Below are 72,089 nucleotides of genomic sequence, written 5' to 3'. Positions count from 1 at the left end.
TACCTTACTGCAGGATATCCCTAACTACCTTACTGCGGGATTTTCCTAACTACCTTACTGCGGCATTTTCCTAACTACCTTACTGCGGGATATTCCTAACGACCTTACTGCGGGATATTCCTAACTACCTTACTGCAGCATTTTCCTAACTACCTTACTGCGGGATATTCCTAACTACCTTACTGCGGCATTTTCCTAACTACCTTACTGCGGCATTTTCCTAACTACCTTACTGCGGGATATTCCTAACTACCTTACTGTGGGATATTCCTAACTACCATACTGCGGGATATTTCTACCTTACTGCAGGATATCCCTAACTACCTTACTACGGGATATTCCTAACGACCTTACTGCGCGATATCCCTAACTACCTTACTGCGGGATATTCCTAACTACCTTACTGCGGGATATTCCTAACTATCATACTGCGGGATATTCCTAACTACCTTACTGCGGGATATTCCTAACTATCTTACTGCAGGATATCCCTAACTGCCTTACTACGGGATATTCCTAACGACCTTACTGCGCGATATTCCTAAGTACCTTACTGCGGGATATTCCTAACTACCTTACTATGGGATATTCCTAACTACCTTACTGTGGGATATTCCTAACTACCTTACTGCGGGATTTTCCTAACTACCTTACTGCGGGATATTCCTAACTCCATTATTGCGGGATATTCCTAACTACCATACTGCGGGATATTCCTAACTACCATACTGCGGGATATTCGTAACGACCTTACTGCGGGATATTCCTAACTACCTTACTGCGGGATATTCCTAACTACCTTACTGCTGGATATTCCTAACTCCATTATTAGGGGATATTCCTAACTACCATACTGCGGGATATTCCTAACTACCATACTGCGGGATATTCCTAACTACCTTACTGCGGGATATTCCTAACGACCTTACTGCGGGATATTCCTAACTACCATACTGCGGGATATTCCTAACTACCATACTGCGGGATATTCCTAACTACCTTACTGCGGGATATTCCTAACTACCTTACTGCGGGATATTCCTAACTATCATACTGCGGGATATTCCTAACTCCCTTACTACGGGATATTCCTAACTATCTTACTACGGGATATTCCTAACAACTTTACTGCGGGATATTTCTAACTACCTTACTGCGGGATATTCCTAACTACCATACTGCGGGATATTCCTTACTACCTTACTGCGGGATTTTCCTAACTACCTTACTACGGGATATTCCTAACTACCTTACTGCAGGATATCCCTAACTACCTTACTGCGGGATTTTCCTAACTCCCTTACTGCGGCATTTTCCTAACTACCTTACTGCGGGATATTCCTAACTACCTTACCGCGGGATATTCCTAACTACCTTACTGCAGGATATCCCTAACTACCTTACTGCGGGATATTCCTAACTACCTTACTGCGGGATATTCCTAACTACCTTACTGCGGGATATTCCTAACTACCATACTGCGGGATATTCCTAACTACCTTACTGCGGGATATTCCTAACTACCTTACTGCGGGATATTCCTAACTATCATACTGCGGGATATTCCTAACTACCTTACTGCGGGATATTCCTAACTATCATACTGCGGGATATTCCTAACTACCTTACTGCGGGATATTCCTACCTTACTGCAGGATATCCCTAACTACCTTACTACGGGATATTCCTAACGACCTTACTGCACGATATCCCTAACTACCTTACTACGGGATATTCCTAACAACTTTACTGCGGGATATTCCTAACTACCTTACTGCGGGATATTCCTAACTACCATACTGCGGGATATTCCTTACTACCTTACAGCGGGATTTTCCTAACTCCCTTACTACGGGATATTCCTAACTACCTTACTGCGGGATATTCCTAACTACCTTACTGCGGGATATTCCTAACTACCTTACTGCGGGATATTCCTAACTACCTTACTATGGGATATTCCTAACTACCTTACTGTGGGATATTCCTAACTACCTTACTACAGGATATTCCTAACGACCTTACTGCGCGATATTCCTAACTACCTTACTGCGGGATATTCCTAACTACCATACTGCGGGATATTCCTAACTACCTTACTGCGGGATATTCCTAACTACCTTACTGCGGGATATTCCTAACTACCATACTGCGGGATATTCCTAACTACCTTACTGCGCGATATTCCTAACTACCTTACTGCGGGATATTCCTAACTACCTTACTGCGGGATATTCCTAACTACCTTACTGCGGGATATTCCTAACTACCTTACTGCGGGATATTCCTAACTACCTTACTGCGGGATATTCCTAACTTCCTTGCTGCAGGATATCCCTAACTACCTTACTACGGGATATTCCTAACGACCTTACTGCGCGATATCCCTAACTACCTTACTACGGGATATTCCTAACAACTTTACTGCGGGATAATCCTAACTACCTTACTGCGGGATATTCCTAACTACCATACTGCGGGATATTCCTTACTACCTTACTGCGGGATTTTCCTAACTACCTTACTGCGGGATTTTCCTAACTCCCTTACTACGGGATATTCCTAATTATCTTACTACGGGATATTCCTAACAACTTTACTGCGGGATATTTCTAACTACCTTACTGCGGGATATTCCTAACTACCATACTGTGGGATATTCCTAACTACCTTACTACAAGATATTCCTAACGACCTTACTGCGCGATATTCCTAACTACCTTACTGCGGGATATTCCTAACTACCATACTGCGGGATATTCCTAACTACCTTACTGCGGGATATTCCTAACTACCTTACTGCGGGATATTCCTAACTACCATACTGCGGGATATTCCTTACTACCTTACTGCGGGATTTTCCTAACTACCTTACTGCGGGATTTTCCTAACTCCCTTACTACGGAATATTCCTAACTATCTTACTGCGGGATATTCCTAACTACCATACTGCGGGATATTCCTTACTACCTTACTGCGGGATTTTCCTAACTACCTTACTACGGGATATTCCTAACTACCTTACTGCAGGATATCCCTAACTACCTTACTGCGGGATTTTCCTAACTCCCTTACTGCGGCATTTTCCTAACTACCTTACTGCGGGATATTCCTAACTACCTTACTGCGGGATAGTCCTAACGACCTTACTGCGCGATATCCCTAACTACCTTACTGCGGGATATTCCTAACTACATTACTGCGGGATATTCCTAACTATCATACTGCGGGATATTCCTAACTACCTTACTGCGGGATATTCCTAACTATCTTACTGCAGGATATCCCTAACTGCCTTACTACGGGATATTCCTAACGACCTTACTGCGCGATATTCCTAAGTACCTTACTGCGGGATATTCCTAACTACCTTACTATGGGATATTCCTAACTACCTTACTGTGGGATATTCCTAACTACCTTACTGCGGGATTTTCCTAACTACCTTACTGCGGGATATTCCTAACTCCATTATTGCGGGATATTCCTAACTACCATACTGCGGGATATTCCTAACTACCATACTGCGGGATATTCCTAACTACCTTACTGCGGGATATTCCTAACTACCTTACTGCTGGATATTCCTAACTCCATTATTAGGGGATATTCCTAACTACCATACTGCGGGATATTCCTAACTACCATACTGCGGGATATTCCTAACTACCTTACTGCGGGATATTCCTAACGACCTTACTGCGGGATATTCCTAACTACCATACTGCGGGATATTCCTAACTACCATACTGCGGGATATTCCTAACTACCTTACTGCGGGATATTCCTAACTACCTTACTGCGGGATATTCCTAACTATCATACTGCGGGATATTCCTAACTCCCTTACTACGGGATATTCCTAACTATCTTACTACGGGATATTCCTAACAACTTTACTGCGGGATATTTCTAACTACCTTACTGCGGGATATTCCTAACTACCATACTGCGGGATATTCCTTACTACCTTACTGCGGGATTTTCCTAACTACCTTACTACGGGATATTCCTAACTACCTTACTGCAGGATATCCCTAACTACCTTACTGCGGGATTTTCCTAACTCCCTTACTGCGGCATTTTCCTAACTACCTTACTGCGGGATATTCCTAACTACCTTACTGCGGGATATTCCTAACGACCTTACTGCGCGATATCCCTAACTACCTTACTGCGGGATATTCCTAACTACCTTACTGCGGGATATTCCTAACTACCATACTGCGGGATATTCCTTACTACCTTACTGCGGGATTTTCCTAACTACCTTACTGCGGGATTTTCCTAACTCCCTTACTACGGAATATTCCTAACTATCTTACTACGGGATATTCCTAACAACTTTACTGCGGGATATTTCTAACTACCTTACTGCGGGATATTCCTAACTACCATACTGCGGGATATTCCTTACTACCTTACTGCGGGATTTTCCTAACTACCTTACTACGGGATATTCCTAACTACCTTACTGCAGGATATCCCTAACTACCTTACTGCGGGATTTTCCTAACTCCCTTACTGCGGCATTTTCCTAACTACCTTACTGCGGGATATTCCTAACTACCTTACTGCGGGATATTCCTAACGACCTTACTGCGCGATATCCCTAACTACCTTACTGCGGGATATTCCTAACTACCTTACTGCGGGATATTCCTAACTATCATACTGCGGGATATTCCTAACTACCTTACTGCGGGATATTCCTAACTATCTTACTGCAGGATATCCCTAACTGCCTTACTACGGGATATTCCTAACGACCTTACTGCGCGATATTCCTAAGTACCTTACTGCGGGATATTCCTAACTACCTTACTATGGGATATTCCTAACTACCTTACTGTGGGATATTCCTAACTACCTTACTGCGGGATTTTCCTAACTACCTTACTGCGGGATATTCCTAACTCCATTATTGCGGGATATTCCTAACTACCATACTGCGGAATATTCCTAACTACCATACTGCGGGATATTCCTAACTACCTTACTGCGGGATATTCCTAACTACCTTACTGCTGGATATTCCTAACTCCATTATTAGGGGATATTCCTAACTACCATACTGCGGGATATTCCTAACTACCATACTGCGGGATATTCCTAACTACCTTACTGCGGGATATTCCTAACGACCTTACTGCGGGATATTCCTAACTACCATACTGCGGGATATTCCTAACTACCATACTGCGGGATATTCCTAACTACCTTACTGCGGGATATTCCTAACTACCTTACTGCGGGATATTCCTAACTATCATACTGCGGGATATTCCTAACTCCCTTACTACGGGATATTCCTAACTATCTTACTACGGGATATTCCTAACAACTTTACTGCGGGATATTTCTAACTACCTTACTGCGGGATATTCCTAACTACCATACTGCGGGATATTCCTTACTACCTTACTGCGGGATTTTCCTAACTACCTTACTACGGGATATTCCTAACTACCTTACTGCAGGATATCCCTAACTACCTTACTGCGGGATTTTCCTAACTCCCTTACTGCGGCATTTTCCTAACTACCTTACTGCGGGATATTCCTAACTACCTTACTGCGGGATATTCCTAACTACCTTACTGCAGGATATCCCTAACTACCTTACTGCGGGATATTCCTAACTACCTTACTGCGGGATATTCCTAACTACCTTACTGCGGGATATTCCTAACTACCATACTGCGGGATATTCCTAACTACCTTACTGTGGGATATTCCTAACTACCTTACTGCGGGATATTCCTAACTATCATACTGCGGGATATTCCTAACTACCTTACTGCGGGATATTCCTAACTATCATACTGCGGGATATTCCTAACTACCTTACTGCGGGATATTCCTACCTTACTGCAGGATATCCCTAACTACCTTACTACGGGATATTCCTAACGACCTTACTGCACGATATCCCTAACTACCTTACTACGGGATATTCCTAACAACTTTACTGCGGGATATTCCTAACTACCTTACTGCGGGATATTCCTAACTACCATACTGCGGGATATTCCTTACTACCTTACTGCGGGATTTTCCTAACTCCCTTACTACGGGATATTCCTAACTACCTTACTGCGGGATATTCCTAACTACCTTACTGCGGGATATTCCTAACTACCTTACTGCGGGATATTCCTAACTACCTTACTATGGGATATTCCTAACTACCTTACTGTGGGATATTCCTAACTACCTTACTACAAGATATTCCTAACGACCTTACTGCGCGATATTCCTAACTACCTTACTGCGGGATATTCCTAACTACCATACTGCGGGATATTCCTAACTACCTTACTGCGGGATATTCCTAACTACCTTACTGCGGGATATTCCTAACTACCATACTGTGGGATATTCCTAACTACCTTACTGCGCGATATTCCTAACTACCTTACTGCGGGATATTCCTAACTACCTTACTGCGGGATATTCCTAACTACCTTACTGCGGGATATTCCTAACTACCTTACTGCGGGATATTCCTAACTACCTTACTGCGGGATATTCCTAACTACCTTGCTGCAGGATATCCCTAACTACCTTACTACGGGATATTCCTAACGACCTTACTGCGCGATATCCCTAACTACCTTACTACGGGATATTCCTAACAACTTTACTGCGGGATAATCCTAACTACCTTACTGCGGGATATTCCTAACTACCATACTGCGGGATATTCCTTACTACCTTACTGCGGGATTTTCCTAACTACCTTACTGCGGGATTTTCCTAACTCCCTTACTACGGAATATTCCTAACTATCTTACTACGGGATATTCCTAACAACTTTACTGCGGGATATTTCTAACTACCTTACTGCGGGATATTCCTAACTACCATACTGCGGGATATTCCTTACTACCTTACTGCGGGATTTTCCTAACTACCTTACTACGGGATATTCCTAACTACCTTACTGCAGGATATCCCTAACTACCTTACTGCGGGATTTTCCTAACTCCCTTACTGCGGCATTTTCCTAACTACCTTACTGCGGGATATTCCTAACTACCTTACTGCGGGATATTCCTAACTACCTTACTGCAGGATATCCCTAACTACCTTACTGCGGCATTTTCCTAACTACCTTACTGCGGCATTTTCCTAACTACCTTACTGCGGGATATTCCTAACGACCTTACTGCGGGATATTCCTAACTACCTTACTGCAGCATTTTCCTAACTACCTTACTGCGGGATATTCCTAACTACCTTACTGCGGCATTTTCCTAACTACCTTACTGCGGCATTTTCCTAACTACCTTACTGCGGGATATTCCTAACTACCTTACTGTGGGATATTCCTAACTACCATACTGCGGGATATTTCTACCTTACTGCAGGATATCCCTAACTACCTTACTACGGGATATTCCTAACGACCTTACTGCGCGATATCCCTAACTACCTTACTGCGGGATATTCCTAACTACCTTACTGCGGGATATTCCTAACTATCATACTGCGGGATATTCCTAACTACCTTACTGCGGGATATTCCTAACTATCTTACTGCAGGATATCCCTAACTGCCTTACTACGGGATATTCCTAACGACCTTACTGCGCGATATTCCTAAGTACCTTACTGCGGGATATTCCTAACTACCTTACTATGGGATATTCCTAACTACCTTACTGTGGGATATTCCTAACTACCTTACTGCGGGATTTTCCTAACTACCTTACTGCGGGATATTCCTAACTCCATTATTGCGGGATATTCCTAACTACCATACTGCGGGATATTCCTAACTACCATACTGCGGGATATTCGTAACTACCTTACTGCGGGATATTCCTAACTACCTTACTGCGGGATATTCCTAACTACCTTACTGCTGGATATTCCTAACTCCATTATTAGGGGATATTCCTAACTACCATACTGCGGGATATTCCTAACTACCATACTGCGGGATATTCCTAACTACCTTACTGCGGGATATTCCTAACGACCTTACTGCGGGATATTCCTAACTACCATACTGCGGGATATTCCTAACTACCATACTGCGGGATATTCCTAACTACCTTACTGCGGGATATTCCTAACTACCTTACTGCGGGATATTCCTAACTATCATACTGCGGGATATTCCTAACTCCCTTACTACGGGATATTCCTAACTATCTTACTACGGGATATTCCTAACAACTTTACTGCGGGATATTTCTAACTACCTTACTGCGGGATATTCCTAACTACCATACTGCGGGATATTCCTTACTACCTTACTGCGGGATTTTCCTAACTACCTTACTACGGGATATTCCTAACTACCTTACTGCAGGATATCCCTAACTACCTTACTGCGGGATTTTCCTAACTCCCTTACTGCGGCATTTTCCTAACTACCTTACTGCGGGATATTCCTAACTACCTTACTGCGGGATATTCCTAACTACCTTACTGCAGGATATCCCTAACTACCTTACTGCGGGATATTCCTAACTACCTTACTGCGGGATATTCCTAACTACCTTACTGCGGGATATTCCTAACTACCATACTGCGGGATATTCCTAACTACCTTACTGCGGGATATTCCTAACTACCTTACTGCGGGATATTCCTAACTATCATACTGCGGGATATTCCTAACTACCTTACTGCGGGATATTCCTAACTATCATACTGCGGGATATTCCTAACTACCTTACTGCGGGATATTCCTACCTTACTGCAGGATATCCCTAACTACCTTACTACGGGATATTCCTAACGACCTTACTGCACGATATCCCTAACTACCTTACTACGGGATATTCCTAACAACTTTACTGCGGGATATTCCTAACTACCTTACTGCGGGATATTCCTAACTACCATACTGCGGGATATTCCTTACTACCTTACAGCGGGATTTTCCTAACTCCCTTACTACGGGATATTCCTAACTACCTTACTGCGGGATATTCCTAACTACCTTACTGCGGGATATTCCTAACTACCTTACTGCGGGATATTCCTAACTACCTTACTATGGGATATTCCTAACTACCTTACTGTGGGATATTCCTAACTACCTTACTACAGGATATTCCTAACGACCTTACTGCGCGATATTCCTAACTACCTTACTGCGGGATATTCCTAACTACCATACTGCGGGATATTCCTAACTACCTTACTGCGGGATATTCCTAACTACCTTACTGCGGGATATTCCTAACTACCATACTGCGGGATATTCCTAACTACCTTACTGCGCGATATTCCTAACTACCTTACTGCGGGATATTCCTAACTACCTTACTGCGGGATATTCCTAACTACCTTACTGCGGGATATTCCTAACTACCTTACTGCGGGATATTCCTAACTACCTTACTGCGGGATATTCCTAACTTCCTTGCTGCAGGATATCCCTAACTACCTTACTACGGGATATTCCTAACGACCTTACTGCGCGATATCCCTAACTACCTTACTACGGGATATTCCTAACAACTTTACTGCGGGATAATCCTAACTACCTTACTGCGGGATATTCCTAACTACCATACTGCGGGATATTCCTTACTACCTTACTGCGGGATTTTCCTAACTACCTTACTGCGGGATTTTCCTAACTCCCTTACTACGGGATATTCCTAACTATCTTACTACGGGATATTCCTAACAACTTTACTGCGGGATATTTCTAACTACCTTACTGCGGGATATTCCTAACTACCATACTGCGGGATATTCCTTACTACCTTACTGCGGGATTTTCCTAACTACCTTACTACGGGATATTCCTAACTACCTTACTGCAGGATATCCCTAACTACCTTACTGCGGGATTTTCCTAACTCCCTTACTGCGGCATTTTCCTAACTACCTTACTGCGGGATATTCCTAACTACCTTACTGCGGGATATTCCTAACTACCTTACTGCAGGATATCCCTAACTACCTTACTGCGGGATTTTCCTAACTACCTTACTGCGGCATTTTCCTAACTACCTTACTGCGGGATATTCCTAACGACCTTACTGCAGGATATTCCTAACTACCTTACTGCAGCATTTTCCTAACTACTTTACTGCGGGATATTCCTAACTACCTTACTGCGGCATTTTCCTAACTACCTTACTGCGGCATTTTCCTAACTACCTTACTGCGGGATATTCCTAACTACCTTACTGTGGGATATTCCTAACTACCATACTGCGGGATATTTCTACCTTACTGCAGGATATCCCTAACTACCTTACTACGGGATATTCCTAACGACCTTACTGCGCGATATCCCTAACTACCTTACTACGGGATATTCCTAACAACTTTACTGCGGGATATTCCTAACTACCTTACTGCGGGATATTCCTAACTACCATACTGCGGGATATTCCTTACTACCTTACTGCGGGATTTTCCTAACTACCTTACTGCGGGATTTTCCTAACTCCCTTACTACGGGATATTCCTAACTACCTTACTGCGGGATATTCCTAACTACCATACTGCGGGATATTCCTAACTACCTTACTGCGGGATATTCCTAACGACCTTACTGCGGGATATTCCTAACTACCATACTGCGGGATATTCCTAACTACCATACTGCGGGATATTCCTAACTACCTTACTGCGGGATATTCCTAACTACCTTACTGCGGGATATTCCTAACTATCATACTGCGGGATATTCCTAACTCCCTTACTACGGGATATTCCTAACTATCTTACTACGGGATATTCCTAACAACTTTACTGCGGGATATTTCTAACTACCTTACTGCGGGATATTCCTAACTACCATACTGCGGGATATTCCTTACTACCTTACTGCGGGATTTTCCTAACTACCTTACTACGGGATATTCCTAACTACCTTACTGCAGGATATCCCTAACTACCTTACTGCGGGATTTTCCTAACTCCCTTACTGCGGCATTTTCCTAACTACCTTACTGCGGGATATTCCTAACTACCTTACTGCGGGATATTCCTAACTACCTTACTGCAGGATATCCCTAACTACCTTACTGCGGGATATTCCTAACTACCTTACTGCGGGATATTCCTAACTACCTTACTGCGGGATATTCCTAACTACCATACTGCGGGATATTCCTAACTACCTTACTGCGGGATATTCCTAACTACCTTACTGCGGGATATTCCTAACTATCATACTGCGGGATATTCCTAACTACCTTACTGCGGGATATTCCTAACTATCATACTGCGGGATATTCCTAACTACCTTACTGCGGGATATTCCTACCTTACTGCAGGATATCCCTAACTACCTTACTACGGGATATTCCTAACGACCTTACTGCACGATATCCCTAACTACCTTACTACGGGATATTCCTAACAACTTTACTGCGGGATATTCCTAACTACCTTACTGCGGGATATTCCTAACTACCATACTGCGGGATATTCCTTACTACCTTACTGCGGGATTTTCCTAACTCCCTTACTACGGGATATTCCTAACTACCTTACTGCGGGATATTCCTAACTACCTTACTGCGGGATATTCCTAACTACCTTACTGCGGGATATTCCTAACTACCTTACTATGGGATATTCCTAACTACCTTACTGTGGGATATTCCTAACTACCTTACTACAGGATATTCCTAACGACCTTACTGCGCGATATTCCTAACTACCTTATTGCGGGATATTCCTAACTACCATACTGCGGGATATTCCTAACTACCTTACTGCGGGATATTCCTAACTACCTTACTGCGGGATATTCCTAACTACCATACTGCGTACTGCGGGATATTCCTAACTACCTTACTGCGCGATATTCCTAACTACCTTACTGCGGGATATTCCTAACTACCTTACTGCGGGATATTCCTAACTACCTTACTGCGGGATATTCCTAACTACCTTACTGCGGGATATTCCTAACTACCTTACTGCGGGATATTCCTAACTACCTTGCTGCAGGATATCCCTAACTACCTTACTACGGGATATTCCTAACTACCTTACTGCGGGATATTCCTAACTACCTTACTGCGGGATATTCCTAACTACCTTACTGCGGGATATTCCTAACTACCTTACTGCGGGATATTCCTAACTACCATACTGCGGGATATTCCTTACTACCTTACTGCGGGATTTTCCTAACTACCTTACTGCGGGATTTTCCTAACTCCCTTACTACGGGATATTCCTAACTATCTTACTACGGGATATTCCTAACAACTTTACTGCGGGATATTTCTAACTACCTTACTGCGGGATATTCCTAACTACCATACTGCGGGATATTCCTTACTACCTTACTGCGGGATTTTCCTAACTACCTTACTACGGGATATTCCTAACTACCTTACTGCAGGATATCCCTAACTACCTTACTGCGGGATTTTCCTAACTCCCTTACTGCGGCATTTTCCTAACTACCTTACTGCGGGATATTCCTAACTACCTTACTGCGGGATATTCCTAACTACCTTACTGCAGGATATCCCTAACTACCTTACTGCGGGATTTTCCTAACTACCTTACTGCGGCATTTTCCTAACTACCTTACTGCGGGATATTCCTAACGACCTTACTGCGGGATATTCCTAACTACCTTACTGCAGCATTTTCCTAACTACCTTACTGCGGGATATTCCTAACTACCTTACTGCGGCATTTTCCTAACTACCTTACTGCGGCATTTTCCTAACTACCTTACTGCGGGATATTCCTAACTACCTTACTGTGGGATATTCCTAACTACCATACTGCGGGATATTTCTACCTTACTGCAGGATATCCCTAACTACCTTACTACGGGATATTCCTAACGACCTTACTGCGCGATATCCCTAACTACCTTACTACGGGATATTCCTAACAACTTTACTGCGGGATATTCCTAACTACCTTACTGCGGGATATTCCTAACTACCATACTGCGGGATATTCCTTACTACCTTACTGCGGGATTTTCCTAACTACCTTACTGCGGGATTTTCCTAACTCCCTTACTACGGGATATTCCTAACTACCTTACTGCGGGATATTCCTAACTACCTTACTGCGGGATATTCCTAACTACCTTACTGCGGGATATTCCTAACTACCTTACTATGGGATATTCCTAACTACCTTACTGTGGGATATTCCTAACTACCTTACTACGGGATATTCCTAACGACCTTACTGCGCGATATTCCTAACTACCTTACTGCGGGATATTCCTAACTACCATACTGCGGGATATTCCTAACTACCTTACTGCGGGATATTCCTAACTACCTTACTGCGGGATATTCCTAACTACCATACTGCGGGATATTCCTAACTACCTTACTGCGCGATATTCCTAACTACCTTACTGCGGGATATTCCTAACTACCTTACTGCGGGACATTCCTAACTACCTTACTGCGGGATATTCCTAACTACCTTACTGCGGGATATTCCTAACTACCTTACTGCGGGATATTCCTAACTACCTTGCTGCAGGATATCCCTAACTACCTTACTACGGGATATTCCTAACGACCTTACTGCGCGATATCCCTAACTACCTTACTACGGGATATTCCTAACAACTTTACTGCGGGATAATCCTAACTACCTTACTGCGGGATATTCCTAACTACCATACTGCGGGATATTCCTTACTACCTTACTGCGGGATTTTCCTAACTACCTTACTGCGGGATTTATCTAACTCCCTTACTACGGGATATTCCTAACTATCTTACTACGGGATATTCCTAACAACTTTACTGCGGGATATTTCTAACTACCTTACTGCGGGATATTCCTAACTACCATACTGCGGGATATTCCTTACTACCTTACTGCGGGATTTTCCTAACTACCTTACTACGGGATATTCCTAACTACCTTACTGCAGGATATCCCTAACTACCTTACTGCGGGATTTTCCTAACTCCCTTACTGCGGCATTTTCCTAACTACCTTACTGCGGGATATTCCTAACTACCTTACTGCGGGATATTCCTAACTACCTTACTGCAGGATATCCCTAACTACCTTACTGCGGGATTTTCCTAACTACCTTACTGCGGCATTTTCCTAACTACCTTACTGCGGGATATTCCTAACGACCTTACTGCGGGATATTCCTAACTACCTTACTGCAGCATTTTCCTAACTACCTTACTGCGGGATATTCCTAACTACCTTACTGCGGCATTTTCCTAACTACCTTACTGCGGCATTTTCCTAACTACCTTACTGCGGGATATTCCTAACTACCTTACTGCGGGATATTCCTAACTACCTTACTGCGGGATATTCCTAACTACCTTACTATGGGATATTCCTAACTACCTTACTGTGGGATATTCCTAACTACCTTACTACGGGATATTCCTAACGACCTTACTGCGCGATATTCCTAACTACCTTACTGCGGGATATTCCTAACTACCATACTGCGGGATATTCCTAACTACCTTACTGCGGGATATTCCTAACTACCTTACTGCGGGATATTCCTAACTACCATACTGCGGGATATTCCTAACTACCTTACTGCGCGATATTCCTAACTACCTTACTGCGGGATATTCCTAACTACCTTACTGCGGGACATTCCTAACTACCTTACTGCGGGATATTCCTAACTACCTTACTGCGGGATATTCCTAACTACCTTACTGCGGGATATTCCTAACTACCTTGCTGCAGGATATCCCTAACTACTTTACTACGGGATATTCCTAACGACCTTACTGCGCGATATCCCTAACTACCTTACTACGGGATATTCCTAACAACTTTACTGCGGGATAATCCTAACTACCTTACTGCGGGATATTCCTAACTACCATACTGCGGGATATTCCTTACTACCTTACTGCGGGATTTTCCTAACTACCTTACTGCGGGATTTTCCTAACTCCCTTACTACGGGATATTCCTAACTATCTTACTACGGGATATTCCTAACAACTTTACTGCGGGATATTTCTAACTACCTTACTGCGGGATATTCCTAACTACCATACTGCGGGATATTCCTTACTACCTTACTGCGGGATTTTCCTAACTACCTTACTACGGGATATTCCTAACTACCTTACTGCAGGATATCCCTAACTACCTTACTGCGGGATTTTCCTAACTCCCTTACTGCGGCATTTTCCTAACTACCTTACTGCGGGATATTCCTAACTACCTTACTGCGGGATATTCCTAACTACCTTACTGCAGGATATCCCTAACTACCTTACTGCGGGATTTTCCTAACTACCTTACTGCGGCATTTTCCTAACTACCTTACTGCGGGATATTCCTAACGACCTTACTGCGGGATATTCCTAACTACCTTACTGCAGCATTTTCCTAACTACCTTACTGCGGGATATTCCTAACTACCTTACTGCGGCATTTTCCTAACTACCTTACTGCGGCATTTTCCTAACTACCTTACTGCGGGATATTCCTAACTACCTTACTGTGGGATATTCCTAACTACCATACTGCGGGATATTTCTACCTTACTGCAGGATATCCCTAACTACCTTACTACGGGATATTCCTAACGACCTTACTGCGGGATATCCCTAACTACCTTACTACGGGATATTCCTAACAACTTTACTGCGGGATATTCCTAACTACCTTACTGCGGGATATTCCTAACTACCATACTGCGGGATATTCCTTACTACCTTACTGCGGGATTTTCCTAACTACCTTACTGCGGGATTTTCCTAACTCCCTTACTACGGGATATTCCTAACTACCTTACTGCGGGATATTCCTAACTACCTTACTGCGGGATATTCCTAACTACCTTACTGCGGGATATTCCTAACTACCTTACTATGGGATATTCCTAACTACCTTACTGTGGGATATTCCTAACTACCTTACTACGGGATATTCCTAACGACCTTACTGCGCGATATTCCTAACTACCTTACTGCGGGATATTCCTAACTACCATACTGCGGGATATTCCTAACTACCTTACTGCGGGATATTCCTAACTACCTTACTGCGGGATATTCCTAACTACCATACTGCGGGATATTCCTAACTACCTTACTGCGCGATATTCCTAACTACCTTACTGCGGGATATTCCTAACTACCTTACTGCGGGACATTCCTAACTACCTTACTGCGGGATATTCCTAACTACCTTACTGCGGGATATTCCTAACTACCTTACTGCGGGATATTCCTAACTACCTTGCTGCAGGATATCCCTAACTACCTTACTACGGGATATTCCTAACGACCTTACTGCGCGATATCCCTAACTACCTTACTACGGGATATTCCTAACAACTTTACTGCGGGATAATCCTAACTACCTTACTGCGGGATATTCCTAACTACCATACTGCGGGATATTCCTTACTACCTTACTGCGGGATTTTCCTAACTACCTTACTGCGGGATTTTCCTAACTCCCTTACTACGGGATATTCCTAACTACCTTACTACGGGATATTCCTAACAACTTTACTGCGGGATATTTCTAACTACCTTACTGCGGGATATTCCTAACTACCATACTGCGAAATATTCCTTACTACCTTACTGCGGGATTTTCCTAACTACCTTACTACGGGATATTCCTAACTACCTTACTGCAGGATATCCCTAACTACCTTACTGCAGGATTTTCCTAACTCCCTTACTGCGGCATTTTCCTAACTACCTTACTGCGGGATATTCCTAACTACCTTACTGCGGGATATTCCTAACTACCTTACTGCGGGATATCCCTAACTACCTTACTGCGGCATTTTCCTAACTACCTTATTGCGGGATATTCCTAACGACCTTACTGCGGGATATTCCTAACTACCTTACTGCAGCATTTTCCTAACTACCTTACTGCGGGATATTCCTAACTACCTTACTGCGGCATTTTCCTAACTACCTTACTGCGGCATTTTCCTAACTACCTTACTGCGGGATATTCCTAACTACATTACTGTGGGATATTCCTAACTACCATACTGCGGGATATTCCTAACTATCATACTGCGGGATAGTCCTAACTCCATTACTGCGGGATATTCCTAACTTCCTTACTGTGGAATATTCCTAACTACCTTACTGCAGGATATTTCTAACTACCTTACTGCAGGATGTTCCTAACTACCATACTGCGGGATATTCCTAACTACTTTACTGCAGGATTTTCCTAACTACCTTTCTGTGGGATATTCCTAACTACCTCACTGCGGGATATTCCTAACTCCCTTACTGCGGGATTTTCCTAACTACTTTACTGCGGGATTTTCCTAACTACCTTACTGCGGAATATTCCTAACTCCCTTACTGCGGGATTTTCCTAACTACTTTACTGCAGGATTTTCCTAACTACCTTACTGCAGGATATTCCTAACTACCTTACTGCGGCATTTTCCTAACTACCTTACTGCGGGATATTCCTAACTACCTTACTACGGGATATTCCTAACTACCTTACTGTGGGATATTCCTAACTACCTTACTGCGGGATTTTCCTAACTACCTTACTACGGGATATTCCTAACTACCTTACTGCGGGATTTTCCTCACTACCTTACTACGGGATATTCCTAACTACCTTACTGCGGGATATTCCTAACTACCTTACTGCGGGATATTCCTAACTACCTTACTACGGGATATTCCTAACTACCTTACTACAGGATATTACTAACTACTTTACTACGGGATTTTCCTAACTACCTTACTATGGGATATTACTAACTACCTTACTGTGGGATATTCCTAACTACCTTACTGCGGGATTTTCCTAACTACCTTACTGCGGGATATTCCTAACTACCTTACTGCGGGATATTCCTAACTATTATTACTGCTCAGGAATCTCTATATCTCTAGTATACATATATCCAAGGATTGTTTGACTTTTGTTAATTTTCATGTTGACAAAAAAAATCATAATTATATTATAGTAAATAGTGACCATGATTGTCATGGCATGCCTTAAGTAATTCCTGTGTGTAACATAAGACTAAACTCTTCTGGGTACGAGGCAACTTTTCTCACTTCCCTCTTAACTTGCAGCTTACACTTTTTTTGCCATTTTAATCAACATGCACATTGCCTTGTACAGCCCAACATCCTATAAAGACATATTTTATATCTGATTAAACAGCAGTGGTCGTCCCAGCGTTTCCTATTTGATATTGATTTGTAGCAACATACATAACAAGTGTAGAATATATTGCTTTTTCACATAAAAGTAGTAACACATAAGCTGTACTAACTTAAACATGTCAATATATTTTATAGTTATAACTGTCACTGACATTGGAATCAGGGATTTCAAGTGTTATTAAATATGACATTAAAAAAGGCAATAGATTAAATGTTTTCACACCACCATTCTCAATAAATATACCAAGGCATAGACATTATCATAAAACTGACAAAAAGATTATTTTATTATAAAAAAACACACAGTAAGTGTAAAATAATTACTGTGCATATAAAAAGACCGATTTGATACAGAAGATCATGATTGTATAACAGTAAATAAATAACAAAAATTCTGTCTAACATATTCTGTGTCATGGATTTTGTGTCATTTAGCCCATAATATATGAAGTCAAATTTGTGTGGCCTTTTATGATGAATGGAATGTAAAGAGTTAGTACTGCCAGATCATTTCACACAAACATATCCACACCAAATACAAATACATTTAAAAAAAATCATATAAAATATAAAGCGATTAAACAAGACACACGCAACTAAAATCACAGTAAAAACTTATTTGTGTAATATTGTAGTGCACCAAGTATTGGCAGGACAAAACAATAAGAACTGATCTATTAGTAATGGTTTTAGCAGGATTATTAACACATGGGTTGTTTTTTCTAGATATAATACCTCAAGAAACCAGACAATGTTGAGTAGTGCATGAAACTAACGTGCATCAATCATGTGTTACATTTCAGTAATTTTCTGTGAATCCCAAAAAATGTTGCTTATTTCTTATTCCTGCTTATTTCAAAACCATGGCAGTTATAGTTATGTCTGTCATTATTCCTATTTGTGATTACTTGCCTAAATCAAATAAGTTCATGAAAAGTTAATCACAATATGAAACGATTTAATAGACAATTTGAGATCAAGTCTGTTATATGGTCAGAGGTACAGTATTTACATACTTATTAGGTTATAATCAGTGAATGGTAAAAAATACAGCCCAGCCTGCACACCTCAAATGTAGAAACTCATGATTGTACCAATACTACCAGTAACTGAGAACTGTAATACTGCCTGGTGATTCTGGTGAAGCTGTGATTAATCTGGTATCATTCACCCACAGTTTATGAAGTAAACTTGGATTACGATGTGCAACATTCAATTTTCTTCCAGTCTAAAAAACAAGAAGATCCATATATTTTAGTCATATTATTTCATTTTTTACACATTTATCTTAAAGTAAAAATTAATCATTTCCACCATTAAAAACCAATATCCAATACCGCTATGGACTGATTCATGGTGCATGACAAATAAGGAAATTACAAAAACAGCAATGTCATGGACGCTCAATGCATATAAATCATCAACACTCACATATTGACTAAGAAATCAATAATAATTATTACAAGAACACAGCAAAGTATGTACAAAGGCAGTACAGTGTTTGTAGCGAGCATCACATAGAGGGCAAATGTTCCCATGTTTTGCAGTATTCTAATGATAACCCTATTATTACATATTTTAGTGAGATAAAAAAGCCTGAAGTGCTGCTAAAAATTATTTGTTCAGTGTGTTCAGTGACGTGATTCTATTTCAGTCTCTACAATGTATCTGATGTAATCAAAAGTAAAGATGATGCACATATTCCAAATATGTAGGCATTCAAAAGAACTAGTAACACGTTTCAAACATGTTCATACAGTATATGATGGATGAAGAAATTTTATTAATTGTTAATTCTGTGTCAGATTTATAATAGTCCATGTTACCTTGGCATCCCAAACAACAATTTTTTTTCTGTCGCCACCAGTTATTATTCTTGGTCCCCATATACAGAGACAACGTACAACACCAATGTGTTCTCTCATTACATTCAAACAAATACCTGCCAAGTAAATGACAAACAAACGATGAATGAACAAACATACGAATGAATGAATCACAGCAATAGACGCCTCAAAGACAAATATATATCACATTAGTGAGAGAAGAGACACTCTTGTAATATCTTATTTTTATTACATGTCACATGATGATGGAAATTTACAATATGATTATTTCTGAATAAAATAAACCACATTAGATGTACCAGTAATTGTATTTCTTTATCACAGAACATACATTCCCATAATTTATCTCATGAGATTCAGAGTTATTATAGCTTTAAATACCTTGAAGGTTCCACAATCTAACTGTACTATCAGATGAACCAGATGCTATCACTTCACTATTATACTGTAAACAATACTGTGGAATAAATGGAAATATTTATCAACTCTTTATATCATGTGTATTGATGGTTATAAGGGTTTGATATACTGCACTGTTCTGTATTAAGAGTTCATGTTTACTAGTAAAACCATAAAAAATCTGATAGTTTTCTCCATTGTAAATTATCCAATAATTTGTCCAATATTTTGCTTTGAATACATTCCGATGTGTGCCACAGGAACAGTTTGTTCAGATCATGATAACTCGCAGTCCAACACAGTACAGCATAAAACAAAAATATCAAAACTTGCATGTCCCTGTCCATATTGCATTTAAGGTATGCAATTCACACATGGCTTCAAAGAATCTTCATAACATATCACTTATTATATCAAATGCATATTTTATCACTTTCAATGTACAATCTACTACTCACCACTTCACCTGTATGTCCTGCCAGAGTCTGTCTACAATAACCACTTTCTGTATCCCATATTTTGATCAATCCATCACCACCTCCACTGACAATAATGTTATCATCAAACTGGCAACAATATACAACTAGTATAGATACAATAAAAACAACAATACATGAAATTTTACAACAGAATTCAGTGTATAGTAAAAAGTTCTACAAGTACCCGGTATTTATTCTTAATGAAAATGTATCACATCATAAAACATAATTTTATCAATGACTACATAATGACTACAATACAATCAACTAACAATCATTCTTGTCATGTACACTGAGTTTATAGCATTTTATTTTGGCTAAATTTTGTATTATTATTTTATTTTTATACTATAAAAATTATTTGTTTTTCATTATTGTACATAAACCTAATTATGTAATTTTTTAAACAGATGTGATGAATTTCATTCATTTCTATTTGCATAATAATAATAATAACACCTATACTATTATTATTGTGTTTACCTTCACTGTGTCCCTGTAATGTATGTACACAGATACCTCTCCGTAGATGCCACAGTTTAAGGGTTGAATCCCAACTGGTGGAAACTGCCATGTTTTTGTACATTGTTAAAAACTAAATGCAATGTAAAGCATAAATAAACATGAAATATTTCAATTTCTACATGATACAGATTACTCTCATTCCAATAATGGATAGAACATCAAATCCACAATATTGCCAGCTAATTGACTGATGATATGACTATGCATTGGAATGCATTTTTTAATTGGATTTGATTATCATTCTTAAGAGGAGCTACAATGTGAGAGAGATACAATTGATTTAAAAATTGTCTGAGTGTCATACAATTTTCCTCTTTAGTAGGTCTTTGTTGAAGGAATAGACATGTGCCTTCTGTTACTTTTCTACCATTTTACAGTAATCAGTGTCAGGAACAGTTTGTGAACACTGATTCAAATACTGCATGTCAGAGATGATGCCCAATACAAAAATTTAGTCATCGATCTGAAAACCATATGAGTTAATTTTTGCAGAGTAACACTTTTGAATCTTTCCTTAATATTTTATCTGAAACTGGTACATTATTTAGGTTGAAGCAGCTCTCACAGGCACAAAATAGGATAAAAACTGGTTCAGCATGTGCCTACTTTTCACATTCACTTGCAAAATATTAGTCTAAGAATGGTGTAAACTAACGAAGTCAATTGTCATTGACATATACCATGCAAATTATTACACAAAATAATATCAAACCTCACAGTAAATTTTAATGTCTCCTTTTGAGAACATTTTCACACAATCTAAATCAAGTGATCATGTAACGTTAGCTAATTTGCTGGTAATAATCCTGATTTGGTGTGACTTCCATTATTGCAATGACAGTAATACAGCATTTGCACATACACGTCTTGTAAATAATAATTTGTTCTTAGGAGCCAACTATTTCCAAAAGGTAGCCTCATGATAATGTTGGATAGTTCATCAGTAGTTCTCTACTTGTAACCATGCACACAATTTTGACTAAATTAAAAAAACAAACTCACTTTAATTTGTTATTTTGGGATATCAATGCAGAAACATTTTTAATTATTTATAAAATTCTAATAGTCCAACTGGGATACTAATTTTGGAAAATGGTGGCCCTGGCACATGAATTGGTTACTGTTAATTTGGAACCCCTCATATACAATATACTGTAAAATACACAAATTCACCTCAGTGAAGAATCGCAAAATTTGATGACAGTGAACATTTCTCTGGGGTCTTAATGACAAGGAATTTCAGTTACTTCAGCAAATTTTTGTCTTCACGAATGCTATAAGATCATGAATTCGAGAACATTTCTAGGAGAGAAAATTAAATAATATATGGTACTGTGAAATTAACTATTAATACTTTGCATACCTCAATATCATCCTGATGTCCACGCAATATATGTACACATTTACCGCTGTGATACAACCACACTCTAATAGTTCTATAATAAACAAATAAATAATACTTAACTTATCAGAAGATTATTATATTTATTTATTTATTTCTAATAGAGAAATATTAGGCACATAAGATTTGTAAATGTACTCCCAAAACAAATTGCAAAATTGTTAATCTTTGTATATTTGGATTGAAATTTGATAACTTAATCTTGTTATTAGTACAACCTTAGTAATGTGAGAATGGCATTAATCTGAGCCTTTCTCTGTCCATAGGCTAGATAAATCAAGACTTCTTAGTAAATTTATACCTTCAATTCAATTTCTTATTCATCAAGTTACATTACAATAATAACATCTGCTTTTGTTATCATAGTGTAATTATAAATCGGAAGAAATTCCATATTTATTTTTAGATATCAGTATTTATATATTTTCTAAAGCAGTAGAACAAATCACATTGGAAATAGAGGAGACAAAGTATTAACATGAAAGGTTATTATGTCACTCAGTCATATACGTACTTGTCACATTGGAATAGAGGAGACAAAGTATTCACATGAAAGGTTATTATGTCACCCAGTCATATACGTACTTGTCACATTGGAATAGAGGAGACAAAGTATTCACATGAAAGGTTATTATGTCACCCAGTCATATACGTACTTGTCACATTGGAATAGAGGAGACAAAGTATTCACATGAAAGGTTATTATGTCACCCAGTTATATACGTACTTGTCACATTGGAATAGAGGAGACAAAGTATTCACATGAAAGGTTATTATGTCACCCAGTCATATACGTACTTGTCACATTGGAATAGAGGAGACAAAGTATTCACATGAAAGGTTATTATGTCACTCAGTCATATACGTACTTGTCACTTGAAGCTGATACAATTGTTTTCCCATCAAAACAAACGCTGTCTACTCCTCTGTTATGTCCCATCAATGTGTCCAGTAATCTTCCAGTTTTCACATCATAAACACGTAGTATACTATCAGCACATCCACTGACAACTATGTTGTCCTGCGAAAACAATGATCCGCATTAAACTTAACACTAATCCTGCCGATAAACAAATGTGACTACATTTTAATTATTTATTCAGTATTGCATTATACACTATAGGTCTCCTGTACCTAGATGTATATTACATGTCCACAAATACTAATGACGTATCACACTTCATATTGTACAAAGGAGAGTAAACATTTACCTTGATTTGTAAACAAGTTACAGAGTCTGTATGGTCTTGAAATATATGTAAACACTGATAGGTAAATATATCCCACACTCTAACAGTTCCATCTGCACTACCACTTACTATTACTTTGTCTACAAAGAAGAAAAATAATATAGCGTATCTATTATAACCTTGTCAATTACATTGTTAAGTACATAAGACTGTCACGATTAGATAACAATAGATGTATAACAAACTAATGAATGTAAAATTGTTGTTTTGCAAAGCAATAATATATTATCTAAGCACTTTATGCAGAAAATACTAGCTGAAAAAAAACATCATAACTACATAAATTAATTAATATTTATGATCCTCAAATAATACTTCATAAATTGTGTTAATCTCAATGTCCCTTATAGAACAATATGGCATGAATTGTTAAAAAAGTTCCCAGATAATAGTGCAGCATTGTCCGAATCGCACAGTTTACGCTAAAGCCGGTCATTCATAACTGGCCCACGAATCCGTGCGTGATCGTGTTAGGAAAAGCTGTATTTCACTGCAGTTAAATTGGGTCATTTGATTGGGCACGCCAAGGAGCTGGCGCCACCAATCAGAGTTGCTCTATCATAAATGTGAAGATCGGGGAGCTCAAGACAGATTAAAACAATGATGGCGTGTAGGCTTTGCTGATTCACCTGGAGTCAAGAACAGAAGGTCTATATTTGTTGACATGTTTCCAAAATTTCTTGTTCCAAATTTCAAAATTGTTTGTGGGCAAGTGAATGAGGACAATGGAATGTCTAAATATTTGGGCAAACTGTGTTTTAGTAAACTGACAAAACTGTCGAAAGTGATAACATATCGACTTGCCCGATTCGGTCTTCGATGCAACACAGTCGAGGGACTGTGTTTGCAACAAACAAGTCATTTCCCTCAGATACAGCACTAAGCGATTCTTTTGATGGTCAGTAAGCTCGTTCAGAGAAAAAGCTAGCAACATGTTTATTTGATTACGCCAAATTAATTTTACCAAGTAATGTGCAGTTTCTTTCGTGAGTTCTGATTGGGTGATGCAAATGAGCCGAAGTGAATCTTATAATCGTTTGATGGTGTGCGACATACAGTAAATCATGGTGCAATCTGCCAAGGGTTAATGTTGAGGCTACGGCCGAATAAATGGTCCTTGGCTGGTGAAAATGATAGTGCAGTAATATAAACTACTAGTCAGATTTGAAAAAAGTGGGAAACACTGCACTGTCAATTTTTTGATTTATACTCAAAACATATCGCTTTATTACACTTGCATAATTGTAAAGTGTAAATGTCTTCATTCTGTCTAAGTCTAAAAATGTTTTATGTCAGTCAATTTTAACCCCATATCTTTAAAAATTCACTTGCTAAAATTGAACTTAGTTGACATTTCCTAGTGATTGATAAGACTTCTAAATTTGAAGATAATCAGATAAAATTGTTTGAGTTATTGTAACCACAAGAAAAAGACGATTTTAAGTGAAATTTAATGAATATCTTGAAAAATATACCTTTACTATAATCTAACTTGAATGAGGTCCCAGAGTAGTTAATATAACATCCAAGTGATGAATAAATTGGATAAAAACTGTTTGAGTAACTGTATACCACAAGAAAAAGTTTACAATGGAGTCAACAATGACAAAAATAAGTTATTTATCAAACTTAAGATTAAGTTTTGTTTTATAGTAATATAGTTCAAACATGTCAAAGATATGGATCCAGATGCTTAATTATGATGATTTATTTAGTCATCTTGTATCTGTACTTCTCCATATTGAGAGATATTGCTCTGGAACAGCATTAATTAAAACAAAATGGCCACTGTTCAGCCATTTTGAATATATTTGTGTATCTATGATATGATATATAATGAACATATAAAATTTGATCATAATCAGTAAAAGCATGGCAGAGTTATGGCACTAGAACTGCATTCATTAAAACAAAATGGCCATTAGTTGGCATTGTCCAAGTATGTACCAAGTTTGAACAAAATCCATCCATAGATCCTTGATTTTGATGATTTTTCAGCACAAAAATGGCCGCCATTCAGCCATCTTGAATCAGATTGTGAAACAAATTGATGTGCATATGTATAATATGATGTATGTGTGAAGTTTGAATGTAATTGGTCCAGGCATGTTTAAGATATAGGTCTGGACGCACTCACGAACACACAGATGCACTGCGTTCGAACAGTGACTAACAATGAAAACAGACATTATATAACTTGCTTTTAATATACAATGATACAGACAAGGTAAAAATGAGAATTTGCAGAGAAAAACATTATCATTTATGGAATCAAGAGTCAGTAAAGGAGTTGAAATGATACATCCTATATATCACCAGACAGTGATGTACTGGTATTGATACTGACTTAGGGACAACGTCAAAAGATCGATGTCGGATAAAAAACTTAATTCCTTTAGTTTTTTTCCAAAACCCCCTACCCCCCACTGAAACTTAATTGATAAATATTGGTCATGGCGTCAGACTATACATTCACCATTAAATACAAATTGATAATCGGACAGTAGTATTGCATAGCAGTTGGTTGTCGGGTGGGTGTAAAAAGATTTTACAAATGCACCTCATTTGATTTACACTCGAACCAAACCATTTTTCTGTTTTTTTCCCTTTTCGGTTATTTCTGTCCATTTATTGGATAGAAAAAAAAACGAACTACAAATACTCCAAGATTTTTTTGACTTCATTAAAAAATAAAATCGTTTTTCTAGGACGGAAACTTTTTAAGGTCAAAACCCCCCACCCCCACCCCCAAACTAAAGAAAATAAGTTTTTTATCCGACATCGATCTTTTGACGCCGTCCCTTAAGTACACATATATACATATCATATAAACTTGATGTTATTATATATTTGAATAAATTGAAACAATTCAGCAAAATCCTTTCATATTATTTGCATGATTTATGAATATAGAGTACAGCATAAAATTATCAATTGACAATGCAGTTTTCATCATTTTATGAAAACACATGTTCATCTTTTGTTTTTAATTTACCTTTTGTGATCAACAGATCTAAACACAGATTGATACTTACGATTACTGTCCAATGCAGTAACTTGTTCTTTATGTCCCTTCAATACTGGTATAACCGTGTATTTACCAGTTATCCAATTATTATCTAGATGATGAGCTCTCATGTAAACATCTTTCCATTTACAAACCGGTGTCAGATTACTTGGTGTATCTGGTGCAATGTACCGAGGTGAAGTGGCCGTAGTACCAGCATTTGGTGAAAACGGTCTCTCTATCATCAAATCACTGCCATATGATGACCATCCTTTGCTGATACACAAATTCTGCCTGTGTTGTGAAAGAAAATGAATACTGTATTTGCCCTATTAGAAGTGTATCTCCAATAGATAAGCATAAAAATCAATAACAAATATGTGACTGTTTTGACCATTGACATACCTTTGTCATTTGCATAAGCATATGCACTACTAATAGAGCTATTATGGTAGCATCCTTACTAAACACCTTACTCAGTACAATTCTTTTAATCATGGGTTGTGCAATTATATACTCACAGTGACTTTCACAACTAACATTTGAATTTGGTGATTAAACCATATAATTCAGTGTTCAGTAAAAACTCATATGGACATATTCAAAAGTTTTTCTTAGTTACAAATATAGTTGAAACTGTGTTTAATAGTGTGACCAGCTCTATTAGTACATGAGCCATGTTCATTTTGTACCAACTATTAAGGTATTAAGGATGTGTGGTATCATTGGGAATAACTTTTGTTAGTATTTTTTCAGAAATGAGTGCTAGACTGGTTGAATCAGTAGTTTAAACAAAATTTGGAGGGGGCAAAGTTCACCCTGTTATTATGAATAGTAATTTTAGCAGTAATGTGGATGGTAATTTATGAACAGTAATATTTATAAATATATGATTCAGCACAACAACAACAACAACGGCCAACTTGGTCAATAAACTATACAGTTTGTCTTCTGTATGTGACACACTAGCAATTAATATCATAAAAGTAATATTAATATCCTAGAACTAATATTAATATCCTAGAAGTAATATACATATATTAATAGGATTCAACAATTGTCTTACTGTACTGGATATCTTGCAGAAAAACGTAGCTGTTATTATGGCAACACATTACTTTAAATACCAAGGTACATGTATTTCAAAGTAGGAAAGTATGTTTTATTACTTTATCTGTGCTATCTTAATTTTTACTATTATAAAGCATTATAGACAGTGATATCTGAGCAAATTGTTTTGGCAGGTGGTATAACGATAAACTAGACATAGAGAACATGTGACACTTACCATATAGGATCATGATTGGATCTCTCTCTCCATAATTTATTACAACATGCTATTTTACACAGATCACTGGGTGATAAATAATAGAATATCCTCTCAGTAAGTTCTCTGGGTAGGTAGGCTACAAAATCAACTGCTAGCAGCGGCTTAAGTTCAGCATATAAGAATCTTAGCTGTAGCGGCTGCCAAGAAATAAATTATAGTATTGAATTTCATAAAGGCGAGAAAATTTATGGGAATTTATAAAATATTTATTAACTGCCTGTTGGAATTACAATTAGTTTGTATGGTGTTGCTACATCATATTGAATAGAAATTAATGTTAACGAATTAGCTAAACATCAACAAACATAGAAATGCTTTAATATGAAAAAGAGGTTGGTCATGAACACTACGTCATATCTATACTAGCTAGTATACGATTAGGCAGGTGCACCACAGTATGAGTGTAGACAACGTTTGAATTGAATGAAAAATGAGGATCTGTATTTACAAATATATAAAAATGTATCTATAAACAAAAGTACAGGTTTCTGCCATACACTGTATAAAATATTTAATATTTTTTACTTATTAGTTAACTTAATTTCACAACATACTCACCTGGCACTTGAGGAGCAGTCTTATCAGTATCTCATTCTGTTGGTCTCGATTACAACTTTCAAAAGTTGTGAGAACAGTCTTGGATTTATCTTCAAATGACTTGGGCATGATGGTATCTTGATGGGCACTGATACATCATTAGTGGTCAAACATTCTGAAGTCAAATAAATTTTATCAATCATTGTCTAAACTCTGTACATACCACACTTTCAAATCTTTACAGAAAACAGAAAAATAAGTTGCGTCCTTCTGACTTTCTTTATGTTTTGCACATGTACTAAGGGATTGATCAGTTACTTCGGCCTAGGGGGGTCGGCAGATTCCATTTTGCCAGCTGTAAATCTAAGTTGACCCACCCCCTATCAAATAAGAAAAGTGGGTGACCCCCCCCCCCCCACATTATATTTTAAAACATGCTGGGACACCCCTCCCCCACAAAAAACAAAACAAAAACTTTAACAGTTTTGGCTCTGACATGATTACAAAATATATTATATGTGCATTGAAAATATCATGGTTTGCCATTTTTTTGACATAATTTTTAGTGTTTGCATTTAATAGTCCATAGGAGGGGAGGGGAAGCATAAAGCCAAAAAACGACTACAGAAAAGGCTGCAGGGAAGAGGAAAATCTATGCTGCTAAAGATAGTAAATAAAAGCAAAGGTGTGGAGTACTCACTTGATAAATGCCCTTATAAGATAGGAAAAGAAGATTTGAATCTAGGCGGTTTGAACTCTTTGAAAATTAATTTGGATTTAAAATATCTTTCATATCGTATAGACCAGGAATGCTTTACACCCGAACTTTTTTTTGCTTAAATTTGTGTTGGATTTTGGTATTTTACAAAGCAAAATATGCATATTTAAAAGTTAAAAAAAAAAAAAAGTATTTATTTATTTTTTCATCATTTATTTTAATTTATATATCAGCATTTTCACAAATTTGATTTTTTTTGATTTGCTGAACAAAAACTGTCACTGCTTTTTGTACTAATTGCTGTGCTGTCTTTCCGTCTCTTGTTATAATTGGATAAATTCAGTAAATATCTTATACAATGGTGACTTCAGACTTTAAATAACATATTCTGATATCAGCAGCACATGGACTTGGAATGTGCTTAAAACTTAACTGTATAATTGGGGTTCTAGTCACATTGCATAATCTGTTAGTTATTTGGCAACTACAACCCAAAAATATTTAGCCTATAACATTTTTTTCATCAAACAATTTATAGGCAATATAGGTAATAGTTATTATTAAGAACACATTTGTACGATTAACATTCTTATGATTTGTTATGAAATATTTTTTTTTAAATATATGCATAAGCGCGTGTGTGAATTCTGGAAAACATGATGACCCCCTATTCATGATATCAAAAACAGGGTGACCCCCCCTATTCACAAAATCAAAAACAGGGTAACCCCCCTACTGATGCACTGACCCCCCCTAGGCCGAAGTAACTGACCAATCCCTAAATATTGAGAAAGATAGATATTTGACAAAATTAGTTTTCCAGAGTTTGAAAAACTTAATGAAGAATGTAAGTTCATATATTTATTAAGTGCTTTAGACACTTATTCTGTTTTACCTTTTTCCAAATATGTATATTCTATTTTAAAAGTAGTTGATAGTTTATGTATAGTTTTGTTTAGTGACCATACTGCTGTATGGAGCATATAGTGTTGTGTCAATAAATTATTGTCATATCAAAATATTGAAAAAATGTGTAATAATTGTATATAAAAGAATATAACTTTTATTGAAGATGTTGATTTTTGCCATCTGACCATTACGAAAACAATATTTGCCAGTGTGGTTTTATCGTAATCCAAAACATAGTAAATTTATATTATTATTATTAAAAAAAAAGTTGATCGTTGAATTATTGAACAATTTACTTAGCAGCTTTTATTTTCTTTGCAATGAGAGTTATAAATTATATAATTGTGTCAGCATATTTGTGAGAAACAAACTATAGTTTTGAAACTTAAAAATATATCGTGAGCCACTAACACTTGCACGAGTGTCTAAACTGTACTGACCCACTGTAATGAACACTGGAATGCGATAATTACACAGAGCATTGATATTTATCTTAACCTCAACCCATTTATGGACAAATTTAATATTAGTAAATATTATTATTATGTAAATCTCACCTTTGAAGAACGTGTCACAATAAAATCATCGTAAATTGAGAAGTTTAACCGTAGTTTTAGAGGAAATGCACAAACATTAGCAGGTGAACACAGCAGCCGATGCCATCTTGACCTTACAAATGCTTTCTAAATGACCTCAAATATTTGCCATTGAGGGCGCTCATCAGTAAACAATATGGCTGCGCCCTTGGTCGAATAAGCATGGCCATTTTGTAATACCAAGATTACACATTTTTGAACATATGTTACGTCGGCACGGATATTCTTTGTATAGATTACATTACCTGTAACACAGATAGTGGATATGGAAAAAAACAGCACAGCTAACAATTCTGTAAATTCAAGGTAAATTCAAATTCAATGTACTAGTGGTGTTGAGGGGCTGTGACTACGATCATGGAGGTAAAAAGAGTATTTGGAATTTTGAAAATCAGAGAATTTCTTGTTAAGTTTATGTAATTTTTCGTTTTTCGGCACAGTTGTATTTTTGAATCAGCAATATTGTAATGTTTCGAAACTTTGCTAGTACTGTTTTTAGTCCACAATCACAGGGAGCCCAGGAACTATAATCAACTGTAGTACGCAGTCTCTATGAGCGGGGGCGGGGGGGGGGGGGTATCGGCTGGTATCAAGTGTAAGAAATAGACAAGGGATGAAGGCGAAAAGAATGAAAAATAAAATCTAAAAAAAATACCAGGTTGAAGAGTATTAGTTGCTCCTTCAAATTCGCCAAAGCACCAAAGCATTACCTACATTTTACCGATATCTGCAGAATAAATCAAGAAAACTACACAAATTGACTCCATTTAGGAATTCCTAACGGGTTGCCCGAACGCACGGCACAGTTGGAGGCGTGGCCTGTTCAGCATTTTGTCAACAACAAATCACAATACTGGTTACGAACCACATCGAGGTCACGGCTCGGTTAGCCTTGCTCAACTGGTTGTTGACAAAATGCTGTAATATGCTCTTCGATTTCGTTTACGTCTTCTGAATTGAAGGACATAGCAGTTTCAGCATCGTAGTCAAACTCGTACGCGTTATCGATCGTCGCCATATTTGTTTATAAGAATTTGACAGAATTGTCACGAAAATCACCGAGTGCTGTCGAAGGCGTCCGTAGTATGCTAATTCACGGTAATCCTCACTGCACTAAGAGGAAACTGTCCTCCTTGATCCATTCGGCAAATAAACTCCCTGATCTATGTACAAACAGCGGCGACCATCCTGGTATCCTTGATCTAAGCTTGGCTGTGACTCTTTCTCTTTTTACCTCCATGGATCGATCTTTCAGTAAAAAGACCTCCACATTACGAGAGCTCTATAGAGGGACTGTGGTAAAACCAACTCTCTGATGGAATAAACGAGAAAAATTAAGTCAGCACAATTCAAATGTGCTTGATAATGCCCTTGACTTATTACACTAAATACGTGACACAGCCACAATCATTTAATACGTTTTATTTATTTATTTTATTATCCAAATTAATTATCAAATGAAATAATCAAGAAAGGACTAAAATCATATAATATATAGGTTGTTATAATAACTTTTAGAGAATGTCTGAATCACTGATTAATATTTGATACATGTATGTGTTACCCCTGTTCCTACCTTACAGCAAGTCTCAGAAGTATTGGGGCAGCCAATTTGCAAACTCACTAGCGAATTGGCTAACTGCTTTGGTTTTGACTAAATGGTTGGCTTTCGAATCTCGCTGGCGCCGTCTTGTGGTCACGCCCACTCTGGGTGAATCTATGTAACAGTAGGGGATGATCCTCATACTTTAGGAGCAAATTGGCGACGGTCTTACAGTTGGATGGCAATTTCGCTTTCAAATATACCATGTTCTGGTGATGAAGTGTTCATATACAAGGGATTGTCCACGCAAAAACGATGAATGAAGTCGAATTTTAGTAGCGTTTGGCTTAATGTAACGAATCATTTGGTTGTGAAAGTTAATTTTCTCCCTGATTTGTAGGGAACTTGTCTCTTTATTTAGTTTCAAGCAGTGTTCTTGATGGCTATCCCCATATCGGTGGATTAATCGCATTTATCATATAATCACTTGTAAGACAGCTGACTGTGGTTATTCTCAGGCTGACCAGGAAAACTACTTTCACGTTATCACGCCTCGCAAAGCAAATCATTCAGGGGGATCCAGACATGTACCAGGCTACGTAAAGGCATTCTATGTCCTCTATTGCAATATAGACTCGCCCAGAGTGGACACAACCACAAGTCGGCGCCAATGCGATTCGAAAGCCAACTTTTTGGTCAAAACCAAAGCAGTTAGCCAATTCGCTAGCGAGTTTGCAAATTGGCTGCCCCAATACTTCTGAGACTTGCTGTAAAGTCTCAATTCACTTGCCCTGGGCAAATGCTTATTGGAGGTGTGGATATGCAAATGAGTCCTGTAAATCACTTGCATCGTCTATGTTTACAGAAATTCTGAGTTTATTTTCAAGCTGATAGCACTAATACCCATTAGCATCAAATTATACATGGACTTGATTCCATAGAGCACAGACCTGAGCTACATTGGCATTCCATTATGACAAGCTAATATGGACCATTGACCATTTCTTTGAATTACATTCAAACAGTAGCATTCATCTGAAATGCAGAACTGACATATCATATCCATTTGCCACCTTTGTATCGTTGAACTACGATGTCACGGTGATGACCACGATGCACGTATGCTCAGGATGCTGTCAAGGTCGATACGGTCAACCATAAAAAATATTCACTCCACGGCATTCACACTTTGATTCTCATGAAAGCCACGAAAAAGCCAGTAAATTAATTAATTTGTACTGAGTTATATGTAACATTATTGGTCCGTCATCGGCAACTCAGCAAATCTCATATTTGTTCCATTTACTGTCATATGCTGCACTATTTCCGGAATACGCTCTTTATTACCAAGTAACAGCAACTGTAAACAATACTAAACACAATATTCATTTCATTAAAACATGACTAGGGCCCAGTAGGGGTATTTCTGACTCATACTCTCTGTGGCGACTTTTAAATTTACAAATATGATTATAATTGTCTTTGTTGAATCTGCTATGTGACAATGAGAAAAGCGTTAGAAACTGTGTAAATGTTTTTGGAGATAAGATGACGCAACCTGTTTCAGCGGTTCAACGTTACGTGACATTGATTGACAGCAGTTAATTATTCAACTGAGAAACACATCCCTTTTCCCTGTTCATGTTTTTTTACTTTTATCTGACAAAATCTCAGCTCGTACACTATTTATTGTCATAAATCCTATGTATAATCACTGCTGTGATATTCATAGTCATATACATCCACTTTGGCACAACATAATCAACCAAAAAGTTTGAGAAAACATGTCTTTAACGGAGCATGGCTGGAGCTGTTTACTACAGCGTTTTAAGGAAATAATCCCTATTGTTTAGAAGAGTATTTATACCTGGGCCTTTAAATACCAAATATACTGGTGAATAATCAATGCTATGTATGCAAAATTTACATATTTATTGATTTTTTTTTTTTTATTGTGTAAGAATATTTTTCTTTTACTCATTCAATACTACATTCTTCATCCTTTTAGAAAGTCTGATGGGAAGAAAAACAAGTCATCACCTGGTCTCTGTGATTTTGATGATTACAACGTGGGAGGAATTTCCAGTTGTATAGAAAAAAAAAATTCACATAGAAAGATGAAACCTGAGAAAAAGGTGAAGTTAAGCCAATTATTTGGACAACCCTCACAGTTCTCGACAGCACAGATGGTTTCACCATTGAGGCAACTCACAACACAAGAAGATAGGAATCCACACCATGTGAGTATACTGTAAATTAATTAAGCTATGAGGTGACTAGAAACAAGCATAAACCTTGTGGTTTCATTAGTACACTATATCTAGGGTTTAGTAACAAACTGTCATTTTCGCTGGCTAATTACGTCACCTTAAGGGAGTACTGAGAGTTATAGTGTTAAGTGAATGTTGGAATTTGTATTCTTTTATTTGTGGTCAAGTGATCTTTTTTGATTTATTGGTCTATTTTGGTTTAATGGTCTATTTTAGGATATTGGTCTATTCTGGGCTAATGTGTCTATTTTGGCTAAATAGTTCAAACTGTTTTTGCTAACTTGTTTACTTCAGATCACTGGTCCATTTGACTAACTGGTCTGTTTCAGCTAACTGATCAGTTTGGTTTGTTAATCCAGTTTGGCAGGTTAGTTTATTTGGCTTAGTCAGTTCAGCTTGAAAAAACTTTTTGGTTCATTTAAAATAATCGGTCCAATGTGTGCTAATTTTTAGTTCCTGTTTTTGATGAAATCTAAAATTGGGTACTATTACATATGACTTGCATGTGTACATCAATTTTCATTCCCATTTGATCAAGTATGGCTGACTGGCAGCCATATTGCTCCTCAAAATTGCATATTAGGTTACAGGTGCATGTCAGCTTTTTCAAAATTAATACAAAAATGGCCGACTTGTGGCCATTTTGCATTTGTTTATGTCCATGATAATATATTGCCTGATTCAGTCGTAAGTTTGTACATAAGTACTATACTCATACCATATGTAATATCATAGGTTGTGTTATTTTGTATGTCTTGATCAAATTTGTCAACGGTCATTTTGTCTAAAATTCTAAAATTGCAGTCTGTAAATGTGTCTGGAATAATTTCTCACAGATAGGCAGGTCTTTGTATCAGATTCATACATACTGGCTTGTATGATTTCATTCAAACTCTGTATAATGATTCTATATACTGGATTTTGGTTGCACTTTACATTTTTTAGTGATTCAACTAAATATGCTCTGTCCATTACAGTACATTTCTAGCAATGACTGATCCTATCACAACACTATTTAGCTAAATGTACACACACACATTGGTAATGCTTGTACATTTTGGTTTAGTGGTTCTATTTAAGGATTAATTGAACAATTTAATTTACTTTGTGTTGTATTGTTTCTTTAGCCCATTAGTTTCATTTTTAAATCCTCCTTTGAAGTCTTGAAACAGACATTGTGTAACTTTAAACCCAGGTCTTCTTCATGTACATACCTAATAGCTAATATATTATACATCTGGCAAGAATACTCAATATACAACAAACAATTGTTATCATTCATCATTTTTGGCTTATTGGACACAATCTCTGTGTAGAGAAAAGATGACAGTCTTGACATTGCATATAAATGTGTTGACACTACTGTGGAACCATTGTGGATCACTGAACATGTTACTGATGAAAGTTTTGCCATGCATAGTGCTCATAGTGTACTCACCTCTTGTTGTCTGTAGGAGATGATTGATGATAAACAAGACAAAAATTCCAAAACAAAGAAGAAAATTATGAAAGTGGAACAAACTAAGAAGATTGAACACTTCAATGCCAAAAAAATACACAGTGAGATTTTATTTAAAAGGTACACTTTATAGACACGTCTCAAAATCAACCAAACTTTTTTGAAACAGCTAGGGTCCATGACAGATAAATAATAGATTCACAACTCTCTTGAAATAGAACAGACAATACCTAGTAAATTATCAACTGCACACAAAATGTGATGGTTGACAGTAAAAATGTTTGATGATGCAGATATCAAAATAAAAAAACTGGAATTCATTTTGAGCTAGCCCAAAATATTTAAATTATCTATACTCAATTTACGAATTTTGCTATTAATTAATAGACGTAAAAAATTATTTACCGTGCTTATCTTTAAAACAATCATTGTGATACCTGTATCCATTGATCTATACAATATTGAAGTAATTCACACCTCAAACAATTGCTGATTTCAGATCAAGGACAGACTAAACTACACGACTGATTCTTCCTCAAACATTAATGTCTATTCATACCCTATTATACAAATACTCTCAGTGATATTTGGATATGTCATAAACCCCAGTGTACCATAGCATGTACATCATTCTACAGAGCGTAACAAAGACTCAGAAAACACTCACACACTACTTATTACTGGAACCTAGGTGGATTTCATGTCATTGCGTCTTTTGTAGGGAAGAAGGACTCCGTAATGCAGATCAAGATGTCCCTCAGAAGAAGAAGAAAAAAAGAAACCTGGATGAAAGTGATGATCCAAATATCCAATTTAAAAAACGAAAAAAAGAGAAATTACCTGCAAATCCAGAGATAGAGAAAAGAACAGTATTTATTGGTAATCTGCCTGTGGATATTAGTAAAAAAGTAAGTTTGAATGCATTAAAATCCTTATCAAGTTTATACCTTCATTTGGATGTACTTGATAGTACAACACAATTAGTTGAGATAAAACAAAAATTGACCGAAAAAATATGTGTTATTTTATTTTTATTATCAGGAATTAACAAAACTATTCAAGAAGTATGGTGATATCGAATCTGTAAGGTTAAGATCAGCGGTAAGTAAAATCTCTCACAATTCTGATTATAGTCTGATATTAAAGTTGTATTGTCAGAAAAATGTTGTTTGAAGCCATTGTATATGTACTGTAATAAATACAACAGCTATAGTATTAAGATTTATGACCAAAATATCAAGTCATATATGGTCATTATTTCATTAATTGATTAAATATTTATAATTGTTTATACAAATGCCTCTTGAAAGCACCCTGATCACTGCTTGCTCTATTAGAAGCCCATGTGTTCAAATGTAAATACCATATTTTATTCCCTTGGTGATCTATCTGTTTCTCTCTGTATATGCCAAACCTTGTGGCAACTGTGCTAGAATTCCAAATGTTCTTGAGCTTGCTGTAAATTTTGTTGTTTATATTATCTCCCCCACCACCATGTGAGCTGATATTGGCACCAAAATAAGTAAGCTGGTCTACTTAATTTAACCTTCTTCACCGCCAGACTTTCTCAAATTTTTCTGCGTGTTTTTTAAACATTCTTCTGAAAATAAACCATAATTTTAGAGCCAACAGACAAAAATAGAGTCAATTTTCAGTTTTTGCTAAAAAAAATTGGTCATTTTTGTGTGTTTTTGAGGGTAATTGTAGACTATAAACATGACTATTTTGTGAATTTGTGATGAAAAGAGGGAACTGGTGGTGAAAAGGTTAACTGATCGCAACGTGTGAAACAGTGAAAATGTTACATACAGTTTATATTCTAAATACTGAGAATTAAGACATGTGACTTGACAGATGCTTTGATTCCTTGTAGGCACCAAGTACACTGGCACTTCCCAAGAAAGTTGTAATGATAAAGTAAGTTTTTAATCAAATTTAGATCATTGTCTATTTCTCATGATTATTCCGTCCTAACAATTTGTGTGTACAATATGTATTTCCAGCTTTTCTTCTCAAACTGATTTACTCACTACTTTTAAAATTATGACATGTATGATTTGTCGCAGCATGTAAAAGTGTGTGACTTGGGTTATTATAAGTGCTGTAACAATAAATTTCATAAAGACATAAATTTTTAGCTCCGCTTGACTTTGTTGAGCGGGGCTTATCATATGAGTGATTGTCTGTCGTCGTCCGTGTCAACTTTTTTGATTTTTTCTTGAATACTACAATTCTTATAGCTTTGATACTTGGTGTATATGTACCTCGTGTAGACCTCTCTTGGATTGGATATCTTCAATTCTTTATTTTTGATGAATATTTTTGTAAAAAGTTATATTTTCAACTTCTTGTTAAAAACCGCAGGTCTGACTGCTTTGATAATATACATATAGGTACTATAGGTAGACCTCTCTTAGATTTGTTCATTTCGTGACGATATCTTCAATTCTCTAATTTTAATGAATATTTTTGTAATTTTTGGTAAAAAGTGATATTTTAAAATTCTTGTTGAAATCAGCAAGTCCAATTTCTTTGATACCGGTACTATACATATTGTTTATTTTCTAATATCTTCAGTTCTTTAATTGAATTGTGCATTGCTAACAGTGGAGCTATCTCAGCTGACAGGCTGCTTGTTTTAAAATTGATTTAACGAAGCTTGTAAAGAATCATGTGTAATGATTTTTTAAATAGCTTCTATAGCAAATGTATTCTTTTGTTTTGAATAGAGTACAGGTAAATATTTAACATATATTCTATAAATTGCATAAATTACCATAAAAAACATTGAAACATACATGAAACTGACTGTATTGTTTTTCTCAAGTTACCACGTAATGTTAATTCCAAATCAAACTTTTATTTTTTCATTTTTTTTAAATATTGTGCGAGGCCTATTTTAATTTGTGAAGGAGATAAAAGCAAACAAAACTAAGTTAGACACAGTAATTTTATGTTTTTTTTCCCACAGGGAGGATTTTCATCCAGATCGTAAAAACTTGAATGCCTATGTTGTGTACAAGGAAGAAATTTCAGCACTTAAATCATTAAAAAAGTAAGGCAGTAATATTTGTTATAGTGTGGCTTTCCTATCATATCATCCTATTATCATATAACACCAAGGTACAAAAAACAACAATTTTACAGGATTTACTTTTAGCTACGTACCATAATAACACTCTGAATAACCAGATTAACTGTTTATTTACTCAAAAATTCCCCAGTGTTTCTCAACCAATCAGAATGCTCCATTACAGGACTACACTAAATGTTCTGTTTTCGCAAGTCAAATCTCCTAATTTTTCTCATGAAGTGTTCTAGAATTTTTATATAGATTACTTGACATGATGAAACACTTACACTAAGCCCTGGGTTCACACAATAACAGTTTGAAAGACAATTTTATACAGTATCTATACCTGGTTTTGGCAGTGAGGTTTAAGTCAGATAAAGCCAGATTATGAGAACCTTTCTGAGATATAGAGCCCTCCACATGACCTGCTGCCTTAACATTTTACCTTGTATATATCCAAGAAAAGTCTACATGTCTCCCCACATAGCAGAACATAAAGCCCAAACCACTGTATTCACTGAGCTCACATGCATTCATTTACAACTGAATCTGCATATCATATAAATATGTTATTTTTTTATTCTGTTAAGAAACGGTAAAGTTGTGAGAGGTCACCATATACGAGTTGATGTGTCATCAAATGCAAGCAAGGTAAAAAGGACAATGTTTTAATGTAAATATGAAAATAGTTGTACAAGGTCACAAGGTGGAGTTGAACAAAGCTGCAGTTTGACCAAAATCTGAGGGTAACATTGACTCACTTGTCCCCGAACAATTAGTGATTGACTAACTAGCAGTGTCTGTCACAGATATACAAAGGAAAAGCCTTCAAATTCACTAGAATGCGATCAGTTTATTTGACATGGGAACTTTGCCCAAAATAATGTTTTGTAATCGCTTTTTAATGAAATATGAAAGATGCACACTAGTAATTAAATTATTCTAGTCAAACTAGTTATGTCTTGAATAAATCATTTTCATAATTAATTACAGCATGATCACCAGAGATCAGTGTTTATTGGTAATCTGCCTTACAAAATTGATGAAGAAATTGTTAGACAACATTTCATGCAATGCGGTAATGTGATATCGGTACGACTGGTCAGAGATGGTAAAACTGGTATTGGTAAAGGATTTGGTTATGTTTTGTTTAAGGTATGTGTTCATAATTTGTGCAAATATTACAAAGAACCAGAATAATAAGTTTTATGAGTCTGGTTTATTTGCATGTTGTGTACACATTGTTATATTCCTGTACTTGGACATGTACAGTGAAAGGCAAAGACTCTAATGTACCTTAGTATATAAAAATATTCATACAAATTTGTAAATACATATTTATCAGTTTTATTCAAATTTATATATTTAATAGTGATTGGCTCAAGGAGCACAACGATGTCTATTTCCATAATGCACACACTTGCATGCCTTCACGTGTCATAGCAACGGCCACTGCCCACTTATCAAATATAAATTTATTCTGTCTAATCTGGACATTGTATGATGTATGATGACATTCCATTCATCCCACACTCAATGATACAGATCTTTTGAATCAGAAATAACATATAATAAGATATTAGAACACTGTGGTCTTTTAACATATGTGGGGTTATGACTTATTTTTATGAGTGATGTTATAAGGTTATTTTGCAACTATATTTACAAAGCAAATCAAAGTAAGCCACCATTTTGAATGTTGTATTCTGGGTAGAATTAATTGACAAAAACAGATTGATGTGTGCTTTATATGACTGACTTACAGGACATAAGTAGTGTGGAATTTGCTCTCAAGTTCAATGATAAACCACTTTTTGGAAGAAAAGTGAGAATCAAGAGGTCGTTCGAGAAAGAAAAAAATAAAGTATCCTTTTATAATTTTCTTTTCAGTCTTAGTATTAGATCTTTGAGAGGTAGAGATATCATCTATCAACTGTTATTATTTAGTGAGTTCAAATGAAACTTTTGTCACAAAATCTGTTCACTTCTATACATCATTAACAATTTAAAAAGGAAAAGTTGATTCTATGTTCTACTGATCAGTTCTATACACTCATAGTAGGAGTTGCCAGTGAGGGGCAAATAATATAAAGAATTATATAAAGTTATATGTTATGAAATATCATCATCATGGCATTTATTTAATCTCACAATTTTGATGTTTTGTCCAATGAACTTGGCAGGGAAACATTGAGTTCTATTGACATGTTCATATAGATTTAATTAAGCGGATTTTAATTATATGTAAAAATTAAAAAAAAGTGAATAATTAATGTTTTTACAGTATGGAGTATACAATTATCTCTATTTTTTCAATAAGCTAACTGTTACAGTAACATTATACACAGATCAGTCACTTTGTGGATTAGATTGACAGGTGTATAAAGATGCATTTTATTTATTTCCCTCATGAACTAATTCAATATGGCTGACTGGTGGACATTTTGTTTCATGAGATATTAAACACATTTTGGAGGTTATTTTTTACTGGATCCAGTCTTCAAAATTCTTGTCACCATTTTGTATCTTTCTGGCAAATCTGCCACTGATAATAAAAATCTGAATACTTCAATAATGTGACCATGACAAATTAGTACAATCATTACACATTGCATAGAAGTTCAGTGTACTTTTTTTGTCCATGTACTGGTGAGTTTCTTTCTTAATCATTGAATGAATTAGGCCTGCTTTCAGTCAAATTTAGGACAATGATATTAGAGAGATTAAGCAAAGCATACAAAAATGGAATGGGAACAGGAAGCGTTTAATGCATTCCTGTCTCATTCTCATTCGTGTAAATCGAGTAAACACAAATGTTATTTCCTGTTAGAATGCGTTAATAGAACAGTTTAAACATGTTTTATAAAGCTCATGTGGGTGTAACCATGGAGGTAAACATTTTTAAGTTAAAGCATGGGAGACGTCACCTGCACATGCGGCAGACAGCCATAGCGTGTTGTTCACAAACAAGCGTCTACCCATGAGCCTAGTGTGTGTTGTTATCATTACTTGGCACTCAATTCCTGCATGTGCATATTTTTGAATTTTTAATGAGCTTGTTTTGTAAGCCACTCTCCTTACTTTTTTAGCTCTGCTGTCATCAAAGATGACTGAGCAGAGCTCATGTGTTGACCACACCTGTCGTAGTCTGTCTGTCCATCCTCCTTACGTAGTCTGTCAACTTTTTTTGGTAAAATGACTTCTTCTCCAAAACCACCATCTGGACGACTTGCTACCCATACAACACCTACCCGGGATGGTCTTCAGTCAGATTTGTTCATTTCATAAAATCACATGTAAACCTATTTTTTGGGAATATTTTTGTCATATATAGTTAAAAATTATTTTTTCCACAACCGCTTGTCAGATTGCTTTGAAATTTGGCATGAATGTTGTTGGCATGGATTACACTCCAACTTATTATTTTTATGACACCATATGCAAGTGTCCTTTTTAGTGCTTTTTTTAATTTTTTACTTCTTCTCAGAAAGCGTGTGCCACATTGCTTTGAAATTCATTATGTAGACATATACTGGTCCTCTCTCAAGTTTGTTCATGTGGTGAGGATATTTCCATTTTTGTGGAAGTTTTTCACTTCCCATACATTATATATGGGCTGTGTATAATGCATGGACTCCAGTAGACAATTGTATCAGTTGGAAACTAGGCTTTCTCAGTACACATTGTCTTGGAAAATGAACTGGTTGGGTTGAGGTTATCCAGAAATGCTCAAGTTCAGGTCAATTCAGTCATATGTACAGTAACCAAATAATGCAAAAATATATTCTGGTAATAGTGACAACAACTTCATGTTTCAGCTTCAATTTCGTGCACACCCACATCATCAATTATATATATCCATGTATTACATACACAGATACATTTCCTCTCACTGGATATGTCCTTGCAGTGACCATTGCCACAATTACTAAACTGTCATAGGTTCCACTTCTATTGCCACTGCCCTCCTTATATTTCATGTTTTGTTTCAACTTTCAAATTTTTAACTCGAACTCTAATTTAATAGCAGTTATTCAAACTTTGAGTTGGTAAGGGACGACGTCAAAAGATCGATGTCGGATAAAAAACTTATTTGCTTTAGTTTGGGGGTGGGGGGCTTTGACCTCAAAATGTTTCTATCCTACAAAAACGATTTTATTTTTTAATGAAGTCAAAAAAATCTTGGAGTATTTGTTATTCGTTTTTTTCTATCCAATCATAGCCAAAAATAACAGAAAATAAAAAAAAAAACACATCCAAGACAAGAAAATGGTTTGGTCCGAGTGTAAAGTCTTTTTACACCCTCTCGCTAACCAACTGCTATGCCATACTACTGTCGGATTATCAATTTGTATTTAATAGTGAATGTAGTCTGACGCCATGGTCAATATTTATCAATTAAGTTTCAGTGGGGGTAGGGGGGTTTGGGAAAAAACTAAAGGAATTAAGTTTGTTATCCTACATTGAACTTTTGATGTTGTCCCTAACTCAAAATTTAATTAACAGTCAACGGAAGTAATGGCTTAATGGCTGTTTTTCATGATATTCAAGTTTTGTCACATTTCTCATACAACTGTGAGAAATTATATCCATTGGTTCAAAATTAACAAAGAAATTCACAGGTAGCGTAGGTAGACCCAAGTTCAAATCCTACTTTAGAAAAACGTTAAATCCACTGGCCAAGACTCATTCACTATAAATGGATGTGACTTTGGGGAAACATTGGTTAAGGTCAGCAAGTGTTTATATTTGACCAGGTGTGGTCGATGCCAGGATAGCACATTAATTTGACATAATGACATTATGATAGGAAGATGGTTCGCAACATGGAATATAGTTTCTGTGGCAAGATTCCACTACATGTCAGGACTCATACTTCGCACTTTAAAAACAAAGTCATGAGAGGCAACAGTGACAATAATGATAGTGAGTTCATGAATCCTACACTACGCCATGATTTCCAAAATATCAAAGGTACTGACAATATTGACAGGGACTATGTCATTTTATAATTATTTATTAAAGGTGAATTATCCTTAACCTGTTCTTCAACAGCCAGGTAATATAACTGGTGGTAAGCGCTCAACACAACAGTCTAACAAAATCACTGGTGTCAAACTCAGGTTACTACAGGCAGAACAAAGAAAGTCTGGAAAAATTACTGGGGGCAAACACAGGATACAGCAGCCTGATCAGAGCAATCAAAGACATGAACAGCAGACTGGAAGAAAACCAGTCTACAAAGGAGCAAAGGCCAAACAAAGAAAACCCAAGAAAACTAAAAAGAAATTGAAAAGACAATAATTTTATTTTTGTTGAACATATTATTCATTTAATAAAATTGACATAATTCTATATATTTATAGTTTGATATTTCAATCAGATTGTTGATATTTAGTAATGGTCACCATGGTGATACTATCATGGTCACAATATTCCTTCATTGCCATAGATCTGCAAATTCATGCAACACAATGTTACAGCATCCCCTAGAGGTGGTGGGCAGAAATTATTTTTTAAACAAATGAGACAGGACAAGTTGCTAGTCACCTTTTATGGGACCAAATTAAGGTGTTCTTTGCATTCAACTCTTTAAATAGAGGCAAAAATGTAGCACAATTATTCAAAAATATTGCACATTTCCATAGGAATCTATGTTATTTCATTCATATAAAATATTACTTCATATAAAATATTTACGAGCACAATATAGAACCGCGTGTCGTCATCTTAAAGTACATGATTTTTGTCACCATTTTTCAGATTCGTTTAGAGGGGTTGTATTTTCAATAAGATTGAGACAACAGGAGATACCAAACCTTGGGGCTATCTACTGCCTTACAATATTTAAAGCCACACAGGGATCTGTCTGACCTTGTGGCATCACTAGTGTAATGCGACCTGCCATTGAAACTTTTGTAAATTACTAGAAATAAACACCGACATTCAGACAACACATATTCCTAATAGTCCCTTACGACCTTGTGGCTCACGAGAATGAGTCAATGGTCACGTTTCACCACCACAATGGCCAGGCTCACGAGAATGAGTCAGTGGTCACGTTTCACCATCACAATGGCCAGTTATGAACACCTCAGAAACGAGGGCTCTCTATATTGACCCAATTACACAAATCAACCAATTTCTGAACTCTGGGCCTAGAAAAATGTTTCAACTAGTTGGTTTGGTTTGTCTTGCTATCTATTTTGAGACATACCCCAGAAATGAATTCACAATGAAATAGTGTTAATCCATCAGTGCTTTTTAAACAAGGATACAATATTAATTACAGGTGTGAACAATTGAGGTAATTGCAGTATCAGGTTGAGGGCGCACTAACAATCCACGAGCTTACACAAATGTTTCAACTCAGATTTGTGAGGAGAGTACAATGTAAGCTCATTCTAGGTCTAATATACTTTATTTTTACTTGGAATTAATAATCGCTGAAGGAATGATTGAGTGAAAATCCATCGTATATACCTTTGGTATATTTTATATTCATCTTGCAAAAATCAATGAAAATAAAATTCATACTTTCGCTAAAGTATTGTACAGTATGTTACGATGTATTATACTTGTATTGTTACATTGTACTTGAAATAAATAATGTATTTAATAGGCGCCAAATTAAACTGATCATGAATGCCGCTATACATTGTGTTTATGACTGCATTCAACTGATTGTACTTCAGATGTACAAGTTCCATCTATATTTGATGGAGGTGTTTGAATTAAATTCTACACTTGTGATCACAATACACGTGTTTCAGAGTTTCTATTACGCAAATATTTTCCGGTTTAGCAATATTCTCACTTGAAAACTGATTAAAAACATCACCCACAAAATCAACCATCCACGGACACCATCTGCAATGCTATTCAGAACAGGAGTACTATGAATATAGTGTACAACGATGTCAAACAATAATCACAATCATAATTTTAATTCTCAATTTATTCTGTGATTTTTACCACACTGCACTCCTGGAGACAAGGGGTGCTGGCTTTCGGGATTGAAAGTGCCAGTCAAAACAAACATCACTAAGGATATTCATGAACAGATATTGGAACATTCCAAGTGAAACTTATAGAAAGATGGCAGTTTTCAGGATTAGTTTATTTTGGCACTCACAATGAAACCAGCCACTTCATAACAAGTTCAAGTTTTAACTCCAGGTTTGTCACCCCAATGTTGTTTAACTACATATGCGAAATATCTAGGTCTTCTTAATTACATTTTTCGTTGTGTTACAAAAGTCATTCTGAATCTTGCAGCATGTTTTATATGGATACTTTTAAAGCGACAGACAGCCCGGATGGCAGTAGGGTAATAAATAATACCAAGAGACATCAATTACTAAGACAAGACTGAGTTTTAATACTCTCAGTATGTACGTAAAGAATAAATTACAACTTCTACATATTCGTACATGCTAGAAAAATTTAATTGCATTTACTAGATTTATGTATTATTTCTTCATTGTATATGCTCTAATTAATCTAAAAGAGCACCTATTTTGTTGACCAAAGCAAATCAAAGCAAATCTAATTTAAAAGATCATGCAAACCGAAAGATACAGTCATAGTACAATTTCTTTCAAAGCTGCATAATAATTCCATGAGTTCCCTATGAGTAGGCTGCATTTGAGCAGACATTGTTAGTGTATAAATGGCAAGCATTAAAGCACGCATAGAACCAATAGAGGTAAAGATAATGCTGAGATAAATGGAATACCTTGAAGGTTAAATTATCACTCCTCTTTTGCCTTCAAGACGAAAAATATTACAACTGCAAAAGTTGGTGTTCAAGCAAAAACACCAAATTTGAATATGGTTAATATACAACTTGGTTTCATCGTAATAAAAACAATTCCGAACTTCTCAAGTAAAATTTTCGATTAAAATGAATCTTTTCTTCAAAACATGATATACCATTTTTTGATTTACTCATCATAAAACTGTACAGTGAACATCAATATAACACAGATTATTGCTGTACACTATTAATCATGTTATACAAATAAAAAAAATCCAGTGAGCTTGGTTTCTTCTCTCTCCTCTGAACTGATTTAACATATCAATATTCTTAAATAACATCTTTCTTGTTAAATAAAAACTATAATTCTTGTTTTTATAACTTCACTTTTAAAAATGTATACAAAATATAATTTTAAATTGTCTTTGATGTGAAGTGTGGTCATGTGACTGATGCTATTGAGTAGTTGTACCAGGGTGTTGATATCAAGGTACAACGAGATGGATTTGTTTTTAACAATGAGAGTATGACAAACAAAACAAGATGTAACATTGTAGTATACAGATGTGCATTCATTTTGGTCTGTACACTCAATAACACTAGTACATCAATGACTGTGATTCCATAAGTCACAAGAGCATGTCTCGTTCCAACACAATGAACATTATTAGGGTACACGTTTGCATACATGTGATGACAATTCATTTAAAAAACAAATATACAGGAACATTGGAGTGTATTAAACAAGCACCATGTAAAGATGGGATTGGCAACATAATTTGTCTAAAAGCTGAATATATGAAATTGCATACAGGTATCCCACAACACTGCATTCCCAACCTTAGTCACTAATCAAAATATGCAGCTCGGCTACTCACATAAACTGTTAACATGTTAACACATTAAGCAACAACCAAATGTTACTTAATACATTACGGGCAGTATAAGGACATATGTGGTGTGATCCAAACAAAACCTTGAAATGTATACTCTTCACACCAACTTTTGTTATTAGTATGACCAACAATTTTTAGTCTCTGAACTACCGGGTACTTCAGAATGGATACAAGCAACAGAAAATTTGAATGTGACATGTCTGAAACTCTGGCAATTAACCCTGAGCAGAGGTGATGAGCTCGTGACCCATTGACTCTGCATGTACTTACAAAGCTTGCATGTCAAAATCCAGAAGTTATCCATTTATCAATTAATGCCTGAAAACATTAAAACAAGTTCATTGGAAAAGAGAATGTACTTGATGTGGGTTTTTCCAGCTATTATACAGTGCAGCTGTTTGAGATGAAATCTTTGCCCAAGCAATAAATAAATAGATATTTTAAAAAAAAAAAAAAAAAAAAAAAAAGGAGTGGGTAACAGTAAATCTGGCCCTTATAATAATCTATAGTACAAAATTTCATTCATTTTTGAATAAAATCACTAAATGTATTGAGATTGCGAAACCAGCTCTCCCACAAGAGGGTGAAAAGTTTCAATGTTAATCAGTGAAGTTTTAACAAATTTTGTGGAATTTTCAGCTTAATAAGCCAAATAAAAAAATCAGACAGGAACCATCCATCTCAAAGTAGTAATACTGAGAAATATATTTTACATAAAATCTTGAATTTAAAAATCAATAAAATTAGTATCAGTATATAAACATAACAAATTGCATCGATAATGGGGTTGCGAATGACATCATATTTCCAATTGAATATAATCACAACACCATTGTCACTCGACCAATTACTTCTTAGTTGACCATGATTTCATATTTTTTACAGTCACACATTATCCAGTATAACATATCAAAAATACTCTGGAGAGAAATGGCGCCTTGTGGGTGTAACCCACACAAATTTGATCTCGGTGATCATAAATTGTTTATATATATTAAAAATGTAAAAATCTATGTCATGGCTATTTGCTACGAGATTTCCATCGCTGTGGCTACTTGTATGGCATGTTGAATTGCTGCTGCTTGAGCTGTAAGCAAAAAAAAAAAAAAAAATATTTTATATTTTAACCACAGCGTTATTTTTCTACTCTTGTTAGTTTTTTAACCCGAGACAAAAATGGCATACAGAGTGAAACTCCAAATTCAGGGATAACATTCGTTTGGTTACTTAGTAGTACATCATGTAATTTATGGATATTTTCATAGACCAAATAGTTCTCAAATTGAACATGCATATTTTAATTTACACAGTACTTGAATAAATATAAATATTCTCAAGTTTGATTCAGCAATTTGGCAAACCAAATTGCAAGATTGCCAACAGTAATCTCTACATCAAATATAGGTCTATTCAGTAAAAGTAACTTTCTCATGGTCAGTTTGAAGATTTATTGTTGATGCAGTTGCACTTATGATCAAGAGGTCATAGGCAACTAATTTCGGAGATAATATTATTAGTAAAAAGTAATATTTACATTTGTTTTTCGAACACAGAGCTGATACTTAACCACTTGGTATGAAATCTACATTGACAATGACAATGTGATCTATCCCTACCATAACCACAAAAAGAATTACAGAGATACCATGTGATCAGCTGACAAAATCAACACATTCTTACCTTCTCTTTCTTTCCTCCTCAGCCTCTTCCTCCTCCTGTCTATACTAGCAACCTCTGCTTTTAAGGCCATATAGATTTTACGAAGTTCTGTCAATTGCTGCTGTATAAATGCTATCCTTTCCTCTGCACAGTTAATGTGAGTCAAATCTATAAGAGACACAAGTGAAGATGTATTAGTTCATCTCATTGCGCCAACATTATTCACACATAACCATGCATATTTGGATGGAGGCTGTCAAACTGCCATAATAGCGCAAATAAATTCCAACTTTCTGTAATTTTATCAAATTTCAATGTTAGCGTGGAAACAAACAAACTTGTTATGCTAATGCTTATAGACTTTGGCCAAAGATTCAAATTTTGATTAATATCTATTTGGAAAACAAGCAGAATTTACTAGAATGTTGATAACTCTTCCATAGGAAAAGTGGCTGAATTGCATATGAAAAAGTTATTTGAATAATCCATTTTTGTTTTGAAAAAAAAAGCTACAAGTAGTGGCCACAATGTATGAAATACACAGGTAAGAACACTACAAGATGTTTTCACTACAATGTCTATCCTTGATAGTTAATTTAATTGCAACCTTATGAACAGTCACAAGATGTGCTTATCAATACACAAATGCATAAAAGTAGCCTTCTAAAATAGGTTGGCCAAAACCACTCTCAAACTACATTTTGTATAATAAACTCTGGTGTATATGGTGAAATATAGCATACCTATAACAAAGTTCCATTTTGATGGCCTGGGTGACCTTGATCTTGGACTTCCTGGTTTGCCATTACCACTGGAACTTGATGAAGCAGATGTCGATGCTGCAGTTGGTGAACTTGGCCGAGCTGGGAAATTACTTAATGTACTTTGAGTTGGAACAGCCTCATCACTATCACTGCTATTTTGTGGCTTGTCTCTAGTGCTATCTCGCCGTGTTCGACCACTTCCTGCACGTTTGCGACTATGTCGCCGCCTTTTTGCTGGAGAACAGTCGTCTGTTTCTCTGTGCCTCTTTCGTGTTGGAGCTTCAGCTTCATTACTGCTGTTACTTTCTATGTTAGCAACATTGCCATTGCTGCCACCCCCACCATTCTGGCTTGATATAGAACTGCCACTTGAATTAAGAGTTGGTGACTCCACCCGACTAGTCACGACTGTAACTTGAGCTGATGATTGGTGCTGTGATTGGTGCTGTGATGTACCTCCCACTTCTATGCTTGAATCACTGTCACTTTTATGCTCTTCATGTACTTTGGAAGGTTCTTGCTCTGGCTGTGGTTGGGCTTCTTGTTGTTTATTACTTGTTATGACTATTTCATCAACCATGGCTGATACAGGCGATTGTTCAGGTGTTGATGGTGGAGTATTAAGTAGTGATTTTGTATTATCACTTTCTTCAGTTTTAAGTTCTTCAGTATTTACACTAACACTTGCTATTGGAGAAGGTTCCTTCTCTGTCACTTCACTTTTATCTGTTGTCTTCTCTTCCTGAGTCTTTGTTGTTATTGGCGTCACGTCTTTGACAACTGTATCACTACTACTACTCCTATCAATTTCTCTTTCTCCAACTCTGCATTCTTTTTCTTCTTTTTCATCCTTTTGTTCTATTTTTTTCATTTCAACTTGACAGTCTGGGAGTTCTTTTTCTTCTTCCTTCTCATACTCAATTGTATCTTTGGGCTCACACTTCATTTCTTGTTTCTTCTCTTCTGCTTTCTTTGCTCTACTTTTCCGAACCTTCTTCTTTTCTGCCTTTTCCGGATTATCCTTCTCCTTTATGTCCACGGAATCCTTTTCCTGTTTTTCCATGGTCTCTGCTTTACTTTCTTCCACAAACTCGTTTGTGAAGTCTAACTCCCTACTGGTTGATTCCTTATCCTTTTTAGCCTCACTACTTTTTTTGGAGTTTTCTTTCTTTTCTGCAGTATCATGTTTTTCTCTCTTGTTCCTTCCTTCCAATGATTGCTTTTTTTCTTTTCGTGCCCTTATTTTACCAGTGCTCTCTTTCTTATCTTCTTTAGCTTTGGATTCTGATTTTGCTTTTACTTCAGTAACTGATTCCTGTACTTTGTCCTTTTTACTTGGTTCAGGTGTTGGAGACTTTTCTTTCTTGGCAAGCATAGCTTCTTTTCTATCTCGTCTCCTTTCTTCTTGTTTAATCATCTTTTCAGATTCTTCATCTTTAATACTTTCTGCTTCCACATGTTTTTTCTCCTCCAGTTCTTTGTCTTTTGACACTTTAGCAGCTTTTTCTTTTTGTGATTTACTAATTTTCTCTTTTACTGGTTTCAAAACTGGCTTTTCTTCTGGCTCACTTTCTGATTCTAGAAGAAAAAACAGTAATGAGAAAAACTAAGTGCCCAAAACGCCATTGTAATTCAATGTCTATTTGGAAAATTTACAAATGCAAGCACATTTATTGGCATTGTTTTTGAGAAAAACTGAACTGACAATGAGACTCTACTACTTCCTGTTATTCTGCAATCAGAATATGCTTTGGTACAAAAACATTAGCCAACAGTATCGCCTTTGACTTGGTAGTTCAAATTTGAATACTGTGTTGCACCGACACAATTATTTGAGAATTCCTGAAGGCATTTTGGTAATACAAAGTGGAAATGAATTATCAATATCAAAGATTGATCTGTTGGAACTGATTTTGACAACAACAAATAATTTAACAAGCAGCCTATCGGCTGAGATAGCTCCGCTGTTAGCAATGCACATTTCAATTAAAGAACTGAAGACATCATTAGAAAATGAACAATATGAATAGTATCAAAGCAATCGGACTTACAGTTTTTAACAAGAAGTCGAAAATATCACTTTTTACCAAAAATTACAAAAATATTCACTAAAATAAATTAATTAGAGAATTGAAGATATCATCACGAAATAAACAAATCTGAGAGAGGTCCACATGTAGTACATATATATGTAGTATCAAAGCAATTGGACTTGCGGTTTTTAACAAGAAGTCGAAAATATCAGTTTTTACCAAAAATATTCACCAAAATTAGAGAATTAAGATATCATTACAAAATGAACAAATCTGAGAGAGGTCCACATGTAGTACCTATATATGTAATATCAAAGCATTTGCACTTGCGGTTTTTAACAAGAAGTCGAAAATATCAGTTTTTACCAAAAATGACAAAAATATTCACCAAAATTAGAGAATTAAAGATATCATTACAAAATGAACAAATCTGAGAGAGGTCCACATGTAGTACCTATATATGTAATATCAAAGCAATTGCACTTGCGGTTTTTAACAAGAAGTCGAAAATATCAGTTTTTACCAAAAATGACAAAAATAATCACCAAAATTAAAGAATTAAAGATATCATTACAAAATTAACAAATCTGAGAGAGGTCCACATGTAGTACCTATATATGTAGTATCAAAGCAATTGGACTTGCGGTTTTTAACAAGAAGTTGAAAATATCAGTTTTTACCAAAAATGACAAAAATATTCACCAAAATTAGAGAATTAAAGATATCAACATGAAATGAACAAACCTAAGAGAGGTCTACCCAAGGTACATATACACCAAGTATCAAAGCATTTAGGCTTGTAGTTTTCAAGAAGAAGTCGAAAAAGTAAAACATTGACACGGACGACGACGACGGACAATCACTCATGATAAGCTCCGCTCGACAAAGTCGACAGCGGAGCTAAAAAAAAACAATTTTGAAATGTAAACTGAATATGGAATGAGGTATTTATGGCACTTCACTATTGCTAGTAGTTTAGCACAGTTACCATAGTCACATTCACAACATCTTCACAGCAACCGATATCCAAGGTGTATTATATAAAACCAACAAGTTAAAATAATACATGGAACAACTTGACTTCTTTGTTAATTTAGGTCTTTGTATATTACCAGGACCTGGATTTGTTTCAGTATCACCACTATAATTCCCCTCAAAATGTAGCCCTGACACCACTCTACAGTTTCCACAGGGAATGGTAATGGTACAACCCATCTGTCACTGATTCAGATCAAGGCATGACCAGGTCATGACATCACTAAAAACCCTAGCATTACCATCTAAGCTAATTATTTATTCTGAGCATGGATGAAAATCATGAGAAAGACCCATTCAGGATTTTTAGATCTGGAAAAAAAAAATTATGTGCATATTCGACAGACTTGTTCATCAACCTGCTATGTTTCATTGATATCTGCGCCTGAAACAGGGACTAATTACCTGCCAAACAATTACCAAGACAATCAAATTCAGGGCATTTTCAAGGGGATAGACACTTAGCTGTGTGGCATTGAACATAGAAATGCCCTAAAAACAGGGATGGACACTTAGCAGAGCATGGGCACTGGGTCAAACCAATGTAAAAGTACATGGAGCTGGCAGAATAAGGGTTAATTTGGTCATGGATGTAGGTATTCACAGTTTCCATCAAATCCCACATTGTACTTACCACTACTCTCCATACTTTGTTTGCATTCTATTGGACCTGAACTTCTCCTTGTTCTTGTTTTAGCTGAATTGAAAGGAAACTATTTGTAAGAACATGTAAATTAACAATTCAGTAAAACAATCCAAAAAATAGAAGGCATAGCACAATCTATGCTTGAAAACCAGCTGAGTGTACCCTTTCATTACCAACCCCTGTGTAAAGTAGAAAACATTTCCAATTCATTATCTATCAAATAAGTTGCATACTATTTATTCAATGATGAAGAAATATAAGATGTCGATCTATAAACTCAGTATTTCGGAAGCTAACACTCAGTAATTTACATAAGCATACGAGGTACTAATGAAGGAAATACACTGAAACAAATATTAACTACACTTTGGTCGTGTACTTATATGCTACCCTTTTGCAAGTGACAAAATACACACAAAATTTGTAGGTGTTCATCAGTAGATCTATTATTGAATATACATGGCTATAAGTTTGTAATCCAAGAAGGTTGTGTCTTTTGAATTTATCAGCTACAGTTATGGAAGGGGAATATAAGAAAACGTGAGCAAAATGTTGTTCTCCTTCATTTTGTTTTGTGCAATTTTTTGTTTCCTTGATCAATTAGCAGTATTTTTTTTCACACTGTACTTAAGGCTTACAGATATTTTTTAATAATTGATTGTAATAATAATTAATATTTTTATCTTGTGCAAATTATTTTTTGAACCAATTCTGCCACTGCCCCAAGTCAACCCCTAAGCACATGGTTGTCTATTTAGGTGACACCACATCTGAGGGTTTTGTTTCAAAACTAATCACGTCAATGTTTATTAATTCGCTAACTATTAAACTAAAGAAAGAAACTTCAGTATATGAATATTTGATACAAGATTTTTGTTTGATGTTCTATTGTAATGACTGTAAATCAATTTGAATTAGGGAGAGTGATTGATCAAATGATTGATTTTAAATGGATCCAATATCATTGTGTAAATGCCACCCTGTCAAAAAATGTAAATGCGACAATACCAAAAAATGAGAACTATGTGTTTTCCACAGAAAAAAATTTCAGATTAGTGTACAAGTCTCACGTTAAATACCTCTTATTGATATAGTACGTTGGTTCTATTATTTATCAAAATTACAGGGTAGTGGCGACACTGCTCTATCACAGTCTGGGGAGAATGCAGTTCAATTAATGGAACATAATATAACACTATAACTATTCTGATACTCACCTTCTAAGCCATTAACAAATGGGTTATCATTCAAACTATTTCTGTCAGATCGAGTAATCCGTGTTCTGCTAGGGACTGGCGATACTCTTCTGGGAACAGGTGATGTTCTTCTTGGGACAGGTGATGCCCTTTTGGGCACAGGTGATGCTCTTCTGGGAACAGGTGATGTTCTTCTTGGTACAGGTGATGCTCTTCTAGGTATGGGTGATGCTTTCCTAGGGGCAGGTGATGGTCGTCTTGCGGCAGGTGATGGTTTGCTGGGGACTGGTGAAGGTGATGACACAATAGGCGACTTAGGTCTACCACTACCACCTTTTGGTGTAGATGGTTGACTTGTTTTTCCTGATGATGGTGGCCGACCACGCTTGGCTTTAACTTTCTCTTTTTCAACACTTTTAGTTTCTTTGTCCTTGACTTTTTCCTTCTCTTTTGATTTCTCTTTTGTTTTTTCTTTCTCCTTCCTGTCACTTGTCTTTTCTTTCTCCTTGATCTTCTCTTTCTCCGCCTCTTCCTTTACCAACACATCTTCTTCAACATCTTCTTTTTCCTGTTTTACCTTCACCAAACTCTTCTTCTTAGTTTTCTTTGATTCCAGTGATTTAACAAGCCTGTTTAAATTGACCCATTCATCATATCGCACATTCCAACCACTATAGTGTACATAGTACATCATATCACTTTCTTCTTCTTGTTCAATGTCAACAATCTGTTATTTATGAAAAACAAAACAATTGTCATTTTTTGTGTAAACAATAGAAATGAATACGTTTAGGAAACAATTACTATACTGACTGCAGCACCAAGTAGACAAAAATGATACAAGACACGCACATACGCTGGTTCACATAATTATTTGAAAAGTCATGTCCAGATACAAAATAATTTTTTTTCAAAATACATAAATTTAAAATAAATCTTTTCATCCTCCAAACGTCACTTAACTAATTCGGATTACTCTGGTGTAGTAATTCTTGGAAGTTAGCAGTAATTGTCAAATTTGTCTATTTGTGGTCAGTATACTCAATATAAGCATTTGCAACAATCTTTTAGAAGACGATAACGTACTGATTGACAGTACTGACAAACTGAGCAGTTAATTATAGCTAGTTCAATGCAAGCAGCCACATCGTTAAACAGACACATAATTCTTCCTGACCAAACGAAACCACATATTTACCTTAGCTTCATAGACTTTCTGTGTTCTTCCTCTTCCATATCTGACAGCCACTTTATCACCAATGTTGAAATCAGTCTCTCTCATTTCATCACTATCAACAATTCCACTGTAGACACAAATACGTAAAGTTAAAACAGAGCAGATGGGTGACAAGTCACTGAGATTAATCCACAAGTCCTTGTTTTTTATCTGCATGGGGGACCCTAAGTACGGTATTATATAAAACTAGGTGTGCCCTTATTATTTGAGAACAACCATTTATTAATGCATAAATATATTACTCACATTTCCATGGCAGTTTCTTCGTTTAACTCTTCCTCTGGTCTTAGTTCTGTATCTTTCTTCTTTTTCCTTTCTTTCTTGTCTTTCTCTCGCTCGCGTTCCTTTTCTTTCAACCTTTCCTTCTCTCGCTCCTTCTCCCTTTCCCGTTCCCTTTCTTGTTCTCTTTCCAATTCTAGTTCCCTTTCCCTTTCTTTTTGCATTTCAAGTTCTCTTTCACGTTCACGTTCACGTTCTCTCTCCCGCTCTCTTTCTTTTTCTTTGGCCTTTTCTTCTTTTCTTGCATCAGATTTTCTGCCAGGCTGTGTATAACAATATGTCAAGACATACATTGGATAATTCAATTTTAAGATACACAGTTGTACAGGGTGATGGGATGAGATAAAGCAGTCCAAGATTAGATTACAAAAAAACTGAATGTTGAATGAAAACAACAATGACAGATTTTCTCTGCATGTACCTTGCCTTTCATTTACAATGGTACGGACAAAGTAAATATTAAGTAATGAATAAAATAGAAAATAATGTTTTACTTGGCACTTACAAAATGAAGATTAATTTATAATATATCCTCATTCCAAGTATTAGCTTATTCAAGGTAAATAAGTGCCAATTAGTAAAACATGATATAAATACAATCTTATTTCTCACCTTTTTCTTTGGCTTTGCTTCTTCTTCATCGAGTGACTCTCTGGCAGGTGATGGACTTAATCTTTTAACAACTTTTGGTTTCTGCTGTCTGAGCAGTCTACTACTACTACTGTACCGTCTTGTTGCTGTGAATCCCATACCAAGTTTACGACAGTGGTCCTCAAAAGCATAAAGGTATCTGTTTAAAAAAAAGATATATGTGTTAATAACATAGGAAGCAGTCATAGTCAACAAACATATTACTGGTGGGGAAAATCATGGCAGAAAATCAGCGCTGAAATATTGTTTTTATCAAAAACAAGTTGACCGTGTAATGGTCCCTTGAAGGAATATTGTTTGGCCGAAATCAATGGTTTTTTATGTTCTTCCAGTAAATTTTATGTGCCAGTGTACAGTAATACACACTTCTACAACTAACAGGTTGGTACCGTGGCGTTAGGGTCCGGCCTGTACCTGACACTACAGTGTATATGGTTAGATGAGGCACTACAACAGTTACACCAAATTTCTCTTTTTGATTTCACTAATGGTTAATAACTTCATAAAAGTACCCTTTTCTTACTTTTGTTTGACAAATAAAAACATTAATTTTAAAAGTGATATTTTCGGCAAGCCCATTATAACCTCGTCACTGAACAGCCCTGAATTTTGTAAAATGTTTGTGTTGGCATATCAGGCTGTTATCTCTCACTGCATTACAACAAAAAATGTTATCAGGAAAGTACATACAGGAAAGCATACATTCGGACAGAATGAGATGATATCGGGTCAATCTAAATAGTGTATAACTGCCTCATAAATACATCATAGTATTCTTACTTATTGTAGGCAGCTTTAATGTTGTATGACGCAGCAGAGTTAAGTACTGGGATACCCATCTTTGTATATATCGTTCTCCATTTCTGATTGTCTGTCACTTTCTTACATCCTCCCAAGTCTTGAACAAGTTTATAAAGTTTATACAAATTTAGATCTCTATAGCCCAGCACAGGTGGTTTGTTGATTGGCGTACCTAAAAATAAAAAAAGTATACATCACCATGGGTTACCAAGGTATGACATTTGTTACTATGGTGAAATAAACAATTATATTTTCTATTAACTATTAATATAAAAACCAACCCCGCTCCTCCATGAATTTATACAGTTCTGCCAGCCATCTGTCTTTTTCTTCATCATATTCATCATCCGAGTCCTCCTCTATCTCCTCATCCCCATCCACTTCTTCATCTTCACTGCTACCACTTTCTTCTTTTTTCTCCTTCAGCAAGTTACCATCCCATGTTGGCGGTAATTCATCTGTGTCTTGAAATGCTATTGCTTTCTCAATTGCTGCAACAATCATGAAATAGTATCTCTATTAATTTATGTTAAGTGTTTTACATGGGTTTCAAAAATATTAAAAAATGTACTTTGCCAATTAACTAAATAGTATGAATGCACAATATATACAACTATTTTGACTTGTGCATACCTGGTTTTAATCCTGAATCTGCCTTTGATAATGTATGTTCTTTCTGAATAAAGTCTCTCATATCTTTTCTTGAAACGCTGTGACTGTAGAAAGAAAAAAAACAGTTAGTACATACATTTCACAAAAACAGGATTCTGGTTGTAGAACCTTCCTGTTAATGGCCCATTATATTTTTCGGAGCATTAATGTATCCTGCCATTGCTAGTATGAGGTAAACTTACCATTTTCCATCTTTGAATGACTTCAATATAATGTGGTCTTTACCCTTTACTTCAGTTTCTCCTGACCTCTGAGGATGGATAATCTGCATAAAACAAAAATTAAAAAAATCTAAGTTGTGCATACATGGCTGAAAGCAATGCAACACCGAGAATGACAAGAGCACAACAGCCACACCAACTGTAATAAAATCAAAAGTGCAGAAATTCAGTTACCCACCAGCGCTGGGTACCATGACGGTTTCCTCTTCTCATTAGTTTCTACAACAACAACTCTGCCCACATCATCATCTTCAGATGTTCGTTTTCGTTTAACTGGTGTTTTTTCAAACTCGCTGTCATCGTCATCATCTTCATCATCGCTACGACTAAGATAAGGAAACAGACTGTCACACAAGAAATTAGCAGTAGTGAATAACCAGAAAGTTGTACCCACTACCATCTGCATCTACTACCTCGTGTCCTGTCCCTCATCTTCACAACACTGCCCTTCACCAACAAACTAACAACCAATACCTTTTTTTTCAATATCTTTGTGCCAGGCGACAGATCTGAACATTGAACTATTGTCCTACGTTTGCTATTTCTAATTATCAGTTCTCAATTATCCAATTTACTAACACTAAAGGAAATCCAGAAAGTACCCACACTGTCTGTCAGGAAAATGCTGACATATTTTGCAACAGAAACCACATTCGTTGCATTACACACCCACTTTAATATGTCCTAATGTATGTAAAAAGTTCACAAAATCAGAAAGTTGACACTGCAACCCTTCATTCATTACACATGCTGAATGAATGCACATACAAATACAACCACAATGCACCATAACAAAAGACCATCCATTATCTCTCCAGAAAAAAACATAGGAATGATTCATTTCATAGCAACAACAGTAAGTTAATCACACGATATTGTGTTAATTATTCCCATAATAGAAGAGATTTGAGTTCTCTGGTTGCAATGTTACTAAGAGCAAGCAAAATAGAGAAGGTGATTTCATAAGCAGTCATCTATACCCTAGATTGCCTTGGTTTTTCATAAATGAATAATCCATCTTTCGAAAGAGTTTTGTGATCATCATTTGATTCTGACTGACAGCCAATAGTAAACATTAAGGCAAAACATATGCTTTCAATTCTTTAATATGTGTGAAATATACTGCAAGAAATAGCCGATTCTCTTTTTGTATCATTTTGCAAGTCAAAAAACAGTATGATGACCAGCACATATTCTTACATTATTAATGGTATTCAACATATGTAAATGAGAAAATGTTTGATTCTGGAAAGGTGAATATTTGTCAGAACATTATTGTCTCCCAGAGATATCTTACATAAGTATGTACGAACATGTATGTGTGTGAATGAGAAACACTGCAAACATCAATATTTTCCAAACATTTTGAAAGCTGAAGTTGGTATAGTAAACAAGTCATGGCACAGTTGAGTCGCCATCTGTTAACAACATTATTTCATATAGAAGTGAATGTGTATATAGATGCTAAGATAAACAAGCCGTTGAATTGTCAAAATCCTTCCATTATTGTACTTTAATATAACAAATGAAAGGTTGGCATTTATATTCCTTTTTTTGTACAAATGTACCCAGCTCTACACTGTGCTAGAACACAATATCTGTTTACCAACTTAGATCCTACCTGGGCAGTATGAATTTGAGACATAACACAATTGCACACAAAAAGATGAAATCACAGATGACCACTTTGCATTGATTGTAAAATGATTGTTATTGAATGTAAGAATAAATTTGCCCCAAAACCAAAATTGGACGTAATCAGACAATGTGAACTTGAGATATAAAAGAATTGCGCAAGAAATATGAAAATTGCTAATTTCGAACAAATCCTGAAAACTAATGGATGTGCTCCAGTAAACCAGCGGGTGCTACCAGTCGCCCATGAAAAAAAATGCTCTACACACACATTTAAGACCATTTTGGGGTTAAATAACGCCATCAGCCGGCCATGGTAAATAGACGGACAAACAGACGGAAACCAATTCATAAGCTCTCAGTCAGGGTCCAACAATGCATGTCCATATGTGTGACATGATGTTTGATCAGCATTGTTGATCAAATCTCCTTCTGAGTGCATTGATGGCAAAGCAACCAGAGAACCCAAACTATATGAATCTAATGGTTTATACAACATAATAGTTGGCCCCTACATAGTACAAGTCTCTGGAGAAAACTAATATCAAAATTAATAAGGAAGTAAAAATAATCTCAATAAGTTAACATGCAAAATGGATAAGCTAATACCCAATACATCTATTGATTACTCTCATGAACACACACTACATCAACACATAATTTTTCACCAAGAATAATACATACCTGGAGTAATGATTGGGTCTACGTCTTTTCCGTGTTTTCTTCCCATCTTTCATCACAGGCGTACCAAAATTCTCTGGATCAGTTAAAGGTAAGTGATCAAGTGTCTGCAAAAGAAAACAACTACTTTAAGCAATCACTGACTATTTTAGCTACCTAGTTAGCTAAACATTATACATTTCTTTAAAAACAAGACATTATCAACATCAATGACTTTATGCAACAAGTGATAATTTCTGAAAACCATGATGGTCTGCAGCCAGACTTCTTGGACTGCACTATGACACAACCTATTACCGAATCTGTTTACAATAAAGTCAAATGCATATTTTAAATAATAGAAACAAAATTCAAAATTTTATGAAAATAAGAAGATCATAATAACGCTGTTCTCCGTAGGAAAATTAATAGCTTTTTATCTAATTAGTATAACAATAGTACACATAGATCACCAACATCAGGAGTCCCTGCTCTATAATGCTCTGGGTAGAAGTCAGAACAAAATGGGGGCCGGTATACTGTAAATTTCTTTGTTTTCACTTGGAACTTGTTTTTGCTGAAAGGAATGACTCAGTGAAAATAAAATCCAGCAAAAATACCTTTTTCCCTATATACCAAATTCAACTCATCAATAAACTTTATACAAAGCAGCCAAATATTTTTTCAGTAAAAATTTGGTTTACAGTACTTATAAGCCACGCCCACTATCGCTTTGTACTATTTTACTCGATCACATCCACTTTTACCATAATTTGAAAGTGGACCAAAACAATTGTCATTGGTTGATAAGTGCCCATCAAAAAAATAACACAATGATACAAGTCCCACAGTCAAATGTGAGGTATGATAATAAAGTTAGCCATTCAAATCATAACGAAATGTAGCCCCAGGAAGTAACCAGTATCAACAGTTTGAATAGAATTAGACAGTTCAACTTAGAGCAGCGATACATGCTAAATCTGGTATTATTATGCTATTTTGGGATAAATACGGTGAATAATCAATCATTTGGAACGGACTAAAACAAATTAAAAGTGGGAGCATGAATAAACATGCTCAAACTATGTACGAAGTTTGAAGAAAAGCTTCTAAAGCAGATGAAGAAGGAAACTAACACCAAATCAATAATTCCATATCACAGTATACAAATGAGCTAAGATAGACATACCTCGCTTTCATTGAAATGTTTTTCACCTTGTAGACAGAGTGCTGTCCTTCTTAGAGTTCTCTCATCTCCATCGTCAAAGACTGAAAGATAAATAACATTAGCATAAATGATTGTACCATGCATAATGTGGTAAATCACTAAAACATTAAGGGTAATTTGAAATAGTCAGCTGGTGGACAGACAGCTAAACCCTCTTGATCTACAGAATATCAGACCAATTACTTACCAACTGTATAAGAACTAGCATCAGTTAGTTTAGAAATGCAGCCTTCCATGAACTGTCCATCTGGATGCTTTGCTTGTATCTGATACCCTACCTAAACATTAACAGAGAAAGATTGTTCACTAAAAAAATATATAAATGTTTGAGTACAACCACCAGTCAAAAAAAACATATTTTGTGCTTTCATTATTAGCATTACAAACAAATAAAGAACAGTGCTAATCCACAAATGTTCATACTGAATTTAAGTGCCCAGGTATGTCTAACAACTGATACATGAGGCACTAATTCATATGGACCAAAAAACAAAAATAGTGTGATTATGCAAATATCATTGTTATATGAACTGTGGAAAAAATTAGTTACTTTGAGTTAGAGAGAAAAATATTTACCCTCAGTGGTCCTTTGACTTGGTCATCAGTAATTACTGCAGTTGAACCATCTTTAAAATTTATCTAAACAAATAAAAATTGTGAGGGAATGATTGATATAGGGGTCATCTAAAACAAAGATGAAATTGTCTCAGTACAAAGTTATACTAGGGCAGTTTTTTGAAACATACAACCCAACATGATGAAATATACAGCAGCATGAAACTAGATAATTTTATTTTACGGTCTTATTTGACAACAAACGATTTGACATTAATCTCGTCAAATACAGCTGTAGCAGAATTAGTCAGTGATATTTACAGTACAATGGAGAGGAGAGGACATATCAATACAATAACACAGTGGCAGATCATAAAACATAACTATATTCTCTTTCTTGCTCTAACAATTTATAACTACATAAAATCATTAGCAATTCTCTCACCTTACACCTCACCAGTTTCTTCAGACACTTCACTTTGGCTTCACAGAATGCACCTCGATATTTAGCACTTACATCTGTACCCACTAGCAAGTAGGCTGGCTCTAGACCCAATCCAATCCCCGCCTGAAAAACACATTATAAAAGTGCAACAAGCGGTCCAATTCAATGAAGTGTAAAATAATTGCATCAGTGAGTACGTTTGATAGATATTGGGGTACATGGCAGTAGAGTAAGCAAGTCTTCTATTACCTATTTCTTACATTATCAAATCGGTTTTGGTGCTTTTGTATTGCCCATGGCGATGACAATCAGCATATTATATTATCATATTCTAAGTGGAAGAAATCCTGGCATACTGCCAAAACACAAATTGTACAGAGACATACAAGATGATTCAGACGAATTATGTCATACAAATATTGTTGAAATAAGACATTATTCCTTGTAATTTTCTCAAAAAACATTCTGCTTTTTTAGAAAATGTATTTACAAGATCTTAGCAAGCAAGTACTAGGTTATGGAACACCACCTGGTACACCCTACAAGATTACATACAGTTTGATGCACAGAATGAATGGTAACATGTGGCACCATGAATGTAAGGTCAAAAACAACAACATCAGATAGTTGTACCACATATAAGTATTACATAACACATGAATGTTAATTGCATTGAGGGTATACCAATTCACAGTACTATTTTTCCTAGGCCAAATCCTGGTGTCAGAAAGAACATGTGAAGGCAAGTAATGAAAAACCCCATAGCTCAACGTCGTGTATTAACAGTATATTGTTCAGATGCATCTTACTGAGACCTTTAATTTGAAATTGAGCATTTTCCAACTGAAACAGAACTGAATCACTGGAAAGTCTCTTGCAGAGTCAAGGTCATTCCACCAATACCAGTCACTTATTATATCAAACACAAGTTGATTTTACTTATTCATGATAAAATACCAACAGCAATCAGCCAACTTTACACATACATTTGCATGAGAAGATCTAATGAGAATTCACTTATTTTTTTCTAGTATAGGTAAGAGGAAATAAACTAGTGTCACTATCCAGATTCGAAACTAACTCTTTCTTTGGTGACCTCTTCATTTGAGAAAGATGACATATTCAGATTAAGCTAATACTTTTGGTGATAAAAAACGACTGACCTGTTCCCAGGTAGAACTAATGTTGGATGAGATTTGGAGATACCGATATATAGATTGGTAAGTACCAAGTTTATGTTGCACGATACACAACATAAACAAGTTTACCTTCAGCTAAATCTAAAAAAAGTGACACGAAACCATATCGTTCTGGTAAGGTTTCTCTAAATCCGCTAGCCACTTTTCAGCCACATATTGCTGGTGTCATCGTCAACTAAACAATTAAGCAGTGTGATATAAAAATCTGTGATCTACGGGGCAGACTTTTGAAAATCAGGGAGAACATGAAATAGAAACAACACAGCTGACATGTTGTAATCATCTCATCAAGTTGCCATCAAGGCAGTCCTTCGTCGCGGGAGAAAACCGAATATCTCACTTACCATTAGGTAAAAATACCTGATATTCTACCAAACAAGGCCGCTTGGTGTCTTCTTACTGTGTGAGATCAGAAACCCAATTTCCCTAATGATCTAGGTTAATTTCTGTGGAATTTTCACAGCCATACAAACATCGAGAAGTCCTCAGCAAGATCAGTTTTTGCCTGTGTGGGGAACAACAACTAGTCATGGGGGGTCTCCCTCTCTGATTGGCTAAACGTCACGTGACTATATAGGACGTTCAACGAGTCAAAGGGGCGAGACGAATTTAGAAGAATAGAAAAATCTATGCAAATAAACCAAAGTTAATAAAATACTTACGTATATACATTATTATACAATATAATATCAAAGTATTTTTTTATAAATTATCAGGGACGCTCTGAAAGTACAAATCATTACAATATTTAATTCTTGAGCCCCTTTTTAAAAATAGTATATTCTAAAACCCCACGATGCAATACGCGCGCTAATTGTGCGCATGCGCATTTAGTTTTATTTCAAAATGGCGGTGTTTTTCGTGTGAGTAAGGCATGGGAACACTGTTTTTCAGGTAAATATCAAGTCATTCATGCCACTTACAAATCACTGTATATCTTCCAGGTTGTTACCTAAATGCATCTTCTTTCCAAAATAACTTTTGTACTGTTTTTCATTAAAACTGTCGAGTGACATTGCACATGAATAATAATGAATCAGCTGTTCGGGGGCCCCAGCCGGGGATTTCCTTGTTCCGTCATGTACTCAAAATAAAAATAGTAATAATTGTTTAGATTGTAAATGCGTTTGTAATACGACTACTAAATATCGGAATACCACAGTTTATAAACCATAATAGGTATGTTATCTTTTGAACGTTTTAGGGGCCCTGAGATTTGTATGGTAAAAAAATTAAATAGATTGAGCTGATGAACTCCATCGGTGAGGGCGCTAGTTGGGCTTACCCGAGCATACAGTGTCTGCCGTCGCACTGTTACGTCATTTGTTTACATCCTTGCCAGCCAGCCTACAAAAGTTGCTGTTAACAAATGTAGCTCATTGGTCAGCACTAGCATATGATCCACTTTCACAACTCTGCCTGAGAGTTGTTTTATTAACAGCAACATTTATGTGTATATTTATTACCAGCAGTGAAACATTTTTTTTGGATGCAAGCTGTTATTGCTAACCAGTCACTGCGCACACATGCAGGCAAAGCCTAAACAAGTGCGATGGTTTCTTTTGTCCAATCATGATTGTGATTAAACAAGATTGTCGATCAAGATTGTATATTTGATTATGCTCAATCATGATCATGATTGATTATCATAATCATCAAAATATAAGCCAAGATTGTCCTGTTAAAGATGGTGGGCAATTAGCAGAGTTAAAATATGCAAAAGTCTAAAAACAGTTTGTAAATTTTAGCAAGCGGCAAGTATACATATTTTTTTTAATAACTTGCTAAGTTTTGACAATTTCTCACTAATATTTTTGTTTTTTTTGTTTATGATTATGACTTTGCCAACATGCTAAGCAAAACATTATAATCACAATCAGGATTGTTTTTAAAGACCATAATGTACTGAAATCCCACATTTTCACTATTCAAGAACTGGATCTCAGTCGTACAGGAACAGATTCTGTTCAAACATGGTACATACATTGAACATAATCGGACCTTGATGCACATTTTATTTTTCAGATTGTGTTCAAACTGGCAGTCATTTTGTTTCAAAGAATGAAGTTCTAAATACATATATTCAACATGCCTGGACCAATCAACTTCAAACTTCACACATTCATCATACATTATATCAGACATATTGAAAATGGCTGACTGGTGGCCATTTTGTTTCAAAGAATGCAGTTGCTGACTCGTATATTGACATGTGTACAATATGGTTGTTCATCGTTGGTACCGATTTGTAACAGGTGGTACCAAGCTCAAAAAAAATAGGTTTGTGGATAGAGTTCACAGCTGGCTACATACATGAAGCTCGCACTTTGTCCGAAAAACAGAACACAGAGCAAAAACTGTTCTTGTATGAGATAGTCTGTCATCATCTTTTCATCAACAATAATTACGTTTTCATCTTCTCTTTAAAAACTACTAGCTTAATTGCTTGGAAACTTTATATGTTGCTACCTTGAGTGAGCCTCTGTCAGATTTTTGCTTGTATCTTCAGTTCTTTATTTTTGGTGAATATTTTTGTTATTTTTCATAAAAATTTCTATTTTCAACTTCATGAAAATTATAAATTGGTTTTAAACTTGATCTATATGAGATTTGTAACAAGATGATAACAATTGTAATTGCCAGGGCAACAACCAAATAATAACTACTGTAAAATCATTTAATTTCACTATTTTGATGTTTTGAGCATATTCACTGTGTTTAAAGGTGGCTCTGCAATCTCAGTTATTGCACCAATGCATCATGGGAAATGTAATTTGCATGGTCCACAGCTGTTATCATTTCAACCGGAGGTGTTAATTCCGTAAGCTAACGTCATGCATTATGCTATTATCCAAAAGAGAACTACACTACCATATGTCAATTTCTTACACCATGAAGCTTCTTATTTAGTTCCGTCCTTGTACAAAAAAGCACATCGGCATAAATAAATGTGGTTTATTTAAATGACCTACACAATGTAGTTATCGTACAACGTTTGCTGTAATGTGTCTTGTCAGCTAGGCAATGGTGACGTTATGCAATAAGAAAAAAATGCCTACAAATTAAAATAAAACTTCTTGATATGACTGTGTGGCACAGGCATATCCAGTTGTTCGACGCCCCAATATACACGAATATATGCGCGACTTGTACATTAGAAAAAAGTCTTGAACACGGACACGCATACATAATGTTGTTGGATGCCAATTATTTCACTGCGCGGATATATTTCAGGGAACATATTCTTTGCAGGATCTTTATAAGTTATTTATTTCGAGACACATTTGTACTTTTTAAATCGGTAACGTCATATATTAAATTCGAGAAGCTTCCTCGACTCAATGCTTGAGGACATATTTTTTGTCAAACAACTGGGACGTCTGACACATATGAATGCATGATGAGCCACTAGAACGAACCCGGCTATTACATTGTATCATAACTTTTATAACTATTGTTATTATTGTGCATTGAGACCAAGTTCTCTCTATTTCAATATTCCTCACAGTGCAGGGCTGGTCCACTATTTCGGTTGAACAAACCCCACTGATGAATAAACTTCACAAAGACCTTGAAAATACAATTTTTGTGGTAGAAATTGTACAAGCCGAATACTTTCTTAATGAACTTAGTAGTTCACCAAAAAAAAAAAAACTTTTTTGAGAGATTACTATGCAAATCTATTTAACGCCAATGTCATAGGACCTTGATGAGCATTAATTTTTTGGATCACATTCTGAATGTTTGAGAAAGACACCTTCCCTAACACATGAAATTTTTATGTTATTGTAGGTACAGAGACTGTATCTACCTTGAATAGTGATGAAGATGTGCTATTATCATGGTCTTTGATTTAACTGCATGAAGTGTAGTAAATATTTATTGTTAAATATGGGAATTTGTGAAGATATCATCAGAATTCAATACACTAAAGGAGGTGGTAAAGTTAAAAAAAATACCCAGTGAGACTGCAGTGCACATGAAAATATATTCAATAAGTTTTTGGTACTCTAAACTCACTATTCACAAAATAATCCTGAATAGTTGTTGGCATGTTAGTGAAAGTTGTGTTAGGATCTGGCTGTTCAAACAATATTTAGAAAAATTATAAAAACTCGCAAGTATTCACTAATTCGGATTAGAATGAAAATTTTTATTTCCACTTGATAACAAAAAATACTTTTCACTGATTTTAATATATTATGTATTGGTGTTGGTAGTGACTACAGAAGTATCATACTCGTACTTTATTGAAATAATAATAATGAAATTCTCGGAAAGTTTTATCAGTACCACATTTTTGACCTATCAGGTCAAAGAACACAGTTACAGGTCAACTAATGCTGAAGAAATTGAGTTTTAAAAAACTTGCTCACAATCAAACTAAATTGAAGTTGAATTTTACATACATTTGATTTAACTGCATGGATTGTAGTAAATATCTCTTGTTAAATATGTGGATTTGCCATCAGAGATATAATCAGAGTTCACTAAAGGTGGAAATAAATACCCAGTGGACAACCACTGGCAGTTCACAATTTATAGAATTTATTGAACCAAAAAGTGTACAATCATTTGGAATTTAGACTCCAATTAATTCTAAAAGTCGGTCAAATTATTACATGGTAGCTACCGTAGTATGTAGGGGCCAAATATTTTGAGTTTTTGTGGTAGTTTTTCCAGCAAGGATGTTAGTACCACATGTAAATACTTCATTACACTATGTTAAAACCATAGTGTGATTTCTTTTGTTGTCATTGTTGTTCCCATTGGCATCCAGTCTCCTCTGAAATATGATGTACATACCAATAAATACATGTATAAATATAGAATATTTTATTATTAAAAGACAATAGTTGAATTGAACAAAACTGAAATAACTCAGAATAGATTGTATGTACAATATATATAAAATCATCCCTGGTTTTGTTGGTCAATCAATACACTCTAGATACCCATGTGTGTAGACTTGTCCACAAGTTTGTCATGTTTTTTTAGAAAATGTGAAAATTAAAAAAAAAAAATCACTGAGATTAAGAAATAATCAAATGATTGCAAATAAACAATATGATTTGTGTTTCTTGCATGCAATTTTCTACTGATGTTTAGGGTTAAGCCAATCAAAAACCACTGTATTTGCATAATGTGTATATGATATTTGAAAACTATTGTGTGCTTTATTTTGCTTCTATTTCACTTTTGTACATTCTGATCCCATTCAAAATTCACACATACCTTGTACACCTTGGGATACATAAGCATGTCTGTTCATCTGATTCTAGATGGCAGTTGACATGTTCTAATCATAAACGTGCACAACAAACCAGTCAGCAAATTAGCTGCCAATGTTAATGTTTTGATGTTTGGAACACTATTGTGGTGATAGTGAAACTGAAAAAAGATGTGTTTTTTTTTTGTATTAATGGTCAAATAAACACATATTAAAAAAAACGATACCAGATCTGTGAGTACCATTTTTTTTTCCACTGTCTCAATAGAAAAAATCTCTGAACACAAATATTGAAAGCACTCACAAGTTGAGAATCTTGTCAGCCTTAATACACTGGTAACATATGTATTTGTATTTGCTCTATTAAAAGCACATATAAACCAAAAAATTTATTGTATATACAGGATTAAAAAATGTGACGTATTTTGACCATAGTCATTCACATGCGCTAATAAAGTAAATGCAGTACATTGCTGGGAATCCAAACAGTGGACTGAATAGAAGACCTCTAATACTGTAGCTTACAAATACATGTACAAGTCCTAGAAAGTGCCAAGACACAGAAGGTATTTTCTACAATTCTAAACTTCATTAAAGTGAAGGAGTCTGCACCTGCGTAGACAGTCATAGCGTGTCGTCATCTTCCCAGAAGCCTTTGCATTTTTAGTGTGCATTATCGTCACTTAAAACTCAATTCTCGCACATGCACAGGTGACAACCTCTCTGCTTTAAGTAACATTAATAATAGTCGTCATCATAATAATCGTCATCATCATCATAACCATAGTCATCTTTTTCATCCATGTGACCTCTGTGTTCTCTTTCTTTAGTTTGATAAGCTGACCCCTTCTTCCTGCAAGGAAACAGTTTCAAAAAAGTCAGCAACTAGTACACATGAAAGTATTTCAGAGACAAAATTAGAAGAATTAGAATTTTCATAATGTCGTGTGAACTTTTGGCCAAGACTCATTCCAAATTATGGGTAACAAGCTGCGAGTTTCATCCGAAATTTCACAGCATAGGGGTATTACCGTAAAATGTAGAATTTTGCTGATAATAATAAAATTGCTTTTGCATATTACGTTAATGCACGAGTTAGTATGAGTTAATGCACCAACACAGTTGAAATTACAATGTATATAGTTAATCACATGCCGTGCTGTCTAGTATAACTGCCACACTTATGGTCAGCACTCAGCTTAGTGACATTTACAAATTGCTGACCACAAGTGTGGCCGTTATACTTGAGAAACAGCATGGCTACGAGGTGCGATTAACAACTTATACAGTTGTAACCATAACAAGCCAGAGAAAAAAGGAAATAAATGCACACGCTGCTTCGCCCCATTGCTGTCAGTGGAATAGTACTTTTTCATTAACACAAAATGCTCTATTCAGTGCATTGTTATGCATATCAAGTATCAACGAATAAATTCTTGAAACCTCTACAAGAATAGCTATCCTAACCAAATTCCTTGTAGAGTAGCGGTTAGAGGTACTGACAAGCAATAGAAATATATGAGAGAGAACTCTACATCTAAAATTCCAAAAAATTACATCGCAAGGTTCAGAAATGCCTGACACGTGTGCAAATTATTAATCTGCATTTACATGAAACAAAGCTGGTTATTATTCTGCATACAACAAAAACTGGCTGATTACAAAAGACAAAATGTGGAGTTATCGAAATAAACCCAAAAGAATGAGTCATGACCAATGTGGTACTTTCTAATCACAATTTGTCAATGTTTACTTTCTGTCCAAGTTGTAATTTTTTGATTGTGCCGTGTGTATGAGTGTTTCTGACATGTACGCCATGTTATATGTAGTTACAT

General features: G+C 36.0%; 3 protein-coding genes across 4 annotated transcripts; 1 reads left to right on the top strand and 2 right to left on the bottom strand.

Moving 5' to 3' along the window:
• Positions 1-18,372: 18,372 nt before the first annotated feature.
• LOC100375604 (uncharacterized) lies at positions 18,373-31,191 on the bottom strand. The gene is made up of 12 exons (XM_085495211.1): positions 31,070-31,191; positions 28,907-29,060; positions 28,307-28,485; positions 27,047-27,312; positions 23,973-24,091; positions 23,631-23,782; positions 22,723-22,795; positions 21,318-21,429; positions 20,814-20,938; positions 20,338-20,413; positions 19,936-20,051; positions 18,373-19,337 (listed from the first exon to the last, which is right to left on the bottom strand). Exons 2-12 carry the CDS (start codon positions 29,012-29,014, stop codon positions 19,209-19,211), a joined length of 1,455 nt encoding a protein of 484 aa, XP_085351337.1. The 5' UTR covers positions 29,015-29,060; positions 31,070-31,191; the 3' UTR covers positions 18,373-19,208.
• A 27-nt stretch (positions 31,192-31,218) lies between these two features.
• Positions 31,219-44,808, top strand: LOC100375750 (uncharacterized). Its single transcript, XM_002730453.4, has 11 exons — positions 31,219-31,414; positions 34,660-34,891; positions 36,376-36,500; positions 37,102-37,288; positions 37,422-37,481; positions 38,254-38,297; positions 39,352-39,435; positions 40,044-40,104; positions 40,447-40,608; positions 41,219-41,317; positions 44,509-44,808. Exons 1-11 carry the CDS (start codon positions 31,374-31,376, stop codon positions 44,755-44,757), a joined length of 1,344 nt encoding a protein of 447 aa, XP_002730499.2. The 5' UTR covers positions 31,219-31,373; the 3' UTR covers positions 44,758-44,808.
• Positions 44,809-46,810: 2,002 nt separating this feature from the next.
• LOC100375899 (uncharacterized) lies at positions 46,811-65,542 on the bottom strand. 2 transcript variants are annotated; one of them, XM_006811197.3, is made up of 19 exons: positions 65,369-65,542; positions 63,826-63,948; positions 63,402-63,464; positions 63,013-63,103; positions 62,787-62,866; positions 61,622-61,725; positions 59,481-59,646; positions 59,264-59,346; positions 59,043-59,125; positions 58,691-58,900; positions 58,389-58,581; positions 57,570-57,747; positions 56,925-57,220; positions 56,640-56,745; positions 55,463-56,168; positions 54,234-54,296; positions 50,511-52,109; positions 49,789-49,935; positions 46,811-49,195 (listed from the first exon to the last, which is right to left on the bottom strand). In XM_006811197.3, the coding sequence occupies exons 1-19, from the start codon at positions 65,369-65,371 to the stop codon at positions 49,137-49,139; spliced, it is 4,353 nt and encodes a 1,450-aa protein (XP_006811260.2). In that variant the 5' UTR covers positions 65,372-65,542; the 3' UTR covers positions 46,811-49,136. The 2 variants fall into 2 exon arrangements, with proteins under 2 accessions (XP_006811260.2, XP_006811261.2); XM_006811198.3 differs by having other exon boundaries at positions 59,481-59,628.
• Between the last annotated feature and the right edge of the window lie 6,547 nt (positions 65,543-72,089).

The sequence above is a fragment of the Saccoglossus kowalevskii genome, chromosome 2, assembly GCF_978046115.1.
Source record: "Saccoglossus kowalevskii chromosome 2, keSacKowa6.1, whole genome shotgun sequence".
Classification (NCBI taxonomy): Eukaryota; Metazoa; Hemichordata; class Enteropneusta; family Harrimaniidae; genus Saccoglossus; species Saccoglossus kowalevskii.
This window is presented reverse-complemented; position numbering and strand designations above follow the sequence as displayed.

What these genes read in the sequence shown, in the direction of transcription:
- LOC100375604 (XM_085495211.1), bottom strand. Translation starts at nt 29,014, where the DNA reads ATGCCCAAGTCATTTGAAGATAAATCCAAGACTGTTCTCACAACTTTT. An exon ending in TCCAATCATGATCCTATATG is followed by an intron (nt 27,313 to 28,306) that starts GTAAGTGTCACA and finishes TTCACAACACAG; the next exon opens with GCAGAATTTGTGTATCAGCA. An exon ending in TAGATTGTGGAACCTTCAAG is followed by an intron (nt 20,052 to 20,337) that starts GTATTTAAAGCT and finishes TTTACTTGGCAG; the next exon opens with GTATTTGTTTGAATGTAATG.
- LOC100375899 (XM_006811197.3), bottom strand. An exon ending in AAGCAAAGCCAAAGAAAAAG is followed by an intron (nt 57,221 to 57,569) that starts GTGAGAAATAAG and finishes TGTTATACACAG; the next exon opens with CCTGGCAGAAAATCTGATGC. An exon ending in GAGGAGGAAAGAAAGAGAAG is followed by an intron (nt 49,196 to 49,788) that starts GTAAGAATGTGT and finishes TTTTGCTTACAG; the next exon opens with CTCAAGCAGCAGCAATTCAA.
- LOC100375750 (XM_002730453.4), top strand. Translation starts at nt 31,374, where the DNA reads ATGGAAAAAAACAGCACAGCTAACAATTCTGTAAATTCAAG. An exon ending in AACAATTCTGTAAATTCAAG is followed by an intron (nt 31,415 to 34,659) that starts GTAAATTCAAAT and finishes TCATCCTTTTAG; the next exon opens with AAAGTCTGATGGGAAGAAAA. An exon ending in TCGAGAAAGAAAAAAATAAA is followed by an intron (nt 41,318 to 44,508) that starts GTATCCTTTTAT and finishes GTTCTTCAACAG; the next exon opens with CCAGGTAATATAACTGGTGG.